Consider the following 72089-nt stretch of genomic DNA (forward strand, 5'->3'; position numbering starts at 1 on the left):
TGTCACTATTACTAGTGCACCCATTATTATTATTATTACAAACTCCATTATTATTATTATTATTATTGCTATTATTATTATTACAAACTCAATTATTGTTGTCGTTACTGTTATTATTAATGTCACTATTACTAGTGCATCTATTATTATTATTATTGCTATTATTATTATTATTACAAACTCCATTATTATTATTATTGCTATTAGTATTATTACAAACTCCATTATGATTGTCATTACTGTTATTATTAATGTCACTATTACTAGTGCACCCATTATTATTATTATTATTGCAATTATTATTACAAACTACATTATTATTATTGCTATTATTATTATTACAAATTCAATTACTGTTGTCGTTAGTGTTATTATTAATGTCACTATTACTAGTGCACCCATTATTATTATTATTATTGCTATTATTATTATTATTACAAACTCCATTATTATTATTATTGCTATTAGTATTATTACAAACTCCATTATTGTTGTTACTGTTATTAATAATGTCAGTATTACTAGTGCACCCATTATTATTATTATTGCTATTATTATTATTATTACAAACTCAATTATTGTTGTCGTTAGTGTTATTATTAATGTCACTATTACTAGTGCACCCATTATTATTATTATTATTATTATTATTGCTATTATTATTATTATTACAAACTACATTATTATTATTATTGCTATTAGTATTATTGCAAACTCAATTGTTGTCGTTACTGTTATTATTAATGTCACTATTACTAGTGCACCCATTATTATTATTATTGCTATTATTATTATTACAAACTCCATTATTATTGTTGTTGTTATTATTATTATTACAACCTCCATTATTATTATTATTGTTGTTGTTGTTGCTATTATTACAAACTCCATTGTTGTTGTTACTGTTATTATTAATGTCAGTATTACTAGTGCACCAAATATTATTATTGCTATTATTATTATTACAAACTCCATTATTATTGTCGTTACTGTTATTAATGCCACTATTGCAAGTGCAACCATTATTGTTGTTGTTGCAATTATTTTACTATTCCTGCCCTCAATTCGTGTTACTCTTGCCAGTGCGCCCATTGTGATGATTGTTGTTACTGTTGAGCTGAGTTGTTACTGTTTCCAATCCGTTCCGCTCTGCAATCCCAGCGCCGGCCTGCAGAGGGCAGCAGCAGCAGCCTCGAGGCTTGAAGCGCCTCCCTTCCCTTCTCTCCCCTTCCCGTCCAATCCCAATCCAGGTTTTCGTCCCCCACGTGGGGACCCTCTTCGGCCATTGGCTCCCTGTTCTCGAGACGCTCCTCCCCTCCTTCCTCGCTCCCTCCCTCCCTCCCTGTGCCTCCCCCTCCTTTCCCTTTCTTTCTTTCTTCCTCCTCCTCCGCTCCTTCCCTTCTTTCCTTCCTTCCGCCCCTCCTTCTTTCCTTCCTCCTCTTCGGCGCGGGACTCCGGGATCCTGGTGGGTGGCTTCGGACGAGGAGGAAGAGGAGGAGGAAGAAGAAGGGGGACTCCCAAAGAGGAAGGAAAAGAGGAAGAGGAGGAAGAAGAGGAAGCGTGTGGTGCCTTTTTCCCCTCCGGGATCGGGGCCGGGGACAACGGGGAGCCCCCTCGGAGGGGCCCGGTAGGATGCCTGTGGATCTGATCGGGAAGGAGGAAGAGGAAGGAGAGGAGGAAGGGGAAGAGGAAGAAGAAGAGGAGGAGGAAGAGCCCCCGGGACCCCGAGGAGGAAGAAGAGGAGGAGGAGGAAGAGGGGGAGGGGGGCGCTGAGACTCCTGCCTGCCTGCCTTGCCTTGCCTTGCCTTCCTCCACCGCCTTTGTCCCGCCGCCCAGGCTCAATCCAGGAGGAGGAAGAGGAGGAGGAAGAGGAAGGGGAAGAGGAAGGCCCGCTCTCTGCCTCCCACCCCCACCCCCCCTCCTCGCCCCGGCCGGCCGGCCATGTATCCCCAAGGGAGGCACCCGGTGAGTCACCCCTCAGACCAGACAGAAGCATTACTATTATTATTATTAGCAGTATTATTATTATTATCATTATCATTACTAGTACATTATTACCATTGTCACTATTATCACCGTCATCACTATCATTATCACCATCATCATCGTCATCACTATCATTACCATCATTACTATTATCATCATCACCACTATTATTATTATATCATCATTATTGTTATTACCATTATCATCACTATTATTATCATCACTATCATTATTAGATCATCATTACTATTATTATTATCACCATCATCACAATTATTATCACCATCACTATTATTATTATCATCATTATTATATCATCATTACTGTTATTACCATTATCATCACTATTATTATCATCACTATCATTATTATATCATCACTACTATTATTATCACCATCATCACAATTATTATCACCATCACAATTATTATCATCATCACTATTATTATTATATCGTCATTACTATTATTTTTATCACCACCATTACTATTATTAGTATCATCATCACTGTTATGATTGTATCATCATTACTGTTATCACCATCATCACTATTATTATTAAAATCACTATTTTTATATCATCATTACTGTTATCACCATTGTTATTATTATCGTCATCAGTATTATTATATCATTATTACTATTATCAATATCAGCATCACAATCATCATCACAACTATCATTATCATTATTAATATTATCACCATCATCATTACTATTATCATCTTCATCATCACTGCTATTATTATCACCATCATCATCATTACTATTACTATCATCATCACTACCATCATCATTATCACTATCATTTTCATAATATTTCTATTATTATTATTATCACCATCATTACTATTATCATCATCATTACTATTATTATTACCATCATCATTATTATCATCACTATTATCATCATCATCATCACCCTTATTATTATCATCATCATTATCATCATCGTTACTACTACTATTATTATTATTATCAGTATCAATACTATTATTCTAACCATTAATATCATCATTGTTATCATTATTGTTATTATCACCATCATTGCTATTATTATTAGCATTATTATCGTTATCATCATCACTGTTTTTATCATCATTGCTCTAATCATCGTTACTATTATTGTTATTTTTATCATAATTATTGTTATTATTATCATTACTATTATTATCACCATCATTGTTGCTATCATCATCATCATCATCACCATTAGTATTATCATTGTTATCATTATCATTATAATCATTGCTATTATTATTACAATTACTACTATTGTTATTATTGTCGTCATCACTGTTATTATTGCCATTATTATCATCGTGTTTGTATCATCATTACTATTATTACTATTATCATCATCACCATCATTGCTATTATTACCAATACTATTATCGTTATTATAATCACCATGACTATTATTATCATCATCATGGTTATCATCATTATCATCATCATTGTTACTATTATTGTTATTATTATTTTCATAAATATTATTGCTATTATTATTATTATCAACATTACATCATCAACATTACTATGATTATCAACATCATCATTGCTATTAACATTATGAACATCATTACCATTATTACTATTGTTATCATCATTATTATTATCATAATTACTATTACTTCTATAATTATCATTATTATTGTTGTTGTTATCATCATCATTACTGTTATTATTGTCATTATTATTATTATTATTATTATTATTGCGTGTACATCACAGCACACATGCACATTAGGTCCAAGTGTCTGGGATTCATCTCTGAATATCAGGCTCTCCCCAAGGGCCTAGGATATTAGAGCGATTACTATTATTATTTCTATTTTACTGACACAAAAGCACAGTATGTCACAGCAAACGAGATCTATATGTTGGATTTCGTATCAAAGAATCACAAGTCGAACACTTCCCAAGCGTCTGGGACTGTGTGATGTATATTCCTATTAATATATTTATAATATATTTACTAATATAGATTATTATTTCTATTATTATTGTGTCAGGGAAGAGATGGCCTTCTCTTTAGGGGGGGGGGAAGGACAGTTGTGGCCCACTTTCCTTCCTAGATAACCCCTTAATGTAGCCATGGCAACAGCCCTCTTAATTTGCATGGGGCCTGAACTAAGCCCCCCCCCCCCCATTTGTCTGCATTTGAGGGTCTTCTTATACCAAAAGGAAATACAGTATTATCTTAGGGATATAAATAAACTAATAATGATTTCCCCTTTCCAAAAGCATAGGGTGGGGGTCCTCTCTTTGTATCCCCCCATCTCCCCATGGGGGACTCTATTTGGGGAGGGGGCTCTCATCACAAAAGGTGTAGAAGTGTGACTCACCACTTTGGAAGTAAAACTCACCACTTTGATTCCATCTTGGGTTCTTGGGGGGGGGGGGATGGGTGGGATGCTAGACGTCTTGGGTGGGTTTGAGTCAGCATGCCCCCTCCTCCTGTGTCTCTGAGGGCCTGTCAATCACTCAATGCCTCCTTTCCTCCTCTTTTTTGCCCCCCTTTAGGCACCCCACCAGCCGGGTCAGCCAGGCTTCAAGTTCACAGTGGCCGAGTCTTGCGACCGTATCAAGGACGAGTTCCAGTTCCTGCAGGCCCAGTACCACAGGTGAGGAAAAGGAAGAAGAAGAGGGAGAGGGAGATGAGGAACAGGAAGAGGATGAGGAAGGGGAGGAAGAAGAGGAGGAGGAGGAAGAGGGAGATGAAAAGGAAGAAGTAAGAGAGAAGGAGAAAGAGAAGGAAGGGGAGGAGGAGAAGGAGGAAGGGAAAGATGAAGAGAAAGAATAGGGAGAGGGGGAGGAAGAGAAGGAAGAAGGGGAGGAAGAAGAAGGAGATAAAGATGAGGAAAAAGTAGGGGAGAAGGAGGAAGAGAAGGAAGAAGGGGAGGAAGAAGAGGAAAAAAGGAAGTGGAGGAGGAAGAGGATAAGGAGAAGAGGGAGAGAAGGAAGAGGAGGAGGAAGAAGAGGAGGAAGAGAAAGATGAGCCAGACAAAGAGGATGAAAAAGAGGAGGAGGAAGAGAAGGAAGAAAGAGGAGGAGAATGAGGAAGGGAGAGATGAAGAGAAAGAATAGGGGGAGGGGGAGGAAGAGAAGGAAGAAGGAGATGAAGATGAGGAAGAAGTGGGGGAGAAGGAGGAAGAGAAGGAAGAGGGGGAGGAAGAAGAGGAAAAAAGAGAAGAGGAGGAGGATAAAGAGAAGAGGAAGATGAGCGGACAAAGAGGATGAAGAAGAGTAGGAGGAAGAGAAGGAAGAGGGGAGGAACAAGAGAGAGAAAAGAGGAGGATGAGGAGGAAAAGAAAGAGAAGGAGGAATAGGAAGATGAGGAGGAATAGGTCTTTGGGAGAAAGCAGGGGTAGGGTAGGGTTGGAACCCAGGGCTGGCCATTGGTTTAGGACAGGCCTGGGCAAACTTGAGCCCCCCAGGTTTTTTGGACCTCAACTCCTACAAGTCCTAAGAGCCTCAGGTCCTTTTCTCCCCCCCCCCCCCCCCAAACTTGTGAAGTTGAGGTCCAAAATATCTGGAGGGCCCAAGTTTGCCCAGGCCTGGTTTGGAAGCTTTCTGTTGATCCGTTCAAAATCTATCATGCTCACGTTCAAAATCTGTAATTTTCTGAAACCAGCATCTCTGCCAAGAGCTTTGCAGCCTTTTCTTCCTGCTCTGTCTCTTGTTTGGACTCTTGGGGATCCTTTCCTTCCTTTCCTTTTGCAGGAAGTGGCTCCACAGCTCTCTTGGATCCACTTCCTGCAAAAACCCTTTGCCCACTCCCCCCCCCCCCCCCGCCTGGGAGGAAATCCTGTGACTTATTTGGGGAGGGGGGATTGGGATTGCTTTTTTAGGGATTCCCAGGCCTTGATGCCAGGGATAACCGCCCCAAGCCCCCCCCCCCCGCCTAGTTTCCCCAGAACAGCTAGCACCCCGTCTGCCTATTGTTGTTGTTGTCATAGTCATGGGAGCCCCTGGGGGTGCAATGAGTTAAACCCTTGTGCTGGTAGGACCGCTGACCGAAAGGGGAGAACAAGGTGAGCTCCCTCTGTCAGCTCCAGCTCCCCATGCAGGGACATGAGAGAAACCTCCCCTAAGGATGGTAAAAACATCTGGGCATCCCCTGGGCAATGTCATTAGAGATGGCCAATTCTTTCACACCAGGAATAGAATGTTTTCCAATTTTTGTTACATAGTGTTGTCGGAGAGCAGGTCCCAGCGTCCCTCCTTTTACAGGCTGTGTTGCAGTCCCACCTCTAACCCGTGCTTTCATTTCCCCTCTCAGTCTGAAAGTGGAGTACGACAAGCTTGCCAACGAGAAAACGGAGATGCAGCGCCATTACGTGATGGTAAGGGAACTCCCACTTGGTTGCGCCAGGGTGCAATGGAGGAGCTGCTTTGGGAAACTGGGGCAAAGGGACCCCAACATGGAGGATCCCTCCAAAAGCTTCCTATGAACCCCAAAAGCATTGTGTCCTAGTTGGATGCACCCAGTTAGAGCCCTGATTGAGCCATTGAAATCCATAAGCATGTGGACAGTTTCAACAGAAAGGAAGACACCATGAAAATGAGCAAAATCTGGTTACCAGTATTACAAAACTCTAACATCAGGACAGTAAATAAAGAGCAACACTTAAAAAGTGGGGAAATTGCAGACAAGAATCAATTAGGGCCAGCTAACACCTCCCAACAAAGGATTCCCCCGGGCAGCAATCAGCCAGGCTTTAAACCTGCAAGGCCATTCAATGCTAATCAAGATGACGAATCGCAACATTCACACTTGCCTCAAGGAGACAAGGGTTCTTTCTCCCACCCTGGACATTCCACAGATATATAAACCCCACTTGCGTAGTTTCCAACAGATCTCACAACCTCTAAGGATGCCTGCCATAGATGTGGGCGAAACATCAGGAGGGAGTGCTTCTGGAACATGGGCAGACAGCCTGGAAAACTCAGCAACTCAGTGCCTGTAATTTGCATGGACATAGCGCAAGGGTGCATCTAACTGGGACACCTGCTTTGGGGATTCTAGGTCTTTTGTGATAATTCCACTTGTGTTGCTTGGGGTGTGTTTGCGTTCATTCTCCACAAGTCCGGGAAATGCCTTTGCACGAGCTGAGCTCAGACGCGTTGGTCTTCGCTACTAAGGAAGGCCTAGAATCCAGATGCCTTCCTTCCCTTTTATTTATTTATTTCGGACATTCATATCCCGTCCTATCTCGACCTCCGCAGAGGGACTCAGGGCGGCTAACAACCGGCACACCATAGTGCCCACAACCAAATACATAAATATACAATTTAAATGAAAACAATATAAAAACAGTATAAATAACATTCAAACAGCAAGATTGTTTTGGGAGTTGAGCTCACTCACCCTGTGGAACTCACTGCCGCAAAATGAGGCTGTGACCATATCTGCATTTCTGTATTTCTGTAATTCTAAGGCATACATTTTCCTTTTATATAAACTTATAAAATGGGGTGCGTCTCAGAATTGCAGGTGTATTATATGTGGTTGTGCTACTGGAATGAGTGTGCGTCTTACAATTGAATTATCAAAGTGGGTACCTTTAAGGGTATCTAGACTAACATGAGATAAAGCTGGGACAAAACTACCTTTGGGTCCTGTTTGTTTGGCCTCGTTCCGCTCCAAACTGGGTTCTTCTGAGGTTGTTATATCCCAGCATGGACAAACTTGGTTGTATTAATTGTATTGTTTATTTACTTATTGCTTGTTGTTTTTATTGATGTGTTGTTGGGCTTGGCCTCATGTAAGCCGCTCCGAGTCCCTTGGGGAGATGGTGGCGGGGTATAAATAAAGTTATTATAATATTGTTCCAGGTGTTTTGGACTCCAACTCCCACCATTCCTAACAGCCTCAGGCCCCTTCCTTTTCCCCCTCAGCCGCTTAAGCGGCTGAGGGGGAAAAGGAAAGGGCCTGAGGCTGTTAGGAATGGTGGGAGTTGGAGTCCAAAACACTAGGAAGGCCCAAGTTTGCCCATGCTTGGGATATCCACTCTGTAATCACTCCATGCCATTCCTTTGATCTTTTTCTCCTTTTCTATTTTCCCTGGAATCTAGGCCATGTTTTCGGCCCAACCTTCCCGGCTGACCTGCCAACATGACATATTGCTCTCCCTTAGAACCCAACCCGTCCATGCCTCCCGGGCTGTGTTTACATGCCACAAGGACACGTTCCCTTTCCAAAGCGGCCTGTGTTGCCCTCCCTTTGCATGCATGTAAAGGAAGACTTTGCGTTTGCTTCCTTCTGGGGAATCTCCCAGAGCCTTGCTTTGTCCGCTGTCCCATGAGCCCCTTGCGGTTGTGTTGCCTGTGGTGTGCGGCCACTTCTGCCTTTGCAAAGGAAGAGGAGGAAGCGTGCAAAGAGGGAGGCCCTTTCCTCCCTCCTCCTTCTGCAACCCTCGTTGCTAATCATCTGCGGTTGTTGGGTTGTTGTTGCGGCCGTTGGGCAAATGCTCCTCCGGGCAGAAGGTTAATAGCTCTGGCAGAATTGGCTCTTGGAAAGGGGTCAGTTATGCGCAGATGGAAAAGCAGGGGGAGGATTTGGGGGGGGGGGAGGGAAGAGAGGCTTAAATGCTCCCTTTCCTAGTACACAATGCGGGAGTTCTTTTTCAGCAGCCATTCATGCTGCCTTTGCTTTTGAAGCCTTTGAGTTGGCCTCAAGTGGGGAAGGGAAGCCCTCTTCCCATCCTCTTCCTCTCTGGGGAGCAAAATGGGGATGTTGCTCTCCCAAGGATTATTTGGTCGGCCTCTTTCTTTCCTCTTTGGAAGGACTTTATAAATCCCACTGCCTCCAGAAAGCTCAGAATATTCTTAAGGCTCAATCTCACCCTGAATATTTTTCTTTTTGGGCATTATTACCATCTGGATGGTAAATTTTGGGAATTATTTTGGGAATTGCTACCATTTAAGATGACAAAAACAAGGACAATTAGGCTGTGAGAGATATTTTACATCCAGGATAGACTACTGCAACGCGCTCTACGTGGGGTTGCCTTTGAAGACTGCTCAGAAGCTTCAAATAGTCCAACGAGAGGCAGCCAGGTTAATAACTGGGGCGGCATACAGGGAGCATACAACTCCCATGCTACGCCAGCTCCACTGGCTGCCAGTTTGCTACTGGGCACAATTCAAAGTGTTGTCTTTGGCCTATAAAATCCTAAATGGCCCCAGCTGAACTTACCTGTCCAGACGCATCTCCCCCTATTATTATTATTATTATTATTATTATTATTATTATTATTATTAACTTTATTTGTACCCGCTAGCATCTCCCGTAGGACTCGATGTGGCTCACATGAACCATCACAGAGATTAAGATCCTCCGGGGAGGCCCTGCTCTCCGTCCCGCCATTGTCACAGGCGCGATTGGTGGAGACGCGAGACAAGGCCTTCTCGGTGATTGCCCCCTGGCTATGGAAGTCCCTTTCTCGTGAGATCAGATCAGCCCCCTCTCTTCTGTCCTTCAGAAAGATGGTAAAAACTTGGCTGTGGGATCAAACTTTTGGGACAGGGCAATAAGGCAGTGATAGGAAACTTTCCCAGGCCAATTTAGATTTGACACAGATGACTAGGACGGATTTAAATGGTGTATTTTAATATTGAGATAAATGTTTTTAATGTTTATGTATGTGTATATGAATTCTTGTCCCAGCATTGAATGTTTGCCGTATATATGCTGTGCTCCACCCTGAGTCCCCTTTGGGGTGAGAAGGGCGGAATATAAATATATTTTATCCCAGAGCTGTGACTCTATTGAACTCTACGGTTTCACACTGATGTGGCAGTACAGGGTGGTGCAATATTTTTTTTTCGTGTCGGGAGCGACTTGAGAAACTGCAAGTCACTTCTAGTGTGAGAGAATTAGCCATCTGCAAGGACGTTGCTCAGGGGACACTCAGATGTTTGGATGTTTTTCTATCCTTGTGGGAGGCTTATCTCATGTCCCCGCATAGGGAGTTGTAGCTGTCAGAGGGAGCTCATCCGCAATCTCCCTGGATTCAAACCTCTGACCTGTCAGTCTTCAGTCCTGCTGGCACAAGGGTTTTACCTACTCCGTCAACCAGGGGATCGGTGCAATAATGATTAATACATGGAAGGATGGGTGCTTTTGTTTTCTAATTCTACAAAGGCTGTTCATTAAAGTTTTCCCCTAACTCACTTCTATTTATCACAGGATGCTTAAACTGCACATGTGTAATGATATAAGTCTTGATAGGTTACGTGCCAATTTATAACTCTGAATTGATAACTGTCTTGATTGTACAGTTGCTGAAGTGGTGTGAGGTTTGAGAATGAACCCAGTGGAATACAGAGCAGTCCTCAAGTTCTTTTCCTTGAAAGGCTGCACACCATAGGAGACGTTTGATGAGATGAAAGAGGTTTATGGGGATTATTCCCACTCATATGATGGAGTCATGAACTGGTGCCCTCAATTCTAATGTGGTGGGACTTCGGTGTAAACGGCTCCAATTCCAGGACAATTCCACTCAGCTATTGATGGACACACCATCCGGCAAGTGGAGGTCGCCATTTTGGAAAATCACCACATAACTATTTGCCACCTAGTCCAAAATGTCAAGATGAGTGTGGGGTCCATGGAAAAAAAAATCACCCAAGGCCATCTTCACATGCATAAGGTATCCACTTGCTGGGTCCCCCGGTTGCTCACACCTTTCCAGAAGCAGGAACGAGTCGGATTGTCTCAGGCTCTATTGACAATGATGTGCCATGAGGACTTTTTCAACAGACTGATCACACAGGATGAAAGCTTGGTCTATCACTATGATCCTGAGATTAAAGTCCAGTCGATGCAATGGAAGCATCATGACTCACCGCCTCCAAAGAAGGCACGTGCCCAACTCTCAGCAGGCACAGTATTTTGGGACCAGCACAGTAGTATTGATGGATTTCTTAGCAAAGGGCATCATGATCACTGGGACATACTATGTTTCACTGCTGTGGAAATTGCCATCAAAACCAAGAGAGAATGTGACATGCTCACCAAAGATGTCCACCTGCCTTCTGCAAGACAATGCACCAGTTCACAACATGTTTCCCAAATGGAAGCATGCTCTGTCCTGTAGCTTTGAAATTCTCCCGCATCCCCCTGATTCACCCGACCTCACACCATCGGACTTCAACCTCTTTCGAACAAGGAAGTTATTTTTGAAGGGCAAGCATTTTTCAGATGAGGAGGCTCTGATTTCTGAAGTCACAGCATGGCTTTTGGAGCAACCTGTCGACTTCTACAAGCGAGGTGTTTATAGTTGCTTCAAAAGACTGGAGAAGTGTGTGTCCCTAGGTGGCACCCATGGAGAGAAGGACTCATAACTGGACCAAGTTTCATTACTCTCCACAGGAAGTGGGTCAAGGGAAATCTTTAATGAACACCCCTCATACATTTATAATGTGACTGGGAATGGCATATAATTTTGTTATACGATGTGCCATGACAATAACATTAATCTATTCTAAGTCAGGACTTTGCACATTGAACAAAATGTTCCCTAAGTTTCTAGTGTCACAATAACCACAGCTACCTTGTTAATGCACATTAAAAATATGGTTCTTGCACAACTAATGTTTTGTTTTTGCTTTGTTTTTCCTCTCCAGTACTATGAGATGTCCTACGGCTTGAACATCGAAATGCACAAACAGGTAAGCACTTCCAGCTCGATTTCCCTCAACCTCTCTATTGCAGAGTGGGGCAAAAAATGGCTTGGGGTTACATTTGGCTCTCCGAAAGCCATCCCTTTGGTGCCTTTCTTGTCCAGACCTCTAAAGAGCACTCCCTTCCTCTCATTTTGGCCCAAGAGTTAAGATAAAGTGTGAAGGGACTCTTTGGAAACTTGGGGAGAGGAGTCCTCCTTTAAGTAGGTTGCAAGCTTGCAACAAGTTTTAACATTTTTGGTTTTAGTGGGCTTTTCTTTGCGGTGCTTGTTGTTGTTTACCAAAGCTTGGACATTTTGAGGGTACCAGCTTTCACTGGTTTGGTGTTGATGCTTTCCACACAAATGGCCTCTTCTTCCATTTGTGATCCACTTCAGTGCTTGCGTTTTGCCCCAGCTAGAGCAGACCCACTGACTCAATGGTTAGACATCAACGTCTTGTTAAATCCCATTGCTCTAGCTGGGGCTAAAAAAGGTAAAGGTTTCCCCTTGACATTAAGTCTAGTTGAGTCTGACTCTGGGGGTGTTGCTCATCTGAATTTCTAAGCTGAAGAGCCGGCATTGTCCAGAGACACTTCCAAGGTCAAGTAGCTGGCATGGAGTGCTGTAACTTTCCCACCGAAGTGGTATCTATTGATCTACTCACATGTGCATGTTTTCAAACTGCTAGGTTGGCAGAAGCTGGGGCTAACAGTGCGAGCTCACCCCACTCCCCGGATTTGAATGATTGACCTTTTGATCAGCAAGTTCAGCAGTTCAGTGGTTTAACCCACTGCACCACTGGGGGTTCCCTCCCACTTAATAATGTCAAATATAAACAACAGCCCTTGATGTCCATTGCTCTGGATCAGTTGTCCCTTGACTCCTGTTTATGGCCTGAGAAAGAGAGAAAATAGAGAATTTTTGCTTGTTTTTGTTGTGGGTGTTGTTTATGGGGGAACTGAGCAAATGTTGTGATGGTAGGAACTGCTCTTTGTTGTGGACTCTCATTTATTGCCGGTTTCCTAGGCAGGTCAAAGGCCTACCTGGCAGGGCTGTCGTGGCACGGTTCCCAGTGCTTCCAACGAATCTGTGATTACACTATATAACATGATTTTTTTCCTGGGTTATAAATGTCATTTTCTAATTGGTTCTATCATAAAAACAAGGAATGCCATCCAATGCTAAGGCAAAGGTAATTTCCAACTTCTGTTTGAATCAGTCTCAGACAAATGAGCCCCATCCTTAGGATGTTTATTGTTGCCATGTTGGTACACAGATGCACAGCAGTAACAAATACCCTCTAAAGCAGGAATGGGCCAATTTGAGCCCTCTAGGGCTGAGGGGAAAAAGGAAGGGGCCCGAGGCTGTTAGGAATGCTGGGAGTTGGAGTCCAAAACCCCTGGAGAGCCCAAGTTGTCTCATGCCTGCTCTAAGCCCAATGAGAACTCTATCCATAGTTTAAGTGGTTTCTGGCTGGCTGTTTGCCTCCAATAGCGAGGTGCCCCTGGCCACTTCTCTCTCTCTCTCTGTTATCCCCAACCCACTTGGCCTTGGTTTCCCCTTGTGTTCCTCCTGGCAAATCCACCATAACCGATTGTGCTCCGCTCTGAACATTTCCCATCCCTCCCCAATCCTGGTAATAACATTTCTCTTTTGCTGCTGCAAATAGCTCTTGCAAATCGCAGCCGCGGAGTGCTTTGGAGAGGCTGCCTGAAGAGGCTCTTGAGCGGCGGGGAGACAGCTGGAAGTGCCCCTCATTGTCTCCCCGAGAGAGAGCCGCCGCCGGGGCTCAAGGGCCTTATTTTCATCTGCTGAGAGAGACAATATTCGGCTTTCAACAAGCTTTGCAAGAGGCTCTCCGGTGGAGGGCCGACCCCTTCCCCTTCCCCCTCCCATTTCCTGGCTTTTCCTGCTGGGAGGGGTCTATAGGGAAAGCAGGTGCAGTAGCAATTGCAGCTTTCTTCCAGGAATGGGGTTTTTACTTCAGCCATATGCATTAATTAATTAATTTATTATTTACAGTATTTGTGTACCGCTTTTCCCACCCTGAAGGGGACTCAAAATGGTTTACATATAAGTAATGGCAAAATTCAATGCCAGTACAAACAATTACAATTATACACTACAATTAGACATAAATCAAGTTAAAAACAATACATCCACAAGCAATAAAACAATAAATAAAACAGTCTCGTCCGTCAAATCGCCGTATATATGCTCGTGATAGCGTAGGGAAGTGTGCCAGTGGTTTCAGTAGGTTATGATGGGTCTGTGTGCCAAGTTGGGCCCAGATCCAACGTCAGTGAAGTTTATTTATTTGTTTATTGGAGCCCCTGGTGGCACAGTGAGTTAAACCCCTGTGCCAGCAGGACTGAAGACGGACAGGTCGCAGGTTCGAATCCAGGGAGAGCGCGGATGAGCTCCCTCTGTCAGCTCCAGCTCCCCATGCGGCGACATGAGAGAAGCCTCCCAGAAGGATGATAAAACATCAAAACACCCGGACGTCCCCTGGGCAGTGTCCTTGCAGACGGCCAATTCTCTCACACCAGAAGCGACTTGCAGTTTCTCAAGTCACTCCTGACATGACAAAAAAAAAATTATTACTAGTCGTCCCCTGCCACGCGTTGCTGTTGCCCAGTCTGGTGATCTGGAAAATAAAGTAATGAGAAAGAGTTGGTTTCTAATATATGTAATTTCGTGTGGACAAACAGTATTTCTTGCTGTTTCTTTGTCAGTGTTGATGTGGAGATTGTCTGGTTTGCCTACTCTGGAACATGCAACATATCATAGTCCCCCTTTCAAATTTTTGATACTATATCTGTGTATGTGTGAATCATATCTATCTATCTATATCTATGGCTGGATGGCTCTTTGTCAGGAGGGCTTTATGCCTTCTTGCCCTGGTGAAGGCAGTTAGACTGGATGGCCTTTAGTATTTTCTGTTGGTCATGGGGGTGGTGTGTGAGAAGTTTGCCCCAATTCTGTTGTTGGTGAGGTTCAGAATGCTCTTTGTAGGTGAACCATAAATCCCAGTAACTACAATGCTCAAATGTCAAAGTCTATTTCCCCCAAACTCCATCTGTGTTCATATTTGGGCATATGGAATATTCATGCCAAGTTTGGTCCAGATCCGTCTTTGTTTGAGTCCACAGTGCTCTCTGGATGTAGGTGAACTACAACTCCCAAACTCAAGGTCAATGCCCACCAAACCCTTCTAGTGTTTTCTGTTGGTCATGGGAGTCCTGTGTGCCATGTTTGGTTCAATTCCATTGTTGGAGTACAGAATACTCTTTGATTGTAAGTTAACTATAAATCCCAGCAACTACAGCTCCCAAATGGCAAAATCATTTTTTTTGAGTGATGGTTGCTCCTTGGGTTAGTAGGTGTCTTGTGGCCAAAAAGTACATTAATGAAAAGTGCAATAATACTGGCTGTCTAGCCTTATACGGAAATAAATTCAGCGAGCACAACACAATCGGAAGCCTGTCCATAGTCCAGTTTCCGTAACATTATCATTACTACCATTGCCAATTATCTGCCAGCTACCCAAAGGCCTGGTCCCATAACCACGTTTTCAGTTTCCTCCTGAAGGCGAGGAGGGATGTTGTTGACCTGATTTCATTGGGGAGCAAGTTCCACAGGAAGAGAGCCACCACCGAGAAGGCCCTGTCCCTCATCCTCGCCAAGCATGTTTGTGCCAAAGTCGGGGCTGAGAGCAGGGCCTCCCCAGATGATCTTAAATTTCGAGGTGGAATGTAGAGGGAGATACGTTCGGATAGGTAAGCTGGGCCAGAGCCATATAGGGCTTTGTAGGTCAAAACCAGCACTTTGAATTGTGCTCAGAATTAGACCGGCATCCAGTGGAGCTGACATAACAGAGGAGTAGTATGCTCTCTGTATGATACTCCAGTGAGTAGTCTAGCTGACACCCGTTGGACTAGTTACGTTCAGAATGCTTTCTGGATGTGGGTGGACATCATGCTGGGTCAAACTCTGCCAGCGTCAGACTACACAGAGAAGCCATTGAAATCCACAAGCATGTGGACCATTTCAACAGAAAAGAGGAAACCATGAATAAGAACACAATCTGGCTACCAGTATTTAAAAACTCTAAAATCAGTAAATAAAGAGCAACACTCAAAAACAGGGGAATTCTAGGCAAGAAACAAACAGGGCCAGCTAACGCCTTCCAACAAAGGATCCTCCCAGGCAGCAACCAGCCAGGCTTTGAAGCTGCCAGGCCATTAAATGCTAATCAAGGTGGCCATTTGCAACTTGGGTCCAGATCCATTGTTTTGGCCATGACGTGGTTCTCTGGATGTGGGAGCCATCCTGAAAAATACATACATACATATATAGATGCACAGATATTTTGACTTTTATTATATACATAGATATTTAGACAGATAGATGGTGGATAAAGTAGACCAAAATTTTGGTATAACCCATGGATAAGTCAAGGGCCTTCCATGAAGAGGGGAAAGCACAGTGATGACTTAAAGTGATAGTGTCTCCACTTATGAGTCAGAAGTAGCAGAACGGCAGAGAGATTTGGTGCTTATTTTAAGCTCTCGCCTTTTGCCCTCTATTCAGACAAGGAACTGATTCTTTTTTTTAAAAAAAAGATGTTGGATAAAGGTCAAGGGACATTACTCACATTGACCGATGGATAAGTTGACCCAGGATTCTTTTGGAGGAAGTTGTACCCCCTTCTCACCCAAAAGAACAGTCCTTTAGTTCTTCTAGTGTTCCCCTGTCTGGTACAGCTCATGGTATTGGTGATGGTGATCTTGACTTACGCTATGTAACAGGATATTTGTTCCTGGGCTATAAATGTCATTTCCTAATGGGTTGTATTACAAAAACATGGAAAAGGATTTTGAAACTGCAAAAACTCAGAGTCCATATTTCGTTCCACATTGTCCATTCCTATCCGTCGTCACAGTCCTTTATTCATCTGCCAGATTGCCCAAATGCCTGGTCCCACATCCATGTTTTTAATTTCTTTCTGAAGGAAAGGAGGGATGTTGCTGATCTAATTTCCCCGGGGAGTGAATTCCATAGGTGAGGAGCCACCACTGAGAAGGCCCTGCTCCTCGTCCCGCCAATCTCACTTGTGACAAAGGCGGGGCCGAGAGCAGGGCCTCCCCAGAGGATCTCAAACTACGAGGTGGGACGTAAAGGGAGATGTGTTCAGACACTTTCAAACCAGAAACAGATTATTTTTCAAATGTTATTACATAGTCATATTACCGCCCCCCCCCCTTTTTTTTTCAGGCTAAATCCCAAAACAGATTTAGGAGAAATTTGGAAAGCAAAGTCCTGCCCATTGGTGCTGCTGGCAAGGAAACTTCCAGTGTACACATCTCTCTTTCTGGGCCACTTCTTGGCAGGGCCTTCCTGCATCCTCTGCCATCTCTTGGCTTGGCATTGGTCGCAGAGACCCCCCCCCCCCTTTTGCCACCTGTTCCTCTATTCTCCCCATTGCCTCCCAGTGTTAATTTGCAGACTGGAGTCTTAAGCCAGGGAGTGTAATGACCCTGGCACTGAAGTGGTGAGGATATCATTTTGCAGTGGAGGAGAGCTATTTGCATGCCATTCTGACGGAGATTAGGAGGGGGTCAAAGGGTTGTCTTGGCAACGGGAAGGCAAGGTGGGGAGGGGGACTCTTAAGGAAGGAATGGGAGGGATGAATGGGAGTCACATGGCTTGCAATATGGGCAGGTAGCCCATTCCTGTTGGGGGTCTCTACTTGGCCTGGTGTGGGTCCTTAAATCTCTTGTGTAATATTTAGGAGCCAATGTTTTGAAATTGAGACTCTCTGCTGCAGAGATGGGATGTACATTTATGCTTTGCACAGTGATTGTGCCACACATTCTCCCACAAGGAACTGCAACTCCCATGTGGCTGCACATTCAGTGAGCATCCAGTGCATATCGTGCACAATAGCATCACATGCACAGCCCCTCTATGAACAAAATACAGCCATTCTGACTCATAGGATAATAGAGTTGGAAGGGACTACATGGGCCATCTAGTCCAACCCCCTGCCATGCAGGAAAAGCACAGTCAAAGCACCCCTGACAGATGGCCATCCAACTTCTGTTTAAAGACTCGGTCAGAAAAATCCAGGTGTTTGTGCATCCAGAGCAAAGGGTTCTCCCCACAACATTGAGGCCTTCTTAAAATTGGAAAATGAAGATGCTTGTGGCTGTGCTTAATGTTTAGACAACGTTGTTCTTGGGTTGTTGTAGGTTTTTCCGGGCTATATGGCCATGTTCTGGAGGCAATTTTACTCCTGACATTTCGCCTGCATCTATGGCAAAAATTGCCTCCAGAACATGGCCATATAGCCCGGAAAAACCTACAACAACCCAGTGATTCTGGCCATGAAAGCCTTCCACAATACAATGTTGTTCTTATTTGTTCAAAAATGATAATGGGTTACTCTGAATGACCAGAAGGGATTCTGAAGCCTGTGATCCAGTTCCAGAGTGTGTTTTTGCCTAGCTGGTTAGCCTTGTTTCTGGGTTATTTGGAGACCTTGTTTACATTGGAACTGAAACGTGTTTTAACAGCTGTCCTTGTCCAGGAAGGACTGCCCTTCAATCTCTGCTCTCAGCCTCTGGGCTCTGTATTTAAGAAGAACCAAATTCATGATATCTGCAATTGATCTTTCCCAGTCCTCTTCTAAGGGTGTAATTTGATTGCAGGAGTCCCTTTTCCACCAACACAGACTCTTGGGAGTCAAGGTGGAAAATCCACTCTGCGATGTAGTCTGAATCTCAAAGAAGCTATCCAAGGTGATATGTTTATGTGGCTAGAGTTCGGCCCCTTGGAGTTCTCGCCTGGCAACTTTGGAACAAGATAGAGACCTAATAAAAGCGCTCTCCAAGCTGGATCATGCTCCTACCGTTTTGCCCAAAACCCAGCATGAATCATAGAATCATAGAGTTGGAAGAGACCACATGGGCCATCCAGTCCAACCCCCTGCTAAGAAGCAGGAAAATTGCATTCAAAGCACCCCCGACAGATGGCCACCCAGCCTCTGTTTCAAAGCTTCCAAAGAAGGAGCCTCTGCCACAATCCGGGGCAGAGAGTTCCACTGCTGAACAGCTCTCACAGTCAGGAAGTTCTTCCTAATGTTCAGATGGAATCTCCTTTCTTGTAGTTTGAAGCCATTGTTCCATGTTCTAGTCTCCAGGGAAGCAGAAAAGTTCGCTCTCTCCTCCCTATGACTTCTTCTCACATATTTATACATGGCAATCATGTTTCCTCTCAGCCTTCTCTTCTTCAGGCTAAACATGCCCAGCTCTTTAAGCTGCTCCTCATAGGGCTTGTTCTTCTTTGCTGTTTGTTCCCTTTTCGGCTTGGGTTCATGGAGTCTGTGCCTTTGCCTGTAAGAAATCCTCAAATTCTGGACCAGAATCACTGAGCTGAAAGGTGTCCCAAAAACCCCTTTGTGCAACCTGCTGGTGATGCAGGAATCCCATTTGAAACTTCCTTGAAATAGCTGGGCAACAGACCGATGGAGGAATGGTCACTCCTCCCAAGTTAAGCTACTCTATGTAACAAAATCTCAAAAAATATATATCTACCTGTTTTGAAAAGTGTTGTTTCCCATTTAATTGTTTATTTTGTGCACTTACTTTGAAAAACTTGATTTTTGTGATGCCACAAACGATGTTGAATTGAGAATCTACAAAATCTTCAATGAAAAAGATTGAAAAAAGGTGCTTCTACTGCAGGATGTCCCACAAAAACAAATGTTTTGCAGTTTCATAAACGTTTGTCATGTTTTTATGAAATTAGGAAATAGCATTTATAACCAGGAACAAAAACTGGGTTTTTTTGGGAGGGAAGGGAAATAGCTACCAGTTTTTTAAAATCCTCTAAAATCAGGACTGTAAACAAAGAGCAACACTCAAAAATCAGGGGAATTCCAGACAAGAATCAATCAGGACCAGCTAACATCTCCCAACAAAGGATACTCCTAGGCACCAACCACCCAGGGTTTGAAGCTGCAAGGCCATTCAATGCTAATCAAGGTAGCCAATTGCAACATTCACACTGGCCTCAAGCAGACAAGAGTTTTTTCTCCCACCTTGGACATTTTACACACAAACATATACACACACCTCACTTCACTAGTTTCCAACAGAGCTCACAACCTCTGAGGATGCTTGCCACAGATGTGGGTGAAACGTCAGGAGAGAATGCTTCTGGAACGTGGCCAGACAGCCCAGAAAACTCACAGCAACCCAGTGATTCCAGCCATGAAAGCCTTTGACAACAAATCTTTGTTCTCTGCCTGGGGAGTCATTTGAGTGCCAGCCTTTCCCCTTCAGCTCTTTGTCCAGGAGGCCATTGCTAGGCCTTAACCTTAAGTATGAGGAATGCGTTTTGCTGCAAGGTTGCAGACCTTTTCTTTTGCAAACTGCTTCTGGGGTCTCTCTTGCTTTCCAAGATGCTGCTATAACTGTGCAGTGATGAATCTGCTCTCTTTCCTCTCTCCCTTTCAGACAGAGATTGCAAAAAGACTGAACACGATCCTCGCCCAGATCATGCCTTTCCTATCCCAAGAGGTAAGCAAGCGCTTTTCGGGTGCTGAATGGGAAGGACTCTTAGGAGGAACCCTGAAGTTGGCCTAGACCTGAAGCGTTCTTGTACCGTGGAACCCGCTTGTGGAGAGACCAGTGGTGTATCAATAAACACCATAATAATATTAATACTGATAACAACCACCCAAATCCCCAGCCCTTACGGTGCGCCTCCTTTTGCCTCCTTCTCTCTGCAGCACCAACAGCAAGTGGCTCAGGCTGTTGAGCGTGCCAAACAGGTCACCATGACGGAGCTGAACGCCATCATCGGGGTACGTGGAGTTCCCAATCTGCCTCTCACCGTGTGTATACCCCTTTATTCCTATCATTTACTGTAAAGCAGAGACCAACCTGTCCTTAAGAGGCGTTCCAAGAATGGAGGCGCTTGCAAATGCAAACCTAAAGTTCCCAAACTGATATCCTCTGCGTCCTGGCGTTTCCAACAAGCTTTGGACATAATAATACATGATTATTAAATACTTCTAATAATAATAGGAGCCCCCAGTGGCGCAGCAAGTTAAACTTATGAACTGCTGAACTTGCTAACCGAAAGGTCAGTGGTTCGAAACTGGAGAGCAAAGTGAGCTCCCCCTGTTAGCCCCAGCTTCTGCCAACCTAGCAGTTCAAAAACATGCAAATATGAGTAGATGAATATGTACCACTTCTGCGGGAAGGTAATGACGTTCCATGCAGTCATGCAGGCCACATGACATTGGAGGCATCTCTGGACAACACCAGCTCTTCAGCTTAGAAATGGAGATGAGCACCACCACCACCACCCCATAGTCGGACACGACTAGATTTAATGTCAAGGGGAAACCTTTACCTTAATAATAATCCATAACTATTAAAAAGTGCTCCCTATAGAAAATTGAGAATCAGTGGTGGGGGAAAGGAAATATCTATTGAGTCCAAAATATTTAGAGTTGTTTCTTTTGGACTTGGCACTTCCTGGCAGGGACATATTTTGTATTTTGCCATTTACTAGATTTTTTTTTTTGGTGTGTGTCAGGAGCAACTTGAGAAATTGCAAGTCGGTTCTGGTGTGAGAGAATTGGCCGTCTGCAAGGACGTTGCCCAGGAGATCCCAGATGTTTTACCATCCTTGTGGGTGGCTTCTCTCATGTCCCTGCATGGGAAGCTGGAGCTGACCAATGGGAGTTCACCCCGTTCTCCAGATCTGAACCGCCAACCTTTCAGTCAGCAGTCCTGCTGGCACAAGGGTCAGCTTTTTATGCAAATTGGGCTCATGCTTGAACTTTTTTTTCATGGTGCGCATGTAATGCCTTCCCATTTTTGGAGATTTGGGATGCCCCAAAGCTTCAAGAGGGTGCCAGCAATGCTTTCCTTCAGGCTTCAATGCACTCCTCCTCTTGTTCCGATTCCCATTGGCCTTCCTTTGCTCTCCATTCTTCTGGCCTCACAGAGGTTTGGTCTGTCTCTGATTTACTACAAGAGTGAAATGTGATTGGTGTGTAATTTTGCGTACTTTTGATGTTTTCACTTGAATTTGATATAGATATTCTAGATCTCAGAGGATTTGTGGTGTATCAAATCAATGTGTTCCAAGCCGAAACCCTCCAGATTGAAGACCATAAAGTCACCAGCTTTCTCTCCATATATGTTAGCTGGAGTCACTGATGGGATGATGTTTGGCCATTTGGGGTTGTACAAAAGTGGACCCTTTATTTATTATTAGTCTCCTTGTTCTTCTGCTGCCTCCTTGGTTTATTTAACAGACATTGGATGCTGGCAGCCATTTTTCCAAACTGTTTTAAATGTAGGTTTATCCGGTCTGGTGCCATATCTGGATGTGTGTCATCCACAAATAAGTTAATTTTGATTTCGTTGTCCACTCCCATTCCTTGTATTTCTTTATCCTTCCTAATTGCAGAGGCCAATAATTCCATAACTAATATAAATAGTACCAGAGAAAGAGGGAAGCCCTGCTTTACTCCTTGCATAATACTAAAGGTTTCAGTACCTGAATAATTAATTATGACTTTAGCCCTATTTTCCATTAATTATGCCATAAAGGAAGACACCATCCAAGTCTTCTCAACAGATGGCCATTCAGCTTCTGCGTTCAGAACATCAATACAGAATTAATTGGCGATGATGGGTACAGTTGGTGACTGGGACCCTTGCATCCCCCACAAGCTCTTGAGATCAATAACACTATGTAATACGATTTTTCTTCCTTGGTTATCAGTGTCATTTCCTAATTGGATCTATCATAAAAAAACACAGAAAAGGTGTATTAAACTGCAAAAATAATATTTTGGCAAGAAAGACATCCTGTAGCACATTTTGCTGTAGTTTTCCAGTATCTCATTGAGTCTCAACCAATTCAACATAATTTGTGGTCGCCACAAAGACAAAGTTTCTGGAGTAGAACAACTATTTTCAAAGTAAGAAACACACAATTAAACAGGAAATTATACTTTCAAACTAGGAACAGGAGATGTTGGATAGTGTAATTGTCTTCCTTCTTGAGCTCCCCATCTCTCATCTCCAAGCCTTGCAGCAGGTGTCTGTGGCCTAAGCTCTGTGTCCAGAAATGACTGGATTGAATTCAACACAAGCGGTGAACCCTTAAACCGCCAACAGAGCAGGATGGAGATAATCCCATTTAGAGACTGCCGTGTTGTGATCTAGCAACATAGTTCCTCTTTCACAGGACTGTCGCTTCCAAATATCCGCCTGGCACACAGGCCAGCTCTTTGGGGTGATGCCTTCGACTAAATCCCAGAACGGTGGCCCGCAGGTCCACTTTGTTGGCCTGCGCTCAGCGGAAGTCACCCAAAGCGTGGGCTGTCCGCCTTCTCTCTTGCCTTGCCCTGCCTGCCAGTCTGTGGCATGCCCTGCGAGGTAACTGATCCCTGTTAAGCGATCTTCCATAATCCGCCGAGATGAGCTATCTATGCAAGGTTGAGAGGCTTCTCTATTTCTGGCCACCACCATGATTGGTATCGGTTACCTATTTAGCTCTCCTTTGGAGCGAGGAAATACACACACACAGTGTAGCACGCATGTGCTCGTTGCAACACACACAATTATAATCCAGGAACAAAAAATGTGTAAAATGGTGCTATTTCTTTGGCAGGTCATGACTCTGTTCCATCAAGACCAGGCATGGACAAGCTTGGGCCCTCCAGGTGTTTTGGACTTCAACTCCCACAATTCCTAACAGCCGCATAAGCGGCTGAGGGGAAAAAAGAAGGGGCCTGAGGCTGTTAGGAATTGTGGGAGTTGAAGTCCAAAACACCCGGAAGGAAGGCCAAAGTTTGCCCATGCCGGCTCTATGAGTTGTTGACTGGGAAACTATAGCCAAATGGGCCGCAGGATGTACTGCCCGCAAAAAAAAAAGTTTGTGCATTTGAGCTAGACCAGTGTTTCTCAACCTGGGGGTCGCAACCCCTAGGGGGTCAGCAGGGAGTGTCAGAGGGGTCACCAAATACCATCTGAAAACACAGTATTTTCTGTTGGTCATGGAGGTTCTGTGTGGGAAGTTTGGCCCAATTCAATAATGGGTGAAGTTCAGAGTGCTCTTTGACTGTAGGTGAACAATAAATCTCACTGACTACAACTCCCAAATGTCAAGGTCTGTTTTCCCCAAATTCCACCAGTGTTCACATTTGGGCATATTGAGTATTGGTGTCAAGTTTGGTTCAGATCCATCATTATTTGAGTCCACAGAGCTCTCTGGATGTAGGTGAACTACAACTTCATAACTCAAGGTCAATGCGCACCAAGCCCTTCCAGTATTTTCTGTTGGTCATTGGAGTTCTGTATGCCAAGGTTGGTTCAGTTCCATCATTGGTGGAGTCCAGAATGCCCTTTGATTCTAGGTTAACTTTAAATCCCAGTAACGACAACTCCCAAATGACAAAATTATCCCCGGCCCCCACCAGTATTCAGATTTGGGCATATCGAGTATTTGTACCAAATTTGGCCCAGTGAATGAAAATACATCTTGCCCATCAGATATTTACATTACGATTCATTAGTAGCAAAATTACACTTATATTATGGTTGGAGGTCACCACAACATGAGGAACTGTATTAAGGCTCGTGACATTAGGAAGGTTGCGAACCGCTGAGCTAGACCATCCAAACCTTCTAGGAAGCATGATTTATGGAATATATATGTGGCTTGCCACCCATTATGAACCCAGGTCCCGACTCAGAAGGGGCGGCTGGTGGCTCCCAAGTCACTGGGAACAACAGAACCCAAGTTTCCATTTGCTTTTTCATGGTCTCCATGATTAACATACCATTTCAAACCCTGCAGAAGAAAAGGTTGAAAGGAGACATGAGATTTTATCTTTCTTAACCGTAAGGAAAGCTGTTCAAAAGGGGAACTCTCTGAATCAGAGACTGTTGGAGGCGCCTTCTTTGGAGGCTTTTAAGCAGAGTCTGGATGGCCATCTGTCAGGGGTGATTTGATCGTGCTTTTGCTGCATGAAGGCAGAATGGGGTTGAACTGGATGGCTTTTGGAGTCCCTTCCGACTATATAATTCTATGATGCTCTTCTCTGCTGGGCAAGAGAGCCTCCATTGACCACTGCACATCTAACTTTGACTACTAACCTCAAATCAACCCTGCCATGTGGATCCGTACTCCATTCCTGGCCTTCTTTTCTTCTTTTTCTATATCCACAAATACGAATATTGATGCATTTATTTTATATGGATGCTTGTTTTAGTTTTACGAGCTGACATGCTGCTTCAGGTGCCTTTAGAGCCCTCTTGCCTATGCAGCCAGAATAAATACACTATTTACTCGAATCTAATGCTCACCTTTCTGAGATGAATTATCTTGCTAAAATTAAGGTATGTGCAATACAGGAATCTCAGTGTTGAGTCATAGCAGCAACTGTAATGCACACCTTTTTTTGGGACAAATTACAAAGAGTCCACTTTTGACTGCTCCGCATGACATTCGGCAGCAAATACCTTTTTTGGGTTTCAGGGTTTTGAAAATTGAGGTGCGCATTGGACTCGAGTCAGTATGGTCTCATTGTGTTGAGGTGTTCCCCCCTGCCCCCACCTCCTTCTAGCCAACCTTTGGGTGTTTTATTTGTCACTCATCCTACTTTTCCTCCTCCTCCTCTTTCTATTCTTTCTCCTTTTCTTCCTCCTTTTCTTCTTCCCCTTCTATTCCTTATCCTCTTTCTTTCTCTCCTCCTTCTATTCTTCCTCCTCCTCCCTTTTCTCCTCTATTTATTCTTCCTCTCCTATTCTTCCTCCTTCTCTTGTTCCTTCTTCGTCTATTCTTCCTCCTCCTCTTATTCTTTCCCTCTTATTCTTTCTTTCCATCTTCTATTCTCTTCTTCTCTTCTTTCTCCTCCTCTTATTCTTTCTTTCCTCCTTCTATTATTTCTCTTCTCCTTCTATTCTTCCTCTTCCTCTTATTCTTTTCCTCCTCTTATTCTTTCTTTCCTCCTATTATTTCTCTTCTCCTTCTATTCTTCCTCTTATTCCTTCCCTCCTCCTATTCTTTATTTCCTCCTTCTATTCTTTCTCTTCTCGTTCTATTCTTCCTCCTCCTTTCTCTCCTCCTTTTATTCTTTCTCTCCTTCTTCTATTCTTCCTCCTTTTTCTCCTTCTTTCTCTCCTCCTTCTATTCTTCCTCCTCCTCCTTTTCTCCTCTGTTTATTCCTCTTCCCCTTCTATTCTTCCTGCTCTTGTTCCTTCTCCATCTATTCTTCCTCCTCTTATTGTTTCCAGCTCCTCTTATTCTTTCTTTCCTCCTTCTATTCTTTCTCTTCTCCTTTTATTTTCCCTCCTCTTATTCTTTCTTTCCTCCTTCTATTCTTTCTCTTCTTCTGTTCTTCCTCCTCCCCTTATTCTTCCCCTCCTCTTATTCTTTCTTTCCTCTTTCTATTCTTTCTCTTCTCCTTCTGTTCTTCCTCCTCCTTTCTCTCCTCCTTTTCTTCTCATTTTATTCTTTCCCCCTCCTCTTATTCTTTCCTTCTCCTATTCATTCTCCTCCTTTCCCCTCCTCCTCCTTGTATTCTTCCTTCTCCTTCTATTCTTTCTCTCCTCTCCCTTCCTTCTCCAACTAACCTTTGGGGCATTTTGCTTGCTGTTCCACCTCCTGCTCTTACCATTGGTTCTCTTGCAGCAGCAGCAGCTCCAGGCCCAGCACCTCTCGCATGCGGCGCACGGACCTCCAGTCCAGCTCCCTCCACACCCTTCGGGCCTCCCTCCTCCGGGGATGCCCCCCTCCGTGGCGGGCAGTGGCTCAGGACTCTTGGCCTTGGGGGCCCTTGGGGGCCAGGCCCACCTGGCAGTCAAGGATGAGAAGAACCATCACGACCTGGACCACCGAGGTGAGCAAGAGGCATGTGGCCATCTTCTGAGCGAAGAAATGGACGGGTTGACATCCTCTTTTTAGATTCTCACTGTCTCGTGTTTTCTTTTCCTTACTTTTCAAATTGGCTTCCTTGCGATTTGGGCCCTGTTCTGGAAAGATCGGGACTCCAGTGCGGTAAGTCTCTAGCTCATTGTTCACTTTGACACCACAATGTTTATTTGGGTTGAATCAAATGTGTAAAGGGCTTTCTTTGCACTCAAATCCAATACTGATAGATGCATTTCCATTCTCCTTCATCAGACATTTAAACACAAGGGCCCTGCATGGCTCTCTAACACAACAGAGTGCAGCACATCCAGTGCTATATAGATGATAGGAAACAGGAGGGAACATGTACATGGTGCTCCGATAAGGTTCAAAAAAGGTTAAATGATTGCAGGTAATACATCCCAGATAAAAGAGTATATAGACAAAAAGGAAGTTACCTGACTTTGGTGGGAGAGTACTCAACGCTGAGTCTTATGTTTGTTGTAAAGCATTTTGATGTAGAGAGAAGCCTCATGATGTTCCCTTGTCCAATCAAAGGGAAATAAAGAACTAAAAAATTTTGGGAAGAAGAAGGGAAAAGGGAGCTATAAATGCATCCAGGAAGCAAAAACACCCATTTACATTATATAATAATAATAATAATAATAATTACTAATTATTACTATTAATTATTATAATTAATAATTAATTATAAATTATTATTAATTATTATTGGAACCCTTGGTGACCCAGTGGGTTAAACCCGCTGAACTTGCTGACTGAAAGGTCAGCTGTTCGAATCCAGAGAGCAGTGTGAGTTCCCTCTGTTAGCCCCAGCGTCTGCCAACCTAGCAGTTCAAAAACATACACATGTGAGTTGATCAGTAGGTCTGGTGGGAAGGTAACGGTGCTCCATGCAATCATGCTGGCCACATGACCTTGGAGGCGTCTATGGACAATACCAGCTCTTCGGCTTAGAAATGGAGATGAGCATCAACCCCCCAGAGTTGGACTTGACTAGACTTAACATCAAGGCAGCAAAAAAAAGCCAATGGGATTTTGGCGTACATAAATAGGAGTCTAGTGCCTAGATCCTTGGAAGTCATGTTACCCTTCTCTTCTGCCTTGGTCAAACCACACCTGGAATCACACTGTGTCCAATTCTGGGCACCACAATTGAAGGGAGATGTTGACAAGCTGGAATGTGTCCAGAGGAGGGTGACTCAAAGGATCAAGGGTCTAGAGAACAAGCCCTATGAGGAGCAGCTGAAAAAGCTAAGCATCTTTAGCCTGTAGAAGAGAAGGTTAAGAGAAGATGTGATGAGGGTCATGTATAAAGATGTGAAGTCAGGGAGGAGGGAGTAAGCTTGTTTTCTGCTGCCCTGGAGACTAGGACGCGGACTGATGGCTTCAAACTACAGGAAAGGAGGTTCCACCTGAACAAGAGGTAGAACTTCCAAACTGTGAAAGAGAACTGTTCAGCAGTGGAACTCTCTGCTTCAGAGTGTGGTGGAGGTTCCTTTAGAGGCTTTTAAACAGAGACCGTATGGCCATCTGTCGGGGTTGTTTTGAATGCGATTCCCTGATTTTTGGCAGAATGGGGTTGGACTGGATGGTCCATGAGATCTCTTCCAACTCTAGGATTCTATGTTTCTATACAAAAAGCAAAATCACTTTATTACATCATCATCATTATCATCATTATTTGAAACACAACAAGATGAGTCCACAGCAGACAAGAGCACTCTGCTGGCTGTTGTATTGGATCACACATCGGACACTCCCGAGGTGTCTAGGACTGTGTGATGTATCGGTGAATAATGCGCGCAGATCCCAGTAAGGTAGCCTTTTGCAACTGGCAGATGGTAATTTTGTCAGCGCCAATTATGTTCAAGTGCAGGCCAAGGTCTTTAGGCACTGCACCCAGTGTGCCGATCACCACTGGGACCACCTTTACTGGCTTGTACCAGAGTCTTTGCAGTTCAGTCTTTAAATCTTCATATTTATGCCAGCTTTTCCAGTTATTTCTCTGCTGTCACTTGGGATTGCACCATTGATGATCCATATTTTGTTTTTTAACACAATTGTGAGGTCAGGAATATTGTGTTCCAAAACTCTGTCAGTCTGAATCTGGAAATCCCAGAGTAGCTTGACGTGTTCAATCTCTGTGACTTTTTCTGGCTTGTGATCCCACCAGTCGCAGGCAGATGGTATTATTATTATTATTATTATTATTATTATTATTATTATTATTCTGACACAAAAGCACAGTATGTCACAGCAAACAAGATCTATATGCTGGATTTTGTTTGCTGTGACACACTGTGTGTTGTTATTATTATTATTATTATTATTATTTTACTGACACAAAAGCACAGTATGTCACAGCAAACAAGATCTATATCCTGGATTTCGTTTGCTGTGACACACTGTGTCATATTATTATTATTATTATTATTATTATTATTATTATTATTATTTTCTCTGCCTCAACTTGCGGCTCGAGGCAGGGTACAATGGGTTCAAACACAGCAATAAAACACAATTCTGTTAAAATTACATATTGCAAAGTACACACAAGAGCACACCAATAAAATGTAGGTTAACATTGACTGGGTAAATCTAAGGAAGAGGTGGAAACAGGACAGCAGACGTGCTGCACAGGGTTCTCCCTGTCCCCAGTTGCTCTGGATACAGCTCTTTTTTGCTGTTTGCTGAGCTTTGAGCTTCTCCCTCCTTGATGACTGAAGATTTGGTTGGAGCCTAAGCAGAGAACAGCTGCTCCTTTGGGGTGAAGTGCAAAATCCTCTGTCAATTAGGAGCGCAATTTGGTTTCCCTGGAGCTCTTCTCTTATCTTGGGGAAGGACTGTGGCGGATGGATTTGGAAGGTCGGGCGGCTAACTAGCCATCTCAAGGAGGGGCAGAAGAGGGGCTTCTCATGTCCAGGCCTCTGCCTTTGTCCAAGGCCTGTGGGAGCATTAATGAGCACGGTTCCTTCTCGGCTCAAACTGGGAAGGCTTCGGCCAGAGACTTTGCACCAAGGGCAGAGCGGCCACCATTAACCTGCTTCAAGAAGGAGGGAGGGTACATTGAATATATATCTATATAAATAAAAATGTAATGTTTGTGGGATTAACAGAACTCAAAAACCACTGGAAGAATTGACACCAAATTTGGACACAAGACACCTAACAACCCATTGTATGTCCTTCACTCAAAAAATAGATTTTGTCATGTGGGAGTTGTAGTTGCTGGGATTTATAGTTCACCTACAATGAAAGAACATTCTGAACCCCACCAACGATGGAATTGAACCAAACTTGGCACACAGAACTCCCATGACCAACAGAAAATACTGGAAGGGTTTGGTGGGCAGTGTCCTTTGGTTTTGGAGTTGTAGTTCACCTACATCCAGAGATCACTGTGGACTCAAACAATAATGGCTCTGGACCAAACTCTACAAGAGTACTCAATATGCCCAAATGTAAACACTGGTGGAGTTTGGGGAAAATAGAATCTTTACATTTGGGAGTTGCAGTTGCTGGGATTTATGGTTCACCTACATTCACAGAGCATTCTGAACCCCACCGATAGAATTGGGCCAAACCTCCCACACAGAACCCCCATGTGGGCCACAGCAACGTGTGGCAGGGGACAGCTAGTATCTATATAAATAAAAATGTAATGTTCGTTTGTGGGATTAACATAACTAAAAAACCACTCAATGAAGTAACACGAAATTTGGACACTACACCCCTAACAGACCAACGAGTGACCATCACTCATAAAATCTCCCCCAAAACAGCCGCTTAAGCGGCTGAGGGGGGAAAAGGAAAGGGCCTGAGGCTGTTAGGAATGGTGGGAATTGAAGTCCAAAACCCCTGGAGGGCCCAAGTTGGCCCATGCCTGCTTTAAAGGGCATTTGTTACTGCTGTGCATCTGTGTACCAACATAGCAACAATAAACATCCCAAGGATGGGGCTCATTTGCCCGAGATTGATTCAAGCAGAAGTTGGAAATTGACTTAGCCTTGCAGCTTCAAATCCTGGCTGATTCCTGACCAGGGGGTGCTTTGTTGGGAGGTGTTAGCTGGCCTCAGTTGTTTCATGTCAGGAATTCCCCTGTTGTTTGAGTGTTCCTCTTTACTTGCTGTCCTGATTTTAGTTTCTTTTTAATATTGGTAACCAGACTGTTTGTTTTCATGGTTTCCTCCTTTCTGTTGAAGTCGTCCACATGTTTGTGGATTTCAGTGGTTTCTCTGTGTATCTGAGAACATGGAAATGCAAGGCCCTTCTTACAACCATCATGTCAGGCAACACAGAGAAGCCATTGAAATCCAAAAACATGTGGACCATTTCAACAGAAAAGAGGAAACCATGAAAATGAACACAATCCAGCTACCAGTATTTTAAAAAACTCTAAAATTAGGACAGTAAATAAAGAGCAACACTCAAAAACAGGGGAATTCCAGACAAGAAACAATCAGGGCCAACTAACACCTTCCAACAAAGGATTCTTCCAGGCAGCAACCAGCCAGGCTTTGAAGCTGACAGGCCATTAAATGCTAATCAGGTGGTCATTTGCAACATAAGGTGGTCATTTGCAACATTTACACTTGCCTCAAGCAGACAAGAGTTCTTTCTCCCACCCTGGACATTCCACAGATATACCTTTAAAATCAGGGCTAAAGGTAGCTTAGAAATGGCAACAAACACAGTGCCTCTTTGGTGTCTTGCTGGGGTTTGTGTCTGGGATCCCCCTCCCCACGGATCCCGTGCAACACATGCATAGACACGACTTAAGAGGCCTGTTTCAATCCGCGGCGGGGCTTCTTGGAAGCTGGCCCCAAATCAATACCTTCAAAGGCCAGACGCGGTTTCTTTGGGGGAGCCGAGGCCCTTTTCAGCCTGAGTGGCCCCGAAGAAAGGAGGCGGGCTGATTGGCAAAGCGGCTTATTGGGGCTGCCGGGGGGAAACACGAACCGCCGCCCAGCTTTGGCTATTCAGACAAGAATGGAAAGAGAGGGAGGGGACAAGAGGGGTCTCTTGGGAGCATCGCTTTTCTCTCTTTTGAGGGATTTTGGGGGGTATTTAAGGGGGGAAAGGGGGCAGCAGCTTTGCAAATGTGACTGGCAGGTTGCCCCTTTGTAAGACCCTCTCCCTCCCTGTGTTTATACGGGGTGGGGGTTAGAAAGGGCTTGGAGCCTGGGCTTCTTCCACTACGCCATGGCAACCAGAGTTGTGCAAAACAGGTACCTAATGTTGCCGTTTGAGGAATTCTCAGTTTGAGATGGTGAGCCAAAAAGGGCCCATATCATCACCCCATGCGACCCCTACTTCTCTCCTTGATCAGCCCTATCTATTCCAATCAGTAATGTGCCTGCACAACGAAATGTGCTGGGCCCATAACCCTTTTGTTAGAGAAAACTACCCTAAATTATAGCAGCATATCCAAAAAATATAAACGGGACACACAAGTTGAGCATCGACTCATTAGTGAGCAGCGTTAAGTGCTGTGTAATGTGGCTGTAAAGAGTTAAGAGCTTTGGAGGCAAACATGCAGAGTCCAATCTTAAAAAGTCACAAAAGGTTTATTTACAAAAATAATTAATAATTTCTCAGGCATCAAGAACTGTGTCTGAGCTACTCTAACACCCTTCTCTTCTAAAGTTTCAAGAGAGGGAAAAACCTCAATCACTACATCTCTCCTGACACACAAACAGAGATCTCAAAGCCCACAGAACATACTCTCCATACTGAAGTGTAAGAAGACAGAAGTCAGATTCTAAAAAGGCTTGCAGTCAAAAAAGTATTAATTTTCAGCAACCAATCAGAATGGGAGCAGAAAGAGAGAAGAGAGACATGGGGGAAGGGAAACCCTTAGTCTATACTAAGCTAAATAACTATTCCTAATTGAGAACTTGGGCAGTGTGGGTTTGAATTCCAACACCCACGGGAAGCTGCTTTATATGGAAGTCAGCTCTATCCATAATAATAATAATAACCATCATCATCTTTAATTGTACCCCACCACCATCTCCCCAAAGGGGACTTGAGGCAGCTAACATGAGGCCAAGCCTGAAGATACAATACAGCAAAATAAAATAAAAAGCAAAACAAACAAACATCACAATAAAATACATAAAATAACAAGATAAAATAAACAGTGCAAAATAACATAATGGAAAATCGAACACAATGGGCAGGCACATTGGTCACCTCTCTCCAGTGACTCTGTTGATCTCCTGGGTTTTCCCCCCCAAGATTGGAAATGTTGGAGACCAAACCTTCTGCAAAACCATAACTTGAGAATTTGCCCCTTTTCAGAGCCAAAACTTGGATGGATCGCATCGAACCTTGGCTCTGGATGGCAGCGGTGTCCAAACCGCATGAGTTTGTTGCTCTTCTCAGCATTGGTCAGCACTATTAGCTTGACCGGCAAAGAACTGACCAGGTCAGACCTGGATTAGCCTCTGAAACCAAGTGAAACTGGAGAGGGTCAGGGTGTTGTTACATAAATATGTAAGTTTTCTTCCAACAACCATCTCTTCTTTCTTCTGTTCCAGAATAACTCCATCTCTCCATCAGAGAGCTTGAGGCACAGCGAGAAGCACAGGAGCTCCTCTGACTATGGCATCGAGCCCAAGAAGCGCAAAGCTGAGGAGAAAGACAGCATGAGCCGATACGTAAGTCTTATGAGGTGCAGATCCATATGTGGGCCAACCCTAGTTGGCCTGAGTAAGATGCCAGGCCAGAGGGTCCTTTTGGGCACCTTTGGGCCACCTTTCCCGCCCGGGGACGCAGGAGGCCTCCCTTTGTCTTTTCCAACAGAGCAGTTGCTCCTTTTTCAGGACAGTGATGGAGACAAGAGCGACGACCTGGTGGTGGACGTCTCCAACGAAGTAAGTGTTTCCTTCTTTCCCATCTGGTCTCTGGGGCGAATTCCTCACATCCCATATCCACACATGTCCGCACTTTAACTGCTGTGACTCCATCACCCTTTTGGTACCCCAGAACCTGTTGTTTGCAGTCCTGCAGTCTAATCTTGCACTTCAAGGGGGAGCAGGAGGGGAGTTGTGTGGGGTAGAATACAATAAATACCCTCTTCCCTTGCAGGATCCTGCCACGCCCCGGGTGAGCCCTGCCCACTCGCCTCCTGAGAATGGGATGGACAAAGGACGGGGCCTGAAGAAGGATGCTCCAAACAGCCCGGCCTCTGTTGCCTCGTCCAGCAGCACCCCCTCCTCCAAGACGAAAGACTTGGGCCACGTAAGTCATGCGAGAGCTGATTGGGAGACATTGGAAGCTGCCTGGGAGGAACCCCCATAGTAGCAGAGCAATGAATCTGTTTCACGATTTAGCTCATGCTCTAATAGAATTGTCCAAGGTGCTGATTTGGTTTTGATAGAGATCTCATTCATCGCATTGCCAGTGTTCGGACTGAACTCAAGAATGGGTCCTCATTTAGAACTAGAAAGGGCAAACAGATTTATGCATCCTGTTTTCTTTCTTTCTGGATCGCTGTGGCTGATGTTCCACATCTCACCATTTCTCAAAAGAGGGAATAAGTCTGGGTCACTTCCTGGGTTATTATGCTAGTTTGCTTTTTTTCGTGTCAGGAGCAACTTGAGAAATTGCAAGTCACTTCTGGTGTAAGACAATTGGCCATCTGCAAGGACATTGCCCAGGGGATGCCTGGATGTTTTACCATCCTGTGGGAGGCTTCTCTTATGTTCCTGCATGAGAAGCAGGAGCTGACAGACGGGAGCTCACCCCACTCCCTGAATTTGAACCACTGGCCTTTCAGCCAGCAGTCCTGCCAGTGCAAGGGTTTAACTCATTGCGCGACTGGAGGCTCTGCTTGTTTGCTACTTGGAGGCTTTTGTGGGATATATGTTGGGCTGAAGAGTACAGTTCTCGCCTTCAGAGAATGATTGGAATATGCCAGAGGGAGGGATAGGGACCGCATCAAACCCAGCTGAGACTAAGTCCTTTCCCCCTCTATTCTGAAAAGCAAAATCTTAGAATGGGATCCCCCTGTGCCCAAGCCTTTCCCCCTCTGCTGTGGATTTCTGATTGTGAATTGCCAAACTGTCTCTCAATCAGTCCTTTTTGGAGCAGAATGACAAGTCGTCCACCCCGGGGCTGAAATCCAACACTCCTACCCCGAGGAGCGACGCACCAACCCCCGGGACGAGCACCACTCCAGGCCTCCGACCGATGCTGGGAAAGCCTCCCGGGATGGACCCCTTGGGTACGTTGATCCTTTGTGCTTTCACTGGCTTCCAGAGACTCTTGGCTGGTGGTGCCCATGTCAGAATGGCAGCAGACCCATTCCAGGCTTCGGCTGGATTTCAAGGACTTCTCCAAGGTGCCGAACCCAGGTCACCACCGCTTTCAGCACCTTGGAGAATTCCTTTGAATTCTGCATTGAAATCTGGAGTTTTTTTAATGTGGGCACAAGCCCTTTGTGGATTTCAGACCTTCCTCTGCTTGCTCCCATAAGCCTCAGGGATGGACTTCTTGGGTATGTCAACCCTTTGCGCTTTCACTGGCTTTCAGAGAAGTCTTGGCTGGTGGCTCCCATGTCAGAAGGGCAGCAAATCCATTCCAGGCTTTGGAGTTCTCCAAGGTGCTGAACCTATTTAACAGCATCATTCAGCACCTTGGAGAGATCTCTTGAATACTGCATTGAGATCTGGAGTGCATTAATGTGGGCACAAGCATTTTGTGTGTTCAAACCTTCCTCTGCTTTGCTCTTTCAGCCTCTGCCCTGCGGGCGCCGATCTCCATTGCGGGCTCTTATGCCACCCCTTTCGCCATGATGGGGCATCACGAGATGAACGGCTCCCTCGCCAGCCCCGGGGCCTACGCTAGCCTCCACAACATCCCTCCCCAGATGACCGCTGCTGCTGCTGCTGCCGCCGCTGCCTATGGACGTTCCCCCATGGTCAGCTTTGGAGCGGTAGGAACACCTTTCAGAGCCTATCCTTAGTCATCTGTCCCACAAAGCAGACTGCAACACTTTTAGGAATTCCAAAGACTTAGTGGTTTGAGGAATAATCCTTGGGAGGCAGGATCTATTCTTTTGACAGCCTTCAAGAATCAGCTGCTTTGGATGAACTCCCATTATTGAACTATTGGTCTAGAGTTTGGAAGGCACTATACAAATAAATGAGAAGAAAATAAAACTGGCAAAAGGCAGTCACGTACAGCATTTCCATCTGAATCCGCAATATTTCCACTGGGTTTCTCTTCTCTTGGGGTCTATGGGGGTCTTTCCTCCCAGCCTGAAGGTCTTGTTTTGCTTCCAGGTCGGCTTTGACCCACATCCGCCCATGAGGGCCCCTGTCCTGCCCACCAGCCTGGCCTCCATCCCTGGCGGCAAACCGTGAGTCCAACCCCATCTATCTTTCTCCTCCAAATGCTTAATGTTTTATTTATCTAAAGCCTTTCTTCTGATGCATGAGGGCTGTTTGAAGCTCTTAACTTAGATGGAAGGGTTTCAAACTTAATTTAGATGAAAAATAGATAGATAGTTGGCCTTCCACATTCACAAAGAGAGAGAGAGAAAAAATTGGCCTTCCACATTCATGAAGACAGAGAGGCAGATCTATAGAGTTGGTCTTCCACATTCAGAAAGATAGAGAGATAGAAGGATAGAGTTTGTCTTCCACATTCAGAGAGAGAGAGCTGGCCTTCCACATTCACAAAGATTGAGAGAGAGAGAGAGAGAGAGAGAGAGTTGACCTTCCACATTTACAAAGATAGACAGACAGACAGATAGCTAGGATTGGCCTTCCATATTCACAAAGATAGAAAGAGAGGGGGGGGGATGATAGATAGAGTTTACCTTCTGCATTCACAAAGATAGATGATAGATAGATAGATAGATAGATAGATAGATAGATAGATAGATAGATGGATGACCTTCTGCATTCACAAAGATAGGTAAATAAATAGATGGATGGATAGAGTTGGCCTTCCACATTCACAACAGTAGATAGATAGATAGATAGATAGATACATACATACATACATACATACATAGATGGGGGTGGGCGGATGGACAAACAGACAGATAGATAGATAGAGTTGCCCTTCCACATTCACAAAGACTGCTAGATAGATAGATGGATGGAGAGAGAGCGAGAGAGAGAGAGAGAGAGAGAGAGAGAGAGATGGAGTCACATAACAATTTGTCAGTCAGAAGGGGTTCCCAAATGGGAAAAGTGCCCAAAGTCCTGTCTGTTCAGCCTTGGAGTGTCTTGTTTACATGTGTGTGATTCTGTTCCACCTTTCTCCCCGCAGAGCATATTCCTTCCATGTGAGTGCGGATGGACAGATGCAGCCAGTGCCCTTCCCTCATGACGCGCTGGCCGGCCCTGGCATCCCCCGCCACGCACGGCAGATCAACACGCTCAGCCACGGGGAGGTGGTCTGCGCCGTGACCATTAGCAACCCCACGCGGCACGTCTACACGGGGGGCAAGGGCTGCGTCAAGATCTGGGACATCAGTCAGCCGGGCACCAAGAGCCCCGTCTCCCAGCTGGACTGCTTGGTAAGCGGTTGGGAGGCACGTAATGGAAGCATAGAATAATACAATTGGAAGACACTCACAAAGGGGCCATCTAGTCCAACCCACTTCTGCCTTCATGCAGGAAAAGCACAATCAAAGCACCCTCAACAAATGGCCAAACTCTAGGGACTGCCGAGAGGTTTGGGGGTGAATTGTTGAGCCTTATATAATGCAGCTCAGTGCAGTTCAACTGCATGCAAGTCCATACTGACTGTATAATGCTGTTTGATCTCCAGAACCGGGATAACTACATCCGCTCCTGCAAGCTGCTGCCAGACGGCCGGACACTGATTGTGGGTGGAGAGGCCAGCACGCTCACCATCTGGGACCTGGCCTCCCCAACACCCCGCATCAAGGCTGAGCTGACCTCCTCAGCCCCCGCCTGCTATGCTTTGGCCATCAGCCCCGATGCCAAGGTCTGCTTCTCCTGCTGCAGCGATGGCAACATCGCCGTCTGGGACCTCCACAACCAGACGCTGGTCAGGTGAGATGACGCCATCCAAAAAATGCCCCTTGGCCCATCTATTCCCAATGCTCATTGGGCAGAATTCATACCTAGAGTTGTTGACCTTCTGCCTGAGCATAGGGCACTCTGCCTTATTTTGGGTCTGATTGGCAGCCCCGGGCTCCACGGGAGGCTCTTCGTTGGGGAATCTGAGCTGTTAGGCTCAAAAATAACCCTCAGTTGGGGTGATTCCACCATAAATATAGCAGAGTATCAGAAGCAAACTTCATAACCAGCAGAAACTTACATGTGATGAGCTAGAATAGGCTTCTATTTCTTGGGATGGCAGAGGATTGCAGAGTCAGAATTTTAGGTTCAAAAATACTTATTGAAGTAAAAGAAATATATTCTTGATAGAAAAAGTCTTGGAGCTAACTAGCTTACTAAATCTCATATTTTAAGAAGGTAAAAAAGTAAAAAAAAAATCCATGCAGCTACATTTTGCCTAGAGGGAGAGGCAAAATGTGCATCCTCACCGGAAGGAAGGGAAAAAAGCAGAAGACACAATGGTGATGAATGGCCACATGGCGAGCCTGATCTGATGGGTTCCTCATAGAATGGTCTCTCATAGAATTACAGGGTTGGAAGAGATCCCAACTCTGGGGCCATCCAGTCCAACCCTCTTCTTTCTGCCAGGAAGGAGAAGCACAATCCAAGCCCTCCCAACAGAGGGCCTTCCAGCCTCTGCTTAAGGAAGGAAGGAAGGAGAATCTACTGCAGCATATTTTGCTGCAGAGCAATTCCGACCATCAGGAAGTCAGGATCTTAAACCAGGCCTGGCCAGTAGGCTGTTAGGAATTGTGGATGCTGAAGTCCAAAATATCTGGAGGGCCAAAGTTTGCCCAGGCCTGCCTTAGACCATTTTGGTTGCCTTACTTCATGTTTTGGGGTCAGGAGTGGGATTTGCTCCATTCCCCAGCCTCAACTTGAAGTCCAAAACATCTGTAGGGCCGAAGTTTGCCCAGGCCTGCCTTAGGCCATTTTGGTGGCCTTGTTTCTCCATGTTTTGGGGTCAGGAGTGGGGTCTGCTCCATTTCGCACTCTCAACTGCGTTCCCTTTTCCAGGCAGTTCCAGGGCCACACAGACGGGGCCAGCTGCATCGACATCTCCCATGATGGGACCAAGCTCTGGACAGGGGGCCTCGACAACACAGTTCGTTCCTGGGACCTTCGGGAAGGGCGGCAGCTCCAGCAGCATGACTTCACCTCCCAGGTGAGAACACTTTTGAACCCGCCCTCCATTACCTTCGACTTTCAGGTGGTACATTCAAGAGAAACCACTGCCTTTCCTCTTCCTCCCTGCTGGGCTTCATTCATTGAGCTGAGGAGGAGAGCCTATTGTAGGGAAATCCTGCATTGCCCTTAGCCCTTGACTTTGACTTATTTTTTCCAAATGCAAATGTCAACCTTCCAAAATATTTTTGATGGCTTGAAAAAAGACCGCATTGTGACTCTGGAATCCCCTTTCAGAGACCCTCTCCCTGATGTTTTTGAAGGAAATGACTGGATTCTGCACAGACCATGGAGTTCAAGCTCTTCATCTTTAAGCTGGGCCTGTGGAGGCCTTTGAATGGTCTTGAACTCTCCTTAGGGTCAGGAGATCACCTTTGTGCAAAGAACACACACACACACACACACACACACCTTTTGCCTTTTGCTGTCTGTGTCATGTTCAGAAGATTCCACTTCACTTGTCCCTGTGAGAATTGGATTTTGGAAACAAGGATTGGTGATAAAGTTTCAGGAGACCCATTTTCCCCATGTAAATTACTCTTTCAGAAGTAGATTTCCCTTCCTTCTGAGGGATAGATCTCTCTTACTTTCTGTTGTCTTAACTAAGAGTCATTAATAAGTAGGATGTAACTCGGGGAGGGCCTGTATACTCTATTACTATCTGAGACTGTATTTTGTGTTATTGTGTTCATGGGTGGTCCCAGTCTTGGGAGACTCACCGCCTGACCCCTTTCTTGAGGTGCCCACCTTTGCGCTCCTTTCCCTCCTCAGATCTTCTCCCTGGGCTACTGTCCGACAGGCGAGTGGTTGGCGGTGGGCATGGAGAGCAGCAACGTGGAGGTCCTGCACCACACCAAGCCCGACAAGTACCAGCTCCACCTCCACGAGAGCTGCGTCCTTTCACTGAAGTTTGCTTATTGTGGTGAGTGGCCTGGGGCAGGAGGGTCCCTGGGTTGTTGGGTAAGAATGCACTGATGGGGAAAGCGTGCCGTTGCAAAGCCGAGGGACGTGCCGCCGGACTAAGGGGGGAAGTGTGACCCATGGGACCCCTTTCTGAATCAAGGGCTGCTGTAAATCTGTAAATATTTATTCTAGATACAAAAGGGTCTTGGAGCTAACTAGCTTACTAAGTCTCATCTTCTAAGAAAGGTAAAAGGATAAACTATCAAAAGTATCCATGCAGCTACATTTTGCCTGGAGAAAGGCAAAATGCATCCTCACTGGAAGGGAGACAAAAGCAGCATAAGGGCAATGGAGAATCACCATGTGGCCAAAATCCAGGGCAATAAAAATACCTTTAAAGGGGAAGTTACCTCATGCCTCACAGAGATTCCATTGCTACATCTTCAAAGGGGGAGGAGGTAGTGGCAAGGAAGAAGAGTAAAGACAAAGCCCCTTCTGGGAAAAGCATGCATAGGAATGGGGGGAAAGGATTCCCTTGCTCTAATGCTATATTTAAGTCTAGCTACTCATTGAGGACTGGAGCCTTGTACAGTCCAGGGATGCAATCGAACAATTTCATTAAGGCATATATAGTTGCAGTAATTGTGAATGGCTGCCTTCAATGGAGAGCCCACAACTGATAAGAGGATGCAAGCAAAGGGCAAAGCATACCATTGGTACGATCATTGATTGAACTGGATTAGATGGCAGTATAGATTCATATAACGCAATCTGCATTGTATGAGTCTACATCAGGCATGGGCAAACCTTTGCCCTCCAGGTGTTTTGGACTTCAACTCCCACGTTAGGAATTGTGGGAGTTGAAGTCCAAAACACCTGGAGGGCCGAGGTTTGCCCATGCGTGGTGTAGACTTATATAATGCAATTCAAACTGTATTATTATATGTCAGTGTGGATGGGGTCTCTGTTTGTGTATTTGGAGCAGAGGAGCATTTAGAAAAATCCACTCTTAAAGTTGTTGAAATCTAACATATTGGTGAAACTTGGTCTCATTGCTTTCACCCTGACTTACACAAAAGATATTTACAGGTTTTGGATGTTTTTAAATGTTCCTTGGGGTCACTCTTGGCTTCTAATCTGGGGGCATTTCCCCTGCTTTTCTTGCAGGGAAGTGGTTTGTGAGCACTGGGAAGGACAACCTGCTCAACGCGTGGAGGACTCCCTACGGAGCCAGCATATTCCAGGTAGGAGGACCTCTTGATCGCCTTGGGTTTTGTTTGGGGGATTTGGGAACCAAGCAGAATGGCTCAGGGACATGAGATGTTTAGCTTGGCGAAGAGAAGACTGAAAGGGGATAAGAAGAGATGCCTAGTAGATGGTGGAGCCAGCTTGTTTTCCGCTGCTCCAGAGACCAGAACATAAACAGATGTGAGAAAGGAGATTCCACCTCAATATTAGGAAGAACTTCTGGTCTAAGAGCAGTTCAACCTCAGATGGTGGTGGACCCTCCATCTTTGGAGGTCTTCAAACATAGTTTGGGTGGTCATCTCTGGAGAATGCCTTGGTCATCAATTCCTTCCTGGCAGATGGCTGGACTAGGTGACCCTTCAGTTCCAGTTCTGTGATTTGGACAATCTAAATCAGGGTCAGAAAACCTTAGTTCTCCCCATTTTCTAAGATGTGTTCATTCTTTAGCTGGCATCCTCAAAACTGCAGCCTTCCAGCTGTTTGGGCCTCCAACTTCCCGAAGCCCCTATTGCCATCTTGTTCAATGATCTGGAATTCTAGAGTTGGGTTTTGAGGATATTGGGTTTTGAGGGTGCATATTCTATAGTTTCCTATCTTGATAGTGGTGCAACGTGGTAAGATGGAAGAGGGTTCTTTACACTGCCAGCACTAAAACCTCATTGCCCCCCTTTGCCTTTGGTTGCTTCCCTCCAGTCGAAAGAATCGTCCTCCGTCTTAAGCTGTGACATTTCGGCTGACGACAAGTATATTGTGACCGGCTCCGGGGATAAGAAGGCCACTGTTTACGAGGTCATCTACTGAGCGGCTTTTCAGGGAAGGACGTCACGCTCCAGGCTGGATGAGATCCGGTCGAACGTCACAAGGGACTCCGGCCGATGGACCCAATGCAGGGGGCAGCTGAACGTCCCGTCATGATCCTGCCTTCGGAGTCAACGCAACCAGAGTGGATCTTGGAATCATCCGGGCAAATTCGAGGCCTTACAGCTTGGTCCTGGATGATTTGCTATGAGAAAAGTTTCACTTGGGAGACCTCGCCAAGATGGCATCTTTTATGATGCCTTCAGGAGGCGAACAACATCCATTGGCTTTTCGACAGAGATGGTGAAGTTCTTGCCTCTCTGCCAGACTTTTGTGAAATGTAAATAGTGGATGAGTTTTAATACGGCGAGGGGCAGTGATTTCGACTACGTATTTTGGCTTTCCATCTACCTTATTTGGTCTGCTGTAAACTCCATTGCATTGGGGATATCATTGGTGATGGTGGACACCCATCTTCCCTGTTGAGTTGGTGATTTGAGTCCATTGGCATTGATGATTCGTTGGCAATCGACATCTTCTCATTTGGTTCATTGACGATGACCATCTTCTCGTTTTTCCATTGGTGATGGCCAACTTCTCATTTGGTCCATTGATGATGGTTATCTTCTCGTTTGGTCCATTGACGATGGCCATCTTCCTGTTTGGTCTATTGATGATGGCCATTCTCTTTTCCATGGATGTCTTTGAGGTACTCCACCACGAAAGCTGTTCCTCCAGGGATCTGAATCTACCGTCATCCACACAAACAGCCCCTTGTTTTGATCCATTGATGATGGCCATCTTCCTGTTTGGTCCATTGGTGATGGCCTCCTTTTTTCCATGGATGTCTTTGAGGTTCTCCATCATGAAAGCTGTTCCTCCAAGGAGTTGAATCTACCATCATCCATACAAGCGGCCCCTTATTTTGTGCTGGAACGGGTTTTAGAGGATATTGGTTGGATCTTCCTGCTTTTTGGTAGCAACTTCAACCAAACTCTTGTGTCCTTTTTCTTCTCTGGATTTCTCTCTCTCGTTTTTGGTTTGTTTTTCAAGAAGCACTTGTGGGTTTGGAGCAAACAAGGATATCTCGTGGGCTTTCCATCAGTGGAGAATCTCTTTTTTTTTGTTTTGTTTTTTCCTCCAAGAAAGCAACAGTTAAACAATACGCTCAGGGAGCCAAGGGAAAATAAAGAAAATCGCAACTGACGTGGGATTTTTTTTAACTCCAATGAAAATTAATCTAATAGAGATGATAATGTTTTAAATACAGGTCGTTGTTTTTTTTTTTAAGTTTACTAACAAACGTGGTTTCTGTGGGGAGGGGGCCACAACGGTGTTGGTTTCTGGTGGCTTTTGCTGGTCTTTGGGGAAATTTGGGGAGAAAGGAGGGCGGGAGGCCCGTCTCGGTGCAGTTTTTGTACTCAAAGGCGTCCATGAAATCTAAACCATGGGAAATTGGCATATTTGTGTAGCAGAAGATCTCGCCCTGTAATGTAGCAGATTGAAGTGAATTTTTATACCACATTTTTTATGGATTATTTTTTAATTTTTGATTTTGATCTGGTTTAAAAAAAAGAGGAGGAGGAGAAGAAGAAGTAACTATGGATTTAAAAAGGTGAAAAGAAAGAAAGAAAGGAAAACTACCTGTTTTTATTAAAGGTCATGCTGGTGCATAAAGGAAAATGGAGTGTGGAAGTTATTTGGGCCTGTTTTGGTTTTGGACGGGTTAGTTGGCTCTGGTTCAGGAATGTTTGCCAAAATGGTTCAGATGGGTTTGGGGGAAGAACTACATTACATTGGGTCCTCGGTTTCCGCTGGGGTTTGTTTCCAGAAATCCCTGTGGATACTGAAATCCATGGATGCTCAAGTCTCATTATATACAATGGAGTATTTTATTTATCGTGTCAGAATTGAGTTTAGCATACAGTTAACATGTATTTAAAAACACAAACAAAGTTTAAAAACTTGGCATTATGCTAAATGTCCTTTGGCCAGTGGCTGGTCACTTAGAGTGCCTCTGGTCTCGCTGTGAGAAGGTCCTCCATTGCACATGTGGTAGGGCAGGTTGCATTGTAATAGTGGTCTGTGATTTGCTCTTCTCCACACTCGCATGTTGTGGGCTCCACTTTGTAGCCCCATTTCTTAAGACTGGCTCCGCATCTTGTGGTGCCTTCCAGGTCACTGAATCTTCTGTGGGGTCCAGGGGGCAGTTTCTCATCTGGTCTGAGCCACTGATTGAGGTGCTGGGTTTTAGTCTGCCACTTTTGGACTCTTGCTTGCTGAGGTGTTTCTGCGAGTGTCTCTCTCGATCTTAGGAAGTTGTTTCTTGGTTTAAGTCATTGGCATGCTGGCTGATATCCAAACAGAGGATGGTCCAGAGATGTCAGTGGAGTAGTACAATGGGAATAGTCAAATTATGTAAAATGGTGAAATTGTGCTTTGATTTTTATATATATACTAGCTGTCTCCTGCCACGCGTTGTTGTGGCCCACATGGGGATTCTTTGTGGGAGGTCTGGCCCAATTCTATCATTAGTGGGGTTCAGAATGCTCTGGGATTGTAGGTGAACTATAAATCCCAGCAACTCCAACTCCCAAATGTCAAGATTCTATTTTCCTCAAACTCCACCAGTGTTCACATTTGGACATATTAAGTATTTGGGTAGAGTTTGCTCCAGATCTATCATTGTTTGTGTCCACTGGATGTAGGTGCACTACAACTCCTGCCCACCAAACCCTTCCAGTATTTTCTGTTGGTCATGGGAGAACTGTGTGCCAAGTTTGGTTTAATTCTATCATTGGTGGGGTTCAGAATGCTCTGTGATTGTAGGTGAACTACAAATCCCAGCAACTACAACTCCCAAATGACAAAATCATTTTTTTTGAGTGAAGGACATACATTGGGTTGTTAGGTGTCTTGTGTCCAAATTTGGTGTCAATTCGTCCTGTGGTTTTTGAGTTCTGTTAATCCCACAAACGAACATTACATTTTTATTTATATAGATATTTTCCTCTGGAATGTTTTCAAGCTGTTGATGGTTGGAACCATGGATGCAGAATTTGTGGAGACAAAGGGCTGACTGTAGCCATGCCATGGGTTTGGGTTGTTGGACCTGGTCTCTGGGGGCCAAGTTTCCAATGCAGGCTCAGCCATAGAAACCCACTGAGTGGCCTTGGGCAAGTCACACTCTCTTGGCCTCAAAACTCCTCCAAAGAAGCCTCTGCTTAAGAAATAACTTGTGGGTATTGAGTTAAGTAGTAACTAACAGTTTGGGTTTAAAAAGGATTTCACAATGTTACAATTGACTGATGTTACTATTTTGGTGTTTTGGTTTGCTGGTTAACTCCAGTTTTTACTTTGCAGGATGTTTTTGGAAATATTTTGACAATAACTTGCTGCTGGAGTTTCACACCAGTTCTTTTTCTCAAAACAAAGCAACAAAGACAGCAACAAGTAGCATAAATGAGCTACATCCATAGTCCTGCAGTGGTGAAGAGCGTAGCTTGGACGAGAGGAGCCCTTCTGGGTTGGTGTCTTCATCCTTCGTATGTTTCAGGCCTTGCAACCTTTTTGTCCCTAGCCCAGACCCATGGGATGTGGAGTCTGGAAGGCCAGGAGGTCACCAGGTTGCAATAGAGCATTGTGCAAAGAAATGGACCAAAGAGAGTCTGGAGAGTGCCTTAACTAACACCTCAATGGAAGGGATTAATTTATTTTGCCCACTGCAGAATATCCATATTCCGTTTCTAGATGCCTGATGTCTTCTATGGAGATGATTAGATGTTTTTGCCAAGCACAGAATATCCACATCTGCTTTCAGGTTGCAATAGTTGTGTTGTTCATGTGGAGTCATTGGACCTGGATGGACTTGCATGCTTGGTGGTGCATTTGGCGGCACATTTGACACCTTGCTTTAATTGCACGGCATTGTACCACAATCGTTGTGTCATTCTAAGTATGTATAGTTAGGTTTTCCAACCTGGATGGAAGATTTACATGTGAAAAGAGATAATTCTGCTGGTGGTCATAGGGAAACCACCAGCTGAATGTGAGCCAAGAGTGTGATGCAGCAGCAAAAAAGGCCAATGCAATGCTTGGCTGCATCAATAGTAATATAGTGTCTAGGGAGGTTTCTCTATATATAGTTCACTGGAAGGGATCTAGGAGACTTTGTAGACCATTAACACGAGCCAATAATATGATGCAGCAGTGAAAAAGACCAATGCAATGCTAGTCAGTATCAGCGGAAATATAGTGTCTAGGGAAATTTCTCTATATATAGTCTATTGAAAGGAATCTAGGAGTCCTAGAAAGACCACTGGTTGAACATAAGCCAAGAGTGTGATATGGCAGCGAAAAAGGCCAATGTGATTCTAGACTGCATTAATAGCAGTGTACAATGCCTAGAGAAGTTTCTATATAGTCCATTAAAATGATCTTGGAGTCTTAGAACACCATTAACATGAGTCAAGTGTGCAATGCAGCAGTGAAAAAGGCCAATGTGACTATTAGACTGCATCAATGGGAACATAGTGTCTAGGGAAGTTTGTATATAGTCTATTGAAAGTGATGTAAAAGTCTTAGTAGACATGAGCATGAGCCAAGAGTGTGCTGTGGCAGCAAAAAAGGCCAATGTGATGCTAGGCTGCATCAGTGGAAATATAGTGTCTAGGGAAGTTTCTTCATATATAGTCCATTGAAAGGAATCTAGAAGTCATAAGAAGACCACTGGCTGAATGTAAGCTAAGAGTGTGATACAGCAGCGAAAAAGGCCAATGCGATACTTGCTGCATCAATAGGAATATAGTGTCTAGGGAGGTTTCTCTATATATAGTCTGTTGAAATGGATCCAGGAGTCTTAGTAGACCATGAACATGAGCCAAGAGTGTGATGCGGCAGCGAAAAAGGTTGATGCAATGCTTGGCTGCATCAATAGGAATATAGTGTCTAGGGAGGTTTCTCTATATATAGTCCATTGGAAGAGATCTAGGAGTCTTAGTAGACCATGAACATGAGCCAAGAGTGTGATATGGCAGCGAAAAAGGCCAGTGTGATGCTTGGCTGCATCAATAGGAATATAGTGTCTAGGGAGGTTTCTCTCTATATATAGTCCATTGAAAGGGATCTAGGAGTCTTAGTTGACCATGAACATGAGTCAAGAGTGTTATGCGGCAGCAAAAAAGGCCAATGCACTTCTAGGCTGCATCAATAGGAATATAGAGTCTAGATTGAGGGAAGTCACAGTCCCACTTTATTCTGCTTTGGTCAGAGCTCACCTGGAATAACCCTATGTCCAGTTCAAGAAGCATTGGGACATGGCCAGAATTGGCCTTGGTCATATAAGCCCAATGTGGGGCTCTCCTCCTTCATCTTCTCTGACCATTATCCTTTCCTATCCATTTGCAGACTTCTTTGCCTTTTGCAGACCCATCTCCTCTCTTGTGTTTTCCTCTCCGGCTTTTATCTTGCTGAAGATATTACATTTTCTGCTTTGACCTTCCTCGCTTTGATCTTTATCTTGCTTTGAAGCCTGGTGTTTTTTATAGAAACGTATTGACTTTCCCCCCCTAGTTCTTCGACCAGAGACTTGAGTTGAAAGCCAGGGCCATTCCTTGTGAATTAAAGAGAAGGAGGACATAAATAATCCAGGCTTTTTGGCAAAGTTGGCAAAGAGAGACGGGCTTTTGAAAATGGCTGCAAGGGATGGAAGAGGAGGGACCATAGATTCATTGAATCGCAGAGAAACTAAACATAGGGGAAAATAAGAAAACGAACAGCAAGCACAGAGGCATTCAGAATAGCAGGAAGAAAGAGGTTTTTTTCTCCAGGGAAAGGTTGCATGCAGGGATTTTTGAGTCAACGCTGGCTCATTGAATTAAAAAGAAAGGGCTGCCAGTTCAAGTGAGCCACAATCCAAGCCCATCTCTTTCTCTGAGGGGAAAAATCCCTGGAATTGTAAATGTCAGAGGAGGAATGAAGCCCTCTGTCCGTTTCCCCAACCATAAAACCCAGGCTTGTTCATGACTCCAGCTGGACTACTTTGCGTTCTTTCCAAAGCACATGTCGTTCCTTCCCAAATCTGAAGCAGAGCCTTGGCTTTGCCTTTGTGGGCTTCCCCCCCCCCCCCATTTTTCTATATCTCCCTTTCTTTCAAAGGGATTTGGGCTTTCTGAGACCTGGGGTCCATTCTACGTTGTGGAATTAATGCAGCTTGACACCACTTTGGATCCCTGCTATTGAATCCTGAGAACTCTGGTTTGCACTCTTTTGGCAGAGGATGCTAAAGGCCTTGTCAAGCTACCACTCCTCTTTCTCACAATGCATCAGGAAATGTGCTTCCTCTTGCTTTGATTCCAACCCTTAGATTACAAGTCCCAGTATCCCCATCCAGCTTGAAGGTCCCCAAAAGGGGCCTTTCCCAAGCGCTGCCATTCATTCTGTATTATTCTGGTTACTTTAGGCCAATTCTTATGTTTGTGTTGATGTCTGTTCATTCATTTTCTTTGCTCTGGGAAGTTACATGATGGAGAGATTGGATAGAATCTGTTGAACTATCTTGTTTTCCTCCCTCTTTTCTCTCTTCCATCCTTCCATCAGGCTTCCATCTTTCAATCCATCTTTCCTTCCTTCCTTCTTCCCATCCATCCTTCTATCTGCCCGCCCTGCCTTCCTTCCTTCCAGCCATCCATCTTTCCTTCCTTGCTTCCTTCCTTGCTTCCTTTTATCTGTCCATCCATCTTCCCTTCCTTCCCACTTCCATCCATCCTTCCATCCACCATTCCTTCCTTCCTTCCTTCCTTCCTTCCTTCCTTCCTTCCTTCCTTCCTTCCCTCCTTCCCTCCCTCCCTCCCTCCCTCCCTCTCTCTCTTCCTCCCTCTCTTCTTCCCTTCCTCCCTCCCTCCCTTCCCTCCCTCCTTCCATCTTTCATTCATTCCATCCATCTTTCTTTCCTTCCTTCCACCTGTCTTTCCTTCTATCCATCCGTCCTTCCATCCATCCATCCATCCATCCATCCATCCATCCATCCATCTACCTTTTGTTCCTTGCTTTCTTCCCTTCCTTCCCTTCCATCCATCCATCCATCCATCCATCTTCCCTTCCATCCCCTTCCTTCCATCCACCTTTCATTCCTTGCTTCCTTCCCTTCCTTTTTTCCTTTCTTTCTTCTATCTATCTTTCTGTCCGTCCATCTTCCCTTCCTTCCCCCTTCCTTCCTTCCTTCCTTCCTTCCTTCCTTCCTTCCAGCCATCCATCCTTCCATCCATCCGTATTTCCTTCCTTCCTTCCTTTCCCTCCTTCCTTCCTTCCTTCCTACCTTCCTTCCTTCCTTCCTTCCTTCCTTCCTTCCTTCCTTCCTTCCTTCCTTCCTTCCTTCTTTCCTGGTCGATTTCACAACATATTATTAACAAAACAATAATCTAAGAGATATACAATGTGAGCTTTTGCATTTGGATCCCGACCAGAAAAAGGGGTTATGGAGTGTACATCTCTGCACACAGCACTGTGCCATTCAACCCTTTGGACAGTAAATCTGCACTGGATTTTTTGTATGAAGTTGGAAAGAGCTTATCCAAGGGGCAGGGCCCTTTTGCCCATATTTTACTCCTTCATGTAAGGCTTGATATTTGAAAGACGCATAAAAAGCCCAGGAGCAATTTTGGAAGAGAGCTCTTCGGAGAGCTCATTTGAAAATCAGGAGGTTTGCCACCATTATGACCTCTGAAACAAGTGAATTGCAAAGCCAAGTGCACCATGGTCCTCTCCTTTTCCTATCCTTGTCCATCTAGGAAACATGAAGCCCCAGATGGGAGCCCCAGGCCAAGGGCCCTCCCTTGATGCCTCTCTGCAAATAGGAAGCACCGGCAGATCTCCTGTTTACTCAGCATCATATGGGAAACACATTGAGTTTTCCCTCCTGCTGCCACCGCTGCAGACAATGGCAATGCGCAATCACTCATTATAACTCAATTACACTCATTAAAACTGGTGGGAATCCAGCGGCGAAGGCAGAATAAATGAAGGGAGGAAGGCAGGGAGGCCGACAAAATGTGACACTCCATGGCACCAGCAAGAAGAAGAAACAACAGCAGTGGAGGGCATCCTCCTGCCATCTGCTTGGGAGATATAGAGCAGGAGAGGGTGGGGTGCCAGGCCTTCAATGGAGCGGATGGAGAGTCTGAAAAATTGGCTTGCTGTGGAAACAAGGATTGGAGATAAAGCTTCATTGGAGACCCCTTTTCCTCATGATAATAACTCTTCCAGGAGTTGATTTCCCTTCTCTCACTTCCTGTTGTTCCGTTCTTAACTGTGAGTCGTTTGTAAGCTGGATATTTGTAACTCGAGGTCTGCCTGTACTGACAATTCTGCCGATATAACTTTTTGTACATAGTTATGCAGTAGTTGCATAATGCTGCCTTGTAAGAGAAGGGCAACATTGCAAAAAGTGCATTAACGTATACTGTGTGATGTGAAGACATTCATGCACTATGGCACTAACCACATCTGGAGGGCTTTGCAATCCCCAAAATGGATCATTTGGACTAGATTTAAGCCACTTCTGTTGCTTCTGAGTATGGCTTAAACCTGATTAGTAAAGGTAAAGGTTTTCCCTTGACATTAAGTCTAGTTGTGTCTGACTCTGGGGGTAGGTGCTCATCTCCATTTCTAAGCCAAAGAACTGGCGTTGTCCATAGACATTCCTCATGGTCATGTGGCCAGCATGACTGCATAGAGCGCTGTTATGTTCCTGCAGAAGCGATACCTATTGATCTACTCACATTTGCATGTTTTTGAACTGCTAGGTTGGCAGAAGCTGGGGCTAACAGTGGGAGCTCACCCCAGATTCCAACCACCAGCCTTTCGGTCTGCAAATTCAGCAGCTCAGCGGTTTAACCCGTTGCACCACCAGAGGTTCTCAATTGGTTAGCCCTTATATAGAACCCTATTGGTTAGTCCTTATTCCACTCACTGACTCTAAAGGTAAATTGTGGGAGTTGAATTCCAAAACACCTGGAGGGCCCAAGTTTGCCCAGGCCCATCCTAAACTCTCCCCTTGTCAGTTTGACCCCCTAAAGCTGTTGGCTTCAAGTTCAACTTTCCAAATGGTATGCCTTTCAGAAAGTTGGGATGAATCAAAGTATCAGGAGCCCCTGGTGACGCAGTGGGTTAAACTGGTGGTTTGAATCCGGGGAACAGGGTGTGCTCCCGTCTATCAGCTCCAGCTTCCCTTGCGGGAGCATGAAAGAAGCCTCCCATCCCACAGGATGGTAACACATCCGGGCGTTCCCTGGGCAGTGTCCTTGCAGGTGGCCAAGTCTCTCACACCAGAAGCGACTTGGAGTTTCTCAAGTTGCTCCTGACACACCCACAAAAAAATCAGACTGCAAAGGCCAAATAGGCTGCACATCTCCAGCCTCTCAAGACGGACACCCTTCCAATCCTTAAAGGCTGTATTCAAGCCCTCTTTTGGCTTCTTGTCATCAACTCCTAGGGTTTTTATGAATTTGGAAGCCTGCAGTTTGCTCTGCTCCACTTAGAAAGGAGGCGTAAACGGGCACTTACCATTTATGGCGATGCATTGATCGGGAACCCAAGAGCGTGGTTCCAGTGCATTTCCATCTCCTCGCACAACAGTCTCTGTCATGCTCAATATATCACCCACAAACCTCCCCTTAGGACTGATGGAGAGCTTCCATTTCACAGCCCACAAAGCCCAGGCCAGCTTCATTGCAGCTTTCCTGCCTTTGAAATTCAACCGTTCCTTCTTTTGCCCCCTTTTACACCAAAACCTGTCCTTTTAGGACCTTACAATCTTTTGGAAAAGCCTTTGTTGTAGTGTAATGTGGAATCCTACTGACATGTCTGTATGATGTGCATTGTCTCACATTCTGTTCATGGTTGTGACAACAGAGTGGTGCATGTTGTTGTGCCATTGTACAAGTGTTGTCACAGATGTCTATGCTTTCAGTGATGTGTCATGGCTGTTCAACGCAACAACCACATAGCACCTTTAATGCATATAGCTCTGTAGGGAAGAGATATTTGCAATTGGATTCCTTATTTGGAGATAGGATCTCTGCTACTCTCTGAATCCTAACCTGCACACTCATCAGAGCCTGGGGAAGTTAGCTTTTGAACTACAACTCCCAGATGAAGACAACTCCTGCTAAAATGAAAAAAAAATCCAGCTAGGACTAAGAGAGCCTTGAAGTAGAAAAAATTCCAGCCAAAACAGAAAGCTCAGACAAGGGAAAAGTTCCAAAAAAATTGCCTAGTAACAAGCAGGAAGGGTGAGAAAGGGGGGAATGCAAGCTGCTGAGGAAGTAGGCACAAGGATACTGATAAGAGAGGTGCTAGAAGAGAGAGAAGAAAGAGAAAAGATGAGGCAAAGATTACTGAACTTTGCACATGCTCAAAGGTGTTGGCTATAAAAACTGAGCTTCACCTCAATTCAATGTGGCACTTCGCACCCAGCAAGGTGACTAGCTCAATTAAACTTGTTGCAGCGCTCTCCTGACTTCAGTGTTTGATTGAAAAACAAAAAAAACTCTGAAGGTTTTGGGGCTAAGTAAGTAGGAATGGCATCGAGCCCCAACACCAAAGCCCCCAATGAGCATGTTCCATATGAGCTTACCCAACAGTCATTCCAATATGTGGAATGAGCTGCAATAGCAATGTTTCTTCATCTTTGCTGCCCTTCTTGCACTGTGTCCCAGTGTCTCTGTCCCTTCCACAATATTGACTTCTATACCCATTATCCTCTTTGCCACCTTTCTGGTACTGTGTTCCAGTGTCTCCATATCAGATGCGCATCAAAGTGCATTGTGTGCCCAGTTGACAGTGCCACTATCCACTAATTTGAGACTGCTGCACACTTCTTTTGCAGGATGCAACTTCTCATTTCCTCTGTGTAGGATCTTAGCCAGGTTTTCTTTTCTTCTGCTGCTGTTCCTCAGAGAACTCAGCGGCTTGTGTGACCTGCTGGGAAGGGCCTCTTATCTCTGCTGCCGTTCTATGTTGTTGGCTCCCCACCTCCCCGAGGCCATTTATTCTGCCACTTGATCCTCATTGTTTGGGGAATTGCTCTGTTTGCCTGGGTTTCCGTGACACCATCAGTCCCCTCCATCCGTCCTGGGAAAACAATCCCAAGGCCCCAGGCTGGCTCTTCAATGGCTCAACAAGGCTCCAGGGAGCAGGGGGAGGAGAAAGAAGAGGAGGCGGAAGAGGACGAGAAAAAGAAAGAGGAGGATGACAAAGCTCATGAAAAAGAGGAGGAAGAGAAAGGGGGAAGAAGAGGAGGCAGACAAAGAGGAAGAGGAGAAGGAGGAGGGGAAGGAAAGAGGAGGAGGACAAACCAGAAACAGAAATAATACCCAGTTGTGTCACATAGTGTTGTCAGTCTCTGTCTCCTCTGCAGAGCATTTTGCACAGAGCATATCCTCTCCTTTCATCCTATCCTTCCTTCCTTTGCTGGCCAAGGGATGGAGTCTGGCTCAGAGCCCTTAGCCGGTTAGGAACCAGCCATTTAATAAGGACAAAGGGAATTAATTGGTGCTTTAGGCCTAATGAGCCTGCTGTGCAAATGAACCCTCCTCCTCCTCAGCAGCAGAAACAAACAGAAAGGTTGCTGGGGCGCATGGCGTGGCTGGTGCAGCATGCGCATTGAGGATCAGGAGCGGGAGAGGAGAAGGAGGCCATCTGGGCCCCAATATTCCCTTCCCAAAAGGAAGGGGACAATAGCCGGCAACCCAAGCATCAATGCGCATCAATGCACATCAATGCACCACTTGTGTCCCAGGCTCTCAAAGGAAGGGAGCCTCTCCTATTTGCATCTGAAAAGGCCAAAGGCTGGAGCTGCCCACTGGAAGGGCCAGGAGGGCTTTGGTTTTGCTTTCACCATTGGGTTTGCATTTAGGTTGTCTGGCTGGCTAATGGCCCCCCACCAAAGGTCGCCCTCTTGTTTATTTAAGCCCCTTCCTCCTCTGCAGATGCCTTGCTTTGAAGGGACGGAGGGGAGGAGGCCTGTGCCGAGAAGAAAGGCCTCCTCTGATCTTTTAATAATCAAAGTAATTAGAATAATCCTTTCTGGGGCTGAATGGGGGGATTATCTCCTTCTTGTTGCTGGAGTTTCATCCTCGTTTTGGCCTCTACAAAAAGGGGGAATGGAAGGACTTCAAAAGCAACCGCAGCCCGTTTCTTGCTCTTAGAGGAAAGGAGTGGGGGGATGTGTGTGTATGTGTGTACATTTGTATGTGCTCCATTGGGACTCAAATTCTCACAATCCACCAATTTATAGGGCCAGATTACAAATCCCTTCTATCTCTGGGATGTCAGGAAAGTCAGGAAAAGTTATTGTTTCAAAGAAATATTGGTTCTAATGGTTGTAACTTTATTATTCCAATGTAATGTTTGGATTGAGGGCCCCAATGGTGCAGTGGGTTAAACCGCTGAGATGCTAAAGTTGTTGACTGAAAGGTTGCAGGTTCGAATCCAGGGAGAGGCGTGAGCTTCCGCAGTCGGTCCCAGCTTCTGCCAACCTAGCAGTTCGAAAACATGCAAATGTGAGTAAATCAATAGGTACCACATCAGCAGGAAGGTAATGGCGCTCCATGCAGTCATGCTGGCCACATGACCTTGGAGATGTCTATGGACAATGCTGGCTCTTCGGCTTAGAAATGGAGATGAGCACCAAACCCAGAGTCGGACATGACTGGACTTAATGTTTGGATATTCTAGGTTTGAAACCAGGTATGGGCAATTTGGGCCCTCCAGGTGTTTTGGACTTCAACTCCCACCATTCCCAACAGTCTCAGGTCCCTTCCTTTTCCCCCTCAGCCGCTTAATGGCAATGTTGGGCATTCGGCGCTTCTGCATTATGACATGGTATGCACAGGTGCATTGAATGCACACATTCAATGGCTTCCAACATGTGTATATTTGCTGAAAAGACTTGGAAGCGAGTACCACTGCCAGATTTGTTTCTCTGCCGCCCAGCAATTGGTGGGAAAAAGGGATAATAAACAAAGAGGGCAATCTGTGATGCTGAGAGGCTAATGGCCAAGCACAGCCTTTGTGGTCGGGAGGGGGCCTCCTTTCCTCATTAGCAAAGCCTCGACCTTGACCCCGGATGACCCCCTTGGCCAGGAAACAGGAGCATTTGGCCCATGCATTGCACCAGAAATCCATAAATATTGATTTGTTGTTTGCAGAACTATTTAATTGTCAATTACAAACCAAGGGCAGAACAGTACCAAAACCACAGAGAAGAATAGTTCCCCGGAGGCACTCATTTGCATGTGAGGCTTCAGAAGGAAAATTGAAGGCATTTGGAGGGTGGGATAAGAGAGGAATGTCCTTATGTTGGAACCCAAGAAGCCATTTATTGCACCAAGGATACAGAGAATGGGAAAAGGAATTCCCCAACTTAAACTACAAAAATTACACCATGTAACAGAATTTAAAAATGTTGTGTTTCTGATTTGAAAGTGTTATTTCCTAATTAATTGTGCAGTCCTTACTTTGAAAGTAGTCATTATACTCCAGAAACTTTATTTTTGTGGCTGCCACAAACTAGGTTGAATTGGTCGGGACTCAGTGAGATATTCATTGAGAAACTAGAGGAGAATGTGCTACAGCAGGGTGTCCTTCTTGCCAAACTTTTCCCATGTTTTTATGAGGGAACTAATTAGGAAATGATGTTTATAACCCAGGAACAAAAATGGTGCTGCATAGTGCCTGCCTGCCTGCCTTCCTTCTATCCATGCACCCATTTTTCCTTTCTTCCTTCCTTCCTTCCTTCCTTCCTTCCTTCCTTCCTTCCTTTCTTTATTTCTTCCTTCCACCAGCCTTCTTGCCTTCCATTCTTCCTTCCAGTATTCCTTCCATTCTTCCTTCCTTCCTTCCTTCCTTCCTTCCTTCGTTACTTCCTTCTTTCCTTCCTTCCTTCTATCCATGCATCCATCCATCCTTCCTTCCCTCCATCCATCTATCTTTCCTTCCTGCTGACCTGCTGACTGCCCTTCCTTCCTTCGTTACTTCCTTCTTTCCTTCCTTCCTGCTTGCCTGCCTTCCTGCCTTCCTTCCATCTTTCTTTCCTTCCTTCCTTCAGCCTTTCCTTCCATCCATTCTTCCTTTTGTCCTTCCTTCCTTCTATCCATGCATCCATCCATCCTTCCTTCCCTCCATCCATCTATCTTTCCTTCCTGCTGACCTGCTGACTGTCCTTCCTTCCTTCGTTCCTTCCTTCTTTCCTTCCTTCCTGCCTGCCTTCCTGCCTTCCTGCCTTCCTTCCATCTTTCCTTCATTCCATCCATCTTTCCTTCCTTCTAGCCTCCTTCCTCCCTCCCTCCCTCCCTTCCTTCCTTCCTTCCTTCCTTCCTTCCAGCCTTCTTCCTTTCTTCCATCCGTCCATCCATACATCCATCTTTCCTTCCTTCCTCTCCTCCCTCTCTCCCTTTCTTCTTTTCCTCCTCTTTGACGAAACCCTCTGGTGTCTTTTCAGGAGTGATGCTGGTCGTATTTTGTTCATTAATTTATTGCAGCTGGAGGACCGGTTCTGCGCATGAAGGATTAGATCTAATCTCCTGCATATTTTTGATATATGTGTCTAGATTTACAGGAGGGCAAAGCCGGAGCAGGAAATAATCCCCTAGAATTAAACATCGTAAACTCTTTGGCTGCCTTGCAAGAACTTCTCCTCCACCTGGGAGGCTCCAAAGGGGTTGAGCTGCAATTTGGAAGAATTACGACCTGCTTTAAAAGGGGCTTTTTTGGCCAATGTTGCCACAGAGGGCTGGCAAATGGGTGGCAGGGCCAGCAAATCATCTGATTTATAAGGCCATTGTTTCCAGAGGAGCTCAACATCCAGGTCTGGGGAAAGCCAAGAAGATGGACCAAATCTTGGAAAGAAAGGGAACACAAAGATGAGAAGAAAAACAGAGCTTGCTGGATGGGGAATTCTGGGTGTTGTAGTCCCAATAAGTAATGAAGCATCTTAAATTAGTGACTAGTTTCAACACAGCTGGGGAGTTGGGGAGTTGTCACTCCAAAAAAAGTTATAAGGGCAACTAAAATGATCAAGGGTCTGGAGAACAAGCCCTATGAGAAGCGGCTTAAAGAGCTGGGCAGAAGAGAAGGCTGAGAGAAGACATGATGAGCAGCATGGATAAATATGTGAGGGGAAGTCATAGGGAGGAGGGAGCAAGCTTGTTTTCTGCTGCCCTGGAGACTGGGACACAATGGAACAATGGCTTCAGGCTACAGGAAAGAAAGGAGATTCCACCTGAACGTGAGGAAGAACTTCTTGACTGTGAGAGCTGTTCAGCAGTGGAACTCTCTGCCCTGGAGTGTGGTGGAGGCTCCTTCTTTGGAGAATGAATGGCCATCTGTTGGGGGTGCTTTCAATGCAATTTTCCTTCTTCATGGCAGAATGGAGTTGGACTAGATGGCCCACAAGGTCTCTTCCAACTCTAGGATTCCACGATTCTTCTCAATTTGGCAGTTTGACCGTCTTAGCTATTTAAACCATTTGAAACAAGCAATTCTCTGGAACTGGGAAGTGCTACCTTTCCAGACCTTTTTCATTAGGAGTCTTGGGAATGGAAATTTTAAAAGTTTTCCAACCTCTGAGGAAGATTAAAGGCCAAATTCAGTGATGGCATCACTTTGGGTCCATCGGCCTCTTTGGGATCGTGGGTTTTTTTTTTTTTTTTTTTGTTTTGGGAAGGCAACCAAAGTCTTACGGAGTTCAGGGGTGGAACATTGGGTCACGGGAATGGATCCCGGGTTAATTGGCAGATTGCACTCTGGAACAAAATTTGAAAAATGTTCTGTTCCTGGTTTGAAAGTGTTATTTCCTGTCTGGTGGGCAAGTGGGCTTATAAACCAAAGACCCTTCCCATGAATGTAGAGCAGAGTAGCTTATTAGCAGCAGCGTGACTCAGCACCAGTAGCCAAAAGTGATAAAAAGAACAAAAACACACAGACCAATGTTATCTCTTCCAAAGAGGCTTTTCTTTATAGTAAAATAACATGGTTACACTATTTACAAGAACAAGGTTTCCACAACACCAATAAAGTTCTAGGTACTTCCTTCTTTGCTTCCACGCTGGCTTCTTTCTCATGCCAATAAACAGCTTTACTCTCACAGAGCTTTCTCTCACACCAAACTTACACAGTAGCTTCACATAGTAGCTTTTTACACACAGCAGCCTTCACACTGGAGCTTTGCACATAAGCTTTACACATGAGGCCTTCAACCTGGGGCTTCCTCTCATGGAAGCTTCTCACACCAGGCTTTCTCACACCGAGGTGAACTAACACTGAGGCCTTCTCTCACTGAGGCCTTCCCTCACACTGTGGACTACCTCAGACTGAAGGCTACTAAGATGCAGGCACATCTGTTTATATTGAACTACAGCTTTTGCTGGGCTATTGCATCCATTTAATCCTTTTAGTGCTTGACTCACATTTTTGTAATTAAAAATACCTAGTTAGTTTTTAATATTTCTGACATGGTCCTTACTTTGAAAGTTATTGTTCTATTCCAGAAACTTTGTTTTTGTGGCTGCCACAAACTTGGTTGAATTGGTAGGATGAGATATTCATAGGAAAACTAGAGCAAAATGTACTATAGCAGGATGTTCCTTCTGCAGAAGCAAAGTTTTTGCATTTTAATAAACTTACTCAATGTATTTATGATAAAACCAATTAGGAAATGATGTTTATAACCCAGGAACGAAAATGGTTTTACATAGTGTAATAGAGGAACTCAGCTGTGACACCATTGCTGTTGGTTTGTCTCAGTTATGGTAGACCGGTGTTTCTCAACCTGGGGATCGGTACCCCTGGGTGGGGTCGCAAGATGGTATCAGAGGGGTCACCAAAACCCAAAACAAAGTATTTTCTATTGGTTATGGGGGTTCTGTGTGGGTAGTTTGACCCAATTCTATCATTGGTGGGGCTCAAGGGGCTCTTTGATTGTAGGTGAACTATAAATCCCAGCAACTACAACTCCCATATTTTAAGGTCTATTTCCTCCAAACTCCACCAGTGTTCATATTTGGGGATATTGAGTATTAATGCCAAGTTTGGTCCAGATCCATCATTGTTTGAGTCCACAGTGCGCTTTGGATTTAGGTGAACTACAGCTCCAGAACTCAAGGTCAATGCCCACCAAACCCTTCCGGTATTTTCTGTTGGTCATGGGAGTTCTGTGTGCCAAGTTTGGTTCAATTCCATCGCTGGTTGAGTTCAGAATGCTTTTTGATTGTAGGTGAACTTTAAATCCCAGCAACTACAAGTCCCAAATGACAAAATCAATCCTGCGCCAATCCCATCAGTATTAAAATTGGAACGTATCAGATATTTGAGCCAAATTGGGTCCAGTGAATGAAAATACATCCTGCATATCAGATATTTACCGTACATTACGATTCATAACAGTAGCAAAATGATAGTTACGAAGCAGCAACAAAAATAATTTTATGGTTGGGGGTCACCACAACATGAGGAACTGTATTAAGGGGTCGCTGCATTAGGAAGATTGGGAAACAGTGTGGTAGACCATTTTGAGTCAGTTGATTCAATAGGACTGCTCTAGTGAAAAGCAACAATAGGATTCGGGCCAATTTCGTATTGTTACAAAGAAAGGAGCACCACTCAGCAAATGGCAGAATTCCTCTAATTCCATGAAGATCTCTCTTCCAAGGTTCAGCTGCAAGCCTTCCTCTCCCTTCCTCCTCCTCTTTCTCTCGCTTTCTGCCTCTATAGCGCTCTATGTGTGAAGCAGGCGGCTGCCAGGGGCACTAATCTGTTAAAAGCATGAATGCCGTGCTGATCTAGAGCCCAGATGTAATTAAAGTTTTTGTAAGCTGTTGCTTGCATAACGCCAAGGGGAAAGAGGCACCCATTGCATTCTCTCTGGTTGCAATGTCTGTTTCATTCCCCTGTAAACTTGGTAAGAAACCAGAAAAAACAAGACACGGATTGGGGTGAAGGACTCTTTTCTAAAATGGGGGGAAAGTAGTGTTGCCATAGCCTTTGCAACTGGGAGAAAAGGAATAAAGAGGGAGAGTGCCCCATCTTCCCTTCCTTCTAATCTCTGCTGGAAAAAAAAAAATCTGATTTGGGCTGTAATTTGCATAGCATGTCTCATGATTTCATTTAATCTGCACAATCCTCTTACATGGCAGAACAGCAGAAGTTATCGCAGGGAATGCGGCTGTTTAGGAAACGCCAAATCCACTCCGACCTCCATCTTCTCTAGGCCAAGAACACAAACCCTTGCTATGTTTCTCCTTTTGGGAACAATCAGTAACAGAGTCCTCCGGCTCGGTGTTTATAGCCAGCTCTCCCAAACTATGTGGCTTGGACCTCCGCTTCCCATTACACTATGCAACAAAATTTGGGAAAAAAAGTTCTGTTCCTGGTTTGAAAGTGTTATTTCCTGTTTCATTGTGCAGTACTTACTTGGAAAGAAGTTGTTCTACTCCAGAAACTTCATTTTTGTGACTGCCACAAACTAGGTTGAATTGTTTGAGACTTGATGAGGAGATAGTGAAAAATCAGGGCAAAATGTGCTGCAAGATTTCCCTCCTGCAGAAACAGTTTGTGCAGTTTAATAAACTTTCCCCATGTTTTTATGATAGAACCAATCTGGAAATGACATGTATAACCCAGGAACAGAAATCGTGTCACATTGTGTTATTTATTTATTTACCATATTTATATGCCGCCTTTCTCAGCCCGAAGGCGACTCAAGGTGGTTTATAATCGGCATAATTCAATACCCCCAACAACATAAAATATTGTTAAAACATTAACATATAGTATAAACCATATAAAACAATAAAAACAATAAAACACAAGTCCCCAGCATCTCATTACTAAAAGAATTTTCCAGTCACATCGTCCAATCGTTCTGTGGATCTAAATTGGCCTATTACACTGGATCTGTGAATTCTTGCTCAAAGAGCCAAGTTTTAACTCTATTTTGAAATGTTAGGAGGGAAGGGGCCAATTTGATATCCATAGGGAGGGCATTCCATACCTGAGGGGCCACTGCTGAGAAGGCCCTGCCTCTTGTTCCTTCCAGTTGTATCTGCGAAGGAGGCGGGACCGAGAGCAGAGCCTCCCCAGATGATCTTAGAGACCTAGATGGTTCATATCCCCAGCAAGGTGTTGCACTCCAGGGATGGGAACCACCTCTGTACTCAACATAATCTCCAGTCCAAGGTAAAATAGCAAAGCACTTTATTGAAGAATATATGAAAAGTAATTCAGAAAAATAGTGTAAAAAACCAAAGTCCAAGTATCAGGAATAATCTACAGAAATACAAAAGCAGAATAAATCCAAAACATGAGATTCAGGAACAGTCCTCAAAACTTGGAATTATGAGACACAAACAAAAGGAAACCTGGAATATGGAACTAGATATCCCTTGGCTTGACAGTAGTTCTATACTCAAACACCAACATTGTCTACATTGATGGACCCATCTGCTGGGCTAACTAATATAGAAAGAAAATCATGCCTTCTCCCCTAGAAAACTGATAAGGACTTCTTGGCTAATGGGTGTCTTGACCTTCGTAAACTCTCCTGAGAAGCTCTATGTTGATGGAATATAAATTTCCTATCTAACTGCTCTTTTGTCTACCTGGACTTTCATTTTCATCCTCTGAGCTCAGATCTGTTTCTGACCTTGCTTCCCTAGCGAACTGCCTTTCAGGAATGTGGCCTTCAGACACAGGCCCCTCATTTTCAGGGCTTAAACTCTCTTGGTGGTTCTCCTGCTGACTTGCAGACCCCGAATCCCTAGTGTCATCAGAATGACTAGCAGGCCCAGAATCCCCAGAGAGATCAGGTGCAGGCACACTCAAAGGCTGAACTACAACACATGGCATGGTCACAGAGCCAAAGACTCCAAGAACCATAGAGCTTGAAGGAACCCTAAGAGACATCTCCCCATAAAACAGAGAAATATTCCCCAGATATGGACATCCATCCAGCCTTTGCTGAGAGTCCAACACTCTGGTCTCTTCCAACCCTATGAGCTGAGATCCTAGATTGGTGTTACATAGCATCTCCGCATGCAAAGTGATGCACCAATTGTGCTACGTGAATTTTGTGTTTGAATGGCAGCGTTTACACAACCGAAGGGGCACATGCATCTGTGACCAATGTGTGTCTCAACAAAAACATGGCACCGTGTGCATCTACTACGTAATCCATGGCTCCGCCTACCTTGAACTGAATCCAGACATTCTGCATCGGACAAAAATGCACATGCGCAAGATGTTGTGCGGGCTCTGGGCTTTAGTACTTAATGGTCAATTGGCTCCCCTGCTTTTATTTAAAGCAGGGCCCGCCAGCAAGCAAAATACTTTCTAAATGATTGTTGTGATCAAATAACTCTTCCAAATACCGCAGAATATTAAAATCCCTACTTCAATATCCTTGATCCTTTAAGGTTCTTTATAATTCAATAAACAGGATTCCTAAATCCTCGCCCTGGCGGAGTGGACCCAGCCGCTCCGGGCATCTCTCCTAATGCGCACTCTTATTAAGCCGTGCGAGCTTACGGCGCTTTAATCTTTTTGAACACATGTTGAGACGAATAAAAGCAATTTTGTTTAGGAAACCGAAGGCCATGTTCAGCTTGGAATAAGCCTTTCCCCCCTATCTTCTCCTCCTCCTTCTTCAAAACCCATTCTCCTCAATGGCTTCCTGGCACTTCCTCCCCAAATAACAGAGAAAAACCAAGAAGGGCTTTTGGGGGTCCCTTCCCCCCATTGCCCCCAAAGCAACCCAATTTCCCTGCCCTGAATCCGCACATTTCCTGCCCACTTTCTGCGGTTCTTTCAAAATATAATCTCAGATCTCGGCTGCTTTGGGATCAAGGCTAATCTGGATGTAATTCCTCCACCTCACCTTCTGCCCTTCGCAACCTATAAGTGCAGATTAAAGGGTTATATAAATGTAATTTTTCTAATTAATCATTTTTGGAAGGAGGGGGTCAGTTGAGGGGCCAGGCAAAAGTACTTAAAGCAAAAGCACTAAGAAAGCTGCTTTGAGTCATCTCGTGGAGAAAAAAAGCAGGGTGTAAATAAACATTGTAAATATAATAATATTAATACTGCATTAATAATAATAATATCACTATCATCATCACAATGCATGAATAATACATAGCCGCTTTGAGTCATCTTGTAGAGAGAGAAAGCAGGGTATAAATAAACATCATAAATATAAACAAATATTAATACTGCATTAATAATAAGAATAATATCACTATAATCTTCATCACAATACATGAATGTTATATATATAACTGCTTTGAGTCATCTTGTGGAGAGAGAAAGCAGGGTATAAATAAACATCATAAACATAATAATATAAATACTGCATTAATAATAAGAACAATATCACTATAATCTTCATCACAATGCATGAATGTTATATAACAGCTTTGAGTCATCTTGTGGAGAGAAAAAGCAGGGTATAAATAAACATCATAAACATAATAATATAAATACTGCATTAATAATAAGAACAATATCACAATCATCATCACAATGCATGAATGTTACATAACAGCTTTGAGTCTTCTTGTGGAGGGAAAAAAGCAGGGTATAAATAAACATAATTAACATAAACATAATAATATTAATACTGCATTAATAGGATAAAATAACTATAATAATCATCATAATGCATGTATGATACATTATTTACTATTTATTTACATAGCCACTTTGAGTCATCTTGTGGAGAGAAAAAGCAGAGTATAAATAAACATAATAACCATAATAATACAAATACTGCATTAATAAAAATAATAATATTATAATCATCATTATCATCATGCATGAATGATACATAGCTGCTTTGAGTCTTCTTATGGAGATAAAAACTGGGTTTTAATAAACATCATAAACATAAACACAATAATATTAATACTGCATTAATAATAATATCACTATAAGCATCACCATCATCATAATGCATGAATGATACATAGCTGCTTTGAGTCTTCTTGTGGAGAGAAAAAACAGGGTATAGATAAACATAATAAACATAATAATACTAATACTGCATTAATAATAAAATAATGTTATTATAATAATCATCATCATTATGCATGAATGATACATAGCCGCTTTGAGTCTCTTTGTGGAGAGAAAAAGCAGGGTATAAATAAACATCATAAACATAAACACAATAATATTAATACTGCATTAATAATAATATTATAAGCATCATCATCATCATTATCATCATGCATGAATGATACATAGCCGCTTTGAATCTTCTTGTGGACAGAAAAAACAGGGTATAAATAAACATAATAATACTAATACTGCATTATTAATAATAATATTATAATCATCATTATCATCATGCATGAATGATACATAGCCACTTTGACTCTTCTTATGGAAATAAAACCCGGGTTTTAATAAACATCATAAACATAAACACAATAATATTAATACTGTATTATTATTAATAATAACAACACTATAAGCATCATCATCATTGCCATCATAATGCATGAATGATACATAGTCGCTTTGAGTCTTCTTGTGGAAAAAAAAGTAGGGTATAAATAAACATCATCATCATCTTCATCTTCATCATCATCTCTCAGTGGGCAGGAATGGGCAGGAAGAGTGTGCAATTTTCCACTGAGGTCAGATCCAAAGGGAACCTTCTCCTCCATTTGGGCATAGTGCTCACATATGTACTGATCTGGCCATGATCTGATGCTGGGGTTGCATTGTTTGTGCCACACAACCCTCATGTTGAGTAATGGCATCATGACACAACCAAACACTATCATGTCAGAGCGTGCATCAGTGTGCGCACATATGCTGTGTTCGTGCCACATAACCATCATTGCGCAGCCAAATCAAGGCATGGAATGCATTGTCATGTGAATCTACATCAGGCATAATGTAGATCAATGCACACACACAGTCTTGCGCAATGTACATCCATGCACAATGGGGTTCACTTGCGCAACTCTTCTTCTGTGACCTTGAACTGAATGCAGATTTCCATGTTGGATCCAAATGAATGTCCATCTGCTTCCATTGAGGAACTAAGTTGTGAGTAAGGCATCAATCAAAGTGCAGTTCTTAAGCGCATCTACACTGTAGAATTAATGTGATTTGACCCCACTTTAACTGCTATGGCTCAATACGATGGTGTTGTCGAACATTTTAGAATGGCTGTGGATTAGGCCCAAGCCATTGTGGGTTGCCTAGTGAGAAAAGAGAAGCCAATATTGCAAAATAAATCTCACCAATTTGAAGCAGAAGCCACCGAGATGTTTATTTCATTCCATCTGGAAAGGATGACGATTGCAGTAATTCTGCCAAACAAATCGACATGTCTGCTAGGCAGGTAAATACAGAATATATAGATTTCAGATTCAAAAGTTTCCATGTCGACTTCCTGAGCCAGCTTTGTTGTGATTGGCTGTGACGTTGGCAAGCCAGCAGGATAGCCAATGGTGGCCTGAGCTCAGCTTTGGCCTCTCAGCCAATGGGGTGGAACAGGTGGGCAACAGGAAAACAATGAAGAAATGTCCAGTTGACTGGTTTAAATGACTAATGTTTGCAAAATGGCCCAGCGATTGCGCAAGCCCTCGACCTGGCCAGAGTTTATTGTTTAAGTTCCTTGGAATCATCATCTGTGCCTGGCCCAAATGGCCAGGTCCTTTGTTTTATCATCTGGAGATATGGAGTGCATTGATGAACTTTGGAACTGATTTCGGCTAACAAGGCTGACATAATGGAAGAAGCTGTAGTAAAGTCCTAATTCTTCGCAGATAGGAAATCACCTTTGGTGTTGGTGGATCAAGATGCCCAGAGGTCTTATCTCCAGATGGACTAGCCTTGTGCCCTCCGAGATCGGGCTGATAAGAACCATTTGTTTTATTGTCCATGCAAATGGGTGTGGTGAAACCTTTTGTTAGGGGATTGGTAGCTCAAGAAGCATGAGGGGGCTTCCTGAGCTAGGTGAGTTGCTGGATTTTGAAAAAAGTGGTTTTTTCTTCATATTTCATAAATATAGACATATACACATATAATGGGGAAAGGGAACATACAAGGAAATCATAAGGGATAAACCATGCAAGGTCAAGGGAGCCCTGTCAGCCCTCCTTCCCTCTACAGTCCACCAAAGGTCCAAATAGATCAGTGAAATATCATAAAGGTTCATAAGGGTTTGGTATAGAGCTCCAAAGTCAATGAAAAGTTGATTAAAGATTTCTAAAAGTTCATAGAAAAGTCCATAAAATGTGGATTACAGGGGCATTGCCATGTGGGGCCATGGAAAGAGCCTTAGGTTCCCACATGGGGAAGAGATAAGGGATTATCGGATCATTCCAACCTGGTGACCTTGGTAAAACTATGAATTCCTTGGTTTTGAACCATCTTTTACAGAATCCCGGGGGGGGGGGGTTCACCTCTGATATCAATGGTGTCCTGGGAGTTATAGTTTAACAAGGTCTTTATCCTTCCTTGCCAAAGAGTGCAAACTACAACCCCCAGGATTCCATAGCACTGAGTCATGGCAGTTAAAACTGGATCAAATTGCGTTAATTCTGTAATGTAGATGCATCCCTTGTCTTTACAGCTCAAATGCAAAATCTTCCTCCGTCGGCTTCTTTCTTCTTTCAGGTATCTTCTAATTGTGCTAATTAACATCAAGGTAGATTTTGTTGTTGTTTTTTCATTTTTGCACTCCATCCTCTGTTTCCCGCCTTCTGAAGCCAAAGCAAATCTTGCCATAATTACTAGCAATCCTTTTCATTACTGGCTGCCTAATTATCCTATTAATAGCTCATCCTCAGAGACTGTATTGCTTGGCAGGCAAATATTTGTTTTTAAATGAGCAAATGCGAAAGACAAACCGTTCTGTTTGCAGAAGGATTTTCTTCCTTTGGAAATGAAAAATGGTTCATATTTACAGAGGGTGAAGGATACCATCCAAGGAAAACCAAATACTCCTTTAATCCACGGGAAGCATTTGGCCTCCTTCAAGGAAAGCCGGGAGAGGCCTTGGTGTGTTTGTGTGATGCTCTCCATCTTTAAATACTTTCCTAATCACACATCTGTGTGTGTTTGCAAGCGCTCAGTGCCATTTTATTGTGGAGAGGTGCCAAATGCAAAAAACCTAGCGGTTTTTTTTCCCAACAGGCGAATTAAATCTCTGAATAGCTTCATGATGAAAATAATGAACAAAGAATGCTCCACTTAAATGTTCTGATGAATCCCGAAATTGCAAATAATCCAGCAATGCTGATTTTGTGTTTGTCAAATGCAGAAGCGGTAAAGGATCCTGCACTTTGAATGATAATGTTGCAAAAATTATCATTCAAAGTGCAGGATTCATCAGAACATGCCTCCACATCCACCTCTCTGTTTAAGGTGCATCTTTTGCATTGGGTCCAATGCTGACTGAATGATGGGGAGAAATAATAATAATAATAATAATAATAATAATAATAATAATAATAATAATGCCACCTTACTGGGATCTGCACGCATTATTCATCAATACATCACACAGTCCTAGACACTTGGGAAGTGTCTGACGTGTGATCCAATACAATAGCCAGCAGAGTGTCTGCTGTGGACTCATCTTGTGGTGTTTCAAATAATAATAATAATAATAATAATAATAATAATAATAATAATAATGCCACCTTACTGGGATCTGCACGCATTATTCATCAATACATCACACAGTCCTAGACACTTGGGAAGTGTCTGACGTGTGATCCAATACAATAGCCAGCAGAGTGTCTGCTGTGGACTCATCTTGTGGTGTTTCAAATAATAATAATAATAATAATAATAATAATAATAATAATAATAATGCCACCTTACTGGGATCTGCACGCATTATTCATCAATACATCACACAGTCCTAGACACTTGGGAAGTGTCTGACGTGTGATCCAATACAACAGCCAGCAGAGTGTCTGCTGTGGACTCATCTTGTGGTGTTTCAAATAATAATAATAATAATAATAATAATAATAATAATAATATTGGCTGCCGATATGCTACCGGGCTCAATTCAAAGTGCTGGCGTTGGCCTTTAAAGCCCTAAACGGTTCTGGCCCAACTTACCTATCTGAACGTATCTCAGCCTATCAGCCCACCAGGACCCTAAGATCTTCTGGAGAGTCCCTGCTCTCTATCCCGCCGGCTTCACAAGTGCGGCTGGCGGGAATGAGAGACAGGGCCTTCTCTGTGGTGGCCCCTCGGCTTTGGAACACCCTCCCTATAGAGGTACGATCAGCCTCCTCGCTGATGGTGTTTCGGAAGAGACTGAAGACATGGATGTTTAAACAAGCATTCGGTTAATCCGTTGCAACGAATTTTGATGACTAAAGGACTGGTAATCATGGACGACGAATTTTGGATTGTGATTTTAGTTACGAGATGCATGGGATTATTATTGGTAGCCCAATAATTTGTATTGTATATGTGTTTCATGTTTTAAATTGAATACTGTTTTTTAATTGTTTTTAACTTTTTAGTTGTTGTAAACCGCAATGAGGCGCCGACTTAGGCTGAGATATTAGCAGTATACAAGCGCATAAATAAATAAATAAATAAATAATAATAATAGGATTGAAGAGAAACAACTAGAAAAGCTGACATGATACAAGGATTTAAAGATCAAACTGTAAAGACTCTACCACAAGCCAGTCAGGGGGGTCCCAAGTGATGATCGGCACACTTCGTGCTGTACCTAAAGACCTCGGCCTGCACTTAAACACAATCGGCACTGACACAATTACAATCTATCAGCTGCAAAAAAGCTGCCCTACTGGCAGGGGCGGCTCAACCCATTACGCAAAGTAAGCATTTGCAGTATAGTTGATTTTGCCCAGGGGCGCTCTTGAGGCGCTCTTGGGGGAAAATAGACCTTGACATATGCGAGTTATAGTTACTGGGATGTATAGTTCACCTAACATCAAAGAGCATTCTGAACTCCACCAATGATGGAATTGAACCAAATATGGCAAACAGAACTCCCACGACGAACAGAAAATATATATCAGTGATTGGTTGGGGGGAGCGCCAAAATACTGTTTGCTTACCATTGAAAATTACCTAGGGCCGCCTCTGCCTACTGGGATCTGCATGCATCATTCGCTGATACATCACACAGTCCTAGACACGTGGGAAGTGTCCTACGTGTGATCCAATACAAGAATGAGCATAGTGATCTTGTTTGCTGTGTACTAATCTTGTTATGTTTCTAATAACAGCAACAACAACACTATGTAACAAAATTAGAAAAAAATTATGTTCCTGGTTTGAAAGTATTATTTCCTGTTTAATTGTGCAGTATTGACTTTGAAAGTTGTTGTTTAACTCCAGAAACTTTGTTTTGGTGGCTGCTACAAACTGTTGAATGGGTTGAAACTTGATGAGATATTCATTGAAAAACTAGGACAAAATGTGCTGCATCATGGGTTCAATGCTATGGAGTCATGAGGGCTGCAGTTGAAGATATTGAGCCTTCTCTGCCAAAGAGGGCTGATTTATTTATTTATTCATCATGTCAGAAGCAAATTGAAGGTAGTTATCATGTATTTAAAAACACAAAGTTAAAAATTTGTCATTATACTAAATGTCCTTTGAGAGGAAGCTGGCCACATGGAGTGTCTCTGGTGTTGCTGTGAGGAGGTGCATGTGGCAGGGCTCAGACTGCATTGTAATAGGTGGTCTGTGGCTTGCTCTTCTCCATACTCTCAAGTCATGGACTCCACTTTGTAGCCCCATTTCTGAAGATTGGCTCTGTACCTCATCTTCCACATCGCCCAGTCTTCTGTGTGCCCAGGAGGGAGTTTCTCATTCGGTTTTAGTCACTGATTCATGTTCCAGGTTTTAGCCTGCCAGTTTTGGACTCTTGCTTGCTTAGGTGTTTCTGTGAGTATCTCTGTAGATCTCAGAAAGCTATTTCTTGATTTAAGGTGTTGGCATGCTGGCTGATATCCGAACAGAAAATGGGCTGGAGATGTCATTGCCTTGGTCCTTTCATTGCTGGTTGCTACTTCCTAACGGATGACAGATGGTGCAATATCAGCTAAATAGTATAATTTCTCCATAATGTGGGGCATAGACATCCTGTGATAATGTGGCATGTCTCACTAAGAGCCACACCCACTGTTTTCACATGGTGAGATGTGTTCCACACTGGGCATGTGTATTCAGCAGCAGAGTAGCGAAGTGCAAGGGCAGATGTCTTCACTGTGTCTGGTTGTGATCCCCAGGTTGTGCCAGTCAGCTTTCGTATGATATTATTTCTAGCTCCCACTTTTTGCTTGATAGTCAAGCAATGCTTCTTGTAAGTCAGAGCACAGTCCAGAGTAACATCCAGGTATTTTGGTGTGTCGCAATGCTCCAGTGGGATTCCTTTCCAGGTGATCCTCACAGCTCAAATGATTGTCTGTTCTTAAGGCGAATAGCATACGACTGCATTTTAGATGGAATAGGAATCAACTGGTTTTCCCCTGTAGTAGGCAGTAAGAGCACCTAAAGAGGGCTGATGTCTCACCAAACTACAAATCCCGGCATTGCATAACATGGAGCCATGGCAATTGAATTAGAGGTGACATTCTTAAAATTATTCTTTTTGCTTTAGCTCAGCACCAAAGTTAATGTATTATTCGAATCTTATTTTGGTGAGATCCTTTAGCTCAAAAACATGAGCAATACATTCAAATATATATGGTATATCTTTGCCTGCTTCTTCTTCATACACTCGGACTCCACTGCTAATGAGTCTGCTCCCTCCTATCACCCAGACTTCCATCTCCATTTCCTCTCTGGCGCAGGGCTGTGAGATCCGTTACAAGGAAACACAGGCTCTAGGGGTCATCTTTCAGGTGAGTTTCACCCAGGGAGCAACTGGAACGCTCATGCAAAATTGATCCAGAGGAGAACAATGCCAATGCCTTGCCCATGCAGAGGGGAGAAGGGAGGAAGGAGGGAGAAAGAAATGGAGGGATGGAGATATACTGGGAAGGTGGGAGGGATGGAAAGAAGGAAGGAAAAGAGAGACAAAGTGAAGGAAAGACAGAAGGAGGGACTGTTGGATAGAGAGGAAACATGAAAAATGAAAAAGAGGGAGGGAAGGAGGTGCTATGTGATTTTAGCATCTGAAAGAACCGCGGGTTCAGAGCCTCGTGTATCATGCTTCTCAGAAAGCCAAATCAGATACAGATGGGTGGAATGCAAAATCAGAGGTTTATTCTCAATGGTCAGAGAGGATATTAGCAGGGTCAGCACTCCAAAATACTGACATGCTACAATTGTGAATACAGAGCATATTTATTACATTTGACAGCTGCACTCACTCCTGATTGGCTCAGAAACTGTCCAGCTAGGATCCACCTCCTGAGTGGCTCAGGATGTCCTTTGATGCCATGTCTGGTTGGTTCTTTGTGGTGGAGGGAAATTTAATAAACCATCATAGAGTCTGTCCGTTTATTGAGCCACCCCAAGAGGGGCGCAATCAGAAAGGAATGTGGTGTGGCATTAGGCGATAGGCTCATTATGAGCCCTATTTTGGCTCCAGCGTGAACAATGGTGTTAGATCTGATAAATAATAGGGTGCTTCAAGGTGTTGGCTGATTCAATGGGTCTCTCCATAGGGGTCCAATACAGAAACCTGGAAAAGGGAGCATTCCAGGCTAGTCCAAAGAAAAAGACAAAGAGAACCTAAAGAATTTGAAACAAATTAATTGTGTGTCCCTCCTCCCATTATTCCCAGTTCATTGTGTGGAGATTATGATCATTTCCTCTGGGTGAAGGCAAGGTGAGGAAACATTCGGGGGAATTTCCAGGGACTTTCATAGAAAGGTTTGTTCTGGCAATCGGAAATAACCATATTTCTCTTCCAATAGAGCCACTATTCATAATAATTTTGGGGTCTAGTTTTAGATAGAAATTTAGGATAATTTTTTGGAGAAAGGAAGTGAGAGAAGTAAGGATGGAATGCTTTCCCTTTCTCCATCCCTCTCTCCTTCCTTCTTTCACTCTCTCCTTTTGGATAGAAGAACGGAGTGAGGGCAGGAAATAAGAGAAGAGTGGAGAGTGGGAAGAAAGGAGGGAAGGAAGGAGGAAGGGATAGAGAGAGGGATGGAGAGAGAATGAAGGAAAGATGAAGGGATAGAGAAAGG

At 44.1% G+C, this 72089-nt stretch overlaps 1 protein-coding gene across 7 annotated transcripts; it reads left to right on the forward strand.

Annotated features, from left to right (window-relative positions):
- The first annotated feature begins 1332 nt into the window (after nucleotides 1–1332).
- Nucleotides 1333–43557, forward strand: TLE3 (TLE family member 3, transcriptional corepressor). Of its 7 annotated transcripts, none has more exons than XM_060755397.2 (20): nucleotides 1333–1965; nucleotides 4512–4612; nucleotides 6271–6334; nucleotides 11622–11666; nucleotides 20182–20244; nucleotides 20457–20561; nucleotides 26390–26597; nucleotides 26739–26755; nucleotides 33175–33294; nucleotides 33460–33510; nucleotides 33725–33877; nucleotides 34715–34862; nucleotides 35374–35573; nucleotides 35923–35999; nucleotides 36920–37169; nucleotides 37424–37671; nucleotides 38758–38905; nucleotides 39697–39847; nucleotides 40996–41072; nucleotides 41770–43557. In XM_060755397.2, the coding sequence occupies exons 1-20, from the start codon at nucleotides 1942–1944 to the stop codon at nucleotides 41875–41877; spliced, it is 2358 nt and encodes a 785-aa protein (XP_060611380.1). In that variant the 5' UTR covers nucleotides 1333–1941; the 3' UTR covers nucleotides 41878–43557. The 7 variants fall into 7 exon arrangements, with proteins under 7 accessions (XP_060611380.1, XP_060611382.1, XP_060611381.1 ...); XM_060755399.2 differs by having other exon boundaries at nucleotides 34730–34862; XM_060755398.2 differs by having other exon boundaries at nucleotides 26393–26597.
- Nucleotides 43558–72089: the final 28532 nt, after the last annotated feature.

The sequence above is a fragment of the Anolis sagrei genome, chromosome 9, assembly GCF_037176765.1.
Source record: "Anolis sagrei isolate rAnoSag1 chromosome 9, rAnoSag1.mat, whole genome shotgun sequence".
Taxonomy (NCBI): Eukaryota; Metazoa; Chordata; class Lepidosauria; order Squamata; family Dactyloidae; genus Anolis; species Anolis sagrei.

What these genes read in the sequence shown, in the direction of transcription:
- TLE3 (XM_060755397.2), top strand. Translation starts at nt 1,942, where the DNA reads ATGTATCCCCAAGGGAGGCACCCG. An exon ending in TTCCCAATCTGCCTCTCACC is followed by an intron (nt 20,562 to 26,389) that starts GTGTGTATACCC and finishes GTTCTCTTGCAG; the next exon opens with CAGCAGCAGCTCCAGGCCCA. An exon ending in TCCCGGGATGGACCCCTTGG is followed by an intron (nt 34,863 to 35,373) that starts GTACGTTGATCC and finishes TTGCTCTTTCAG; the next exon opens with CCTCTGCCCTGCGGGCGCCG.